Source organism: Quercus robur, chromosome 10 (assembly GCF_932294415.1).
Source record: "Quercus robur chromosome 10, dhQueRobu3.1, whole genome shotgun sequence".
In the NCBI taxonomy this organism is placed as follows: domain Eukaryota; kingdom Viridiplantae; phylum Streptophyta; class Magnoliopsida; order Fagales; family Fagaceae; genus Quercus; species Quercus robur.
The window spans coordinates 32,387,605-32,459,693 of NC_065543.1; the positions used below are offsets into that span (position 1 = coordinate 32,387,605).

The following is a 72,089-nucleotide window of genomic DNA, read 5'->3' on the forward strand; positions in this document are numbered from 1 at the left end:
CTTTGAAATCCTACTCAAAGGTTTTAGATCACCATCAGTAGTTGATCTTGTATGCAGCAACTTCTACAACACCCGATCTTGAGTTTCTTCAAAAAATATTACCGGTAGAAGACTTGAGAAAGCTTTGAGTACAAAAACCCTAGATCTACAATTAGAGGTATAAGATGCACTCTACTCTCTATAAAGACCTCTAAAAAATCCATCTAGGGTTAGCTTATAATGTCTTTTAAATACTACAAAAAAGGATCGCGATTTGGGTTTCAAATGGATAAGTTATGGGCTTTTTACATTTGCTAATTTTGCTGATCTACAACTTTTGATCAATCAAGAGCAATCATACAGCAATCCAGAACAATCGAGAGAACCAGATTGTATCTCACTTTTTTCACCCTAAACTTGAGTTATTTTGTCTTGGACTTGAGAGTACAACATTCTAACTCAATGAGACTTAATTTTTGTCATGGTTTATCAACACTACAAACTCAAATCCTAACAAATACTTTCTAACTTTTTTCTTAAAAGAAAAAAAAAAATGCTTATTATATCCATGTCACAATGTATCTTTGCAAATATGTTGGAAAATTATCAAATTTTCTACATGCGTAAATCATGGAGTTAATTAAAAAGAAAAAAAACTTAAATATTATTTGAGATGAAGACAAAGATGAATATATATAGGTGGGTTGAGTGGGTCTTGAACTCTTGATGGTTGAAAAAATCAACCCACCACCCAACTCGACTTGACTTGCCACTTTCATAGTTGAACCTGCCAAACCTACTTATAAATAAATATCATATCTATGAGGGGTGGTGCGAAGTAGAGAGAGTGGGTAGATTAAGAGAATTGTTACACATAGGGGTGTCCTTGCCTCCCACAGACCCGCCCAACTCGCTTGCATCCGACCCGCTGCCACCAACAGTCGGACGTGGGTTCCGATTTCTCTAACCTAACCCCAGTGGGTCGGTTATCGGGTTTTCATTTCAAAACTTGTGGAACTCGACTCGAACTGAAGCTTTAACATTTCCGGCGACTATATTAAGCATTCCAGACCAAATCCAGCAAGTTCTCGTCGAGTTTTATCGAGATTTGGTCTAGATCCTTCGAGATCTGGTGAGATCTCGCCATTATCCGACGAAATCTAGGCTAGATCTCAATGGATTTGGCCAAATCTTGCGGGATCCGACCAGATTTCAGCCTTGATGATAAAACCAGAGACCAAGCCGATACAACCCGAAACTAACGAGACCCGAACCGAAAAATCCGACCAGATAGTCCAGGTCGATTTCAGACCATATTTTCACCCACCTGAGTCATTCGGGTCGAGTCCAGGTTGGGCACAAACCCGACCCGTGGACAGCCCTAGTTACACAAACTAGTCCACTTTCATTCTCACATAAAATGGAGGCAAATGTTGGCTCCAAACATTGGGAAAAATACTATTTTAGTCCCTAAACTTTACAAAAAAGTTCATTTTTCATCTTTAAACTTTAACAAATCTGTTTTTTTGTCCCTAAACTATAAAACAGTTTGTTTTCATCACTAAACTATTGGAAAATATTTTAGTTTCGTCCTTAAACTTTAAAATTTTTTTTTTTTTTTTCCATCCCTAAACTAGTGAAAAAAAGCTTGTTTTTCATCCTTATTTTTGTCTCTAAACTATTGAAAAAAAAAAACTGTTTACAAAGTTTAAAGATGAAAAAAGAACTTTTCAAAGTTTAAGAATGAAAAACAAATTTTGGTAATGTGTAAGGACCAAAATAGTATTTTATCCTAAAAGTTATCTTTTCCAACCTTCTACACTGTAATTTATTAGACTATTTATGCGTATTATTTAAACAAATCACATAATTATATTAGTAAAAGTTGGGCTTAGAGGCCGTGGTTACACCACGTGACTTCACCAAATTGTCGAAATTTTATTAAATTTTTAGATTTTTAAAAAACTAAAAAGGAATAGTATACTACCATGACTCTCATTCATTTTTATCATTAAGTATAATTTTTCTTCTCCTATAACTTTTAAGTTGATAAAAATTTTAATTTGATTATAATCCAAAATTTTCATCTAATCCTTATTTTTTATGTGAAGTGTATTATAATCCAAATTCTTCGTCTAATTCATTTAATCCACATAATTTAGAATCTCTATTCACGATAAGGCCAGTGCTGCAACTTCGCACAGTATCCTTTTAGCTCACCCCCTAGCATTTCGAGCTACTATGATTAGAGGAGTGAAGGTATTTGCGACAACATGTACACCAACATTGAGCTTGACTACTACAACTCTTTATTTATTTATTAATGACATGTCTTAAAATTGTTAGGATACTAGAAAAGCAATGATGAGGTGCTCAACCGTGGTATGATACTAGGATTGTAGCAATTTTAGGATAGGTCATTAATAATTTTTTTTTTTTTTTTAAAGAAAAGATAATTATACTCTCTATCCTTATCTTTTGATTTGAGAAAATGACACTCCATTCCAAACATGTCCTAACATTCGTTTTTCAAAATTATCTCTACTTTCAAAATGGATTGGATTGATTAAAAAAAAAAACCAAGTTCTAATTCCTTTTATTTTTTATTTTTTTGCTTATAACAACTTCTTCACAACTTAAAATTATTATTTTAAATAGAAACAACTTCTTAACAATTTTTTTTTGGGTTGAAGTTTACCATGGTTGAAATTTTGTTTGTTGGATATATATAGGAACGATTATGGATAATAGTTTTATTATACCATGACTTTTATCTTTAGATTTTCTGGTCACTATAAATAATAAGGCCAAGTTCATGATTTATTTCATTAATATTTTGAACATCCAAGTATCTATCATTTTTTAGAGTTATTTGTTATTTGTTTTTCTCTCAAATTCAGTCCCTCCTCTTCGCTTCAAAAAATAAATTCCCAATTTCGTTTTTTTGTTTTTGTTTTTGTTTTTTTTTTTTTTGTGTTTTTGTTTTGTTTTTTGTTTTTTTTTTTTTTGGGAGTTTTATTGAGGTTCCGAAGCACTCGATCAAAATTTATTCTCAAAAAAAATTCTTGAAATTTATATTTACATATTTTGTTTTGATAGGGTGAAATTCAGTGCCTCCCCCCACACTTTCAAAGACAAAAATTCAATTCTTATGTAAGTTTATCTACTTTTATTTTTTAATGTTTTGTAATTTGGGTTGTTCATAATTCTTAACTATTACATTGAGGTTACCACTTAAATATGGTTTCAATTATTTTTATTTTCAATTATTGAATTCAAGGTTTTTCATTTAAATATGCACTTGAGTTTTAATTATGCAAACTCCCTTTATATTTTTCAGGCATCTCCTTTTATATTAGTTGCATAGTTATCTACCATATACTTCAATTAATTTTGAACTTATATATTATCTATTTAATTTTAATTAATATAAAATTTTTTATTTTTTATTTTCATTAATTTACACATGATTCTTAATTAAGCCGTCTATCACAAAGGCATAATACTAATTCATTAAAGAAATCATGTGACCAAACTACATATGAATAGTATCCTTAGTTGGCACATAGTAAGTCAAAACAGGATAGTTTCCAATATGTTAGGAGCTAATCCTTTCCCTCCCCTAAATAGGAACCATTTTGCGGATTTGTTTGCAAACAAAGAGTATCTTTTAGATTATTTTTTTCAATGTACTGAATCATCCTCCCTTATTATAAGCCAATTATTGGCAATGCCAAGTGTGTTGTTTACCACACTATTTTGTACTTGATCTTTTAGTCATTTAATCCACCAATTGGGGAAAAAAAAATTTTGGTTTACTGTTAAAAGCTTCGAGTTGTCAAGCACAAGTGCATTGTCAATTTCTCTTCTAGTGGCTATCATTGAGTAAAATTGCCTTTTTGTTCCACATTCCAAATTGAATCCGTTGACTTTGAGAATTTCACCTTTCACTCAAATACAAATGAATCTCGTATCTTCTTTCTTCAGGCCAAACAAATGAACAATAGCAAAGAAAATAAATAAATAAATAACTAAACGCCCTAACCAATTGAGCAAGGTTTTGGATCGCTCTATATGTTTCCAATATGAAAATAGAGCACAATTTTATAAAAAAAAAATTAAAATTAAAAATTGTTTCCGGGTGTAAGAAGTCAGACCAATCACCCTTGAAGCAACAAAGGAGTGGTCAAAAGAGCAATAAACTTAATAAAGTATATTAGAATATATTAACGGGTGTCTTTAAGACATACGTTAGAGAAAATAAAAATGATCTAATCTACATTGGAAACAACAAAATAGTAAAAGTCAATAAAATTATACTATGTATTTTTATGGAAAGTGGTTTGACGGCCTATGAAAATTGGTTCTTTTAAAATTTGATCTTAAGGATTGCCCTTAGGGCACTCGATGGAGAGACCCGTATTTTTTTTTTTTTTGGTATCTCAAACCTGCAATTTTAAAATAGGAAAAGTAATTTACATTTAGTGCTCAAATGAGCATATCCAGGATTAGAAAACTATGAACTATGGTTGGTAAATGTGTGAAAGTTTATTATTTATTTGTTTATTTTCATATAAAGCTCCTTAAAATAATATAAAGTGACTTCTCTTTACTCTCCGGGGACACTGCTTTGTGAAAAAAGTTGCTGCATATGCAATTGTGCATGCCTATTGCCTAGATAACTCCACAGACTGAAATCATATAGTACTACAATATTCTTAGTTCTGTTCCAAGCCACGCTTCACAAAACAAGATTGATGCACTTTATTGGATCCAGTTTAATAGAACAGGCAGAACGGCAGAACCTTTATTTTGTCATGTTGCAAAAGTGACTTAGATTCAAATCACAGTAAAAAACATCTAAACTTATCAGAATAGACAGTAGCATAGCATGCAAGATTACTGTTATTGTTACTTTGACTTTATAGTTTTGGTGGACTTCATATATTAAGGAGCTTTTGATGGCCTAACAACTCAACAATGGAGCCAACTTCTAGAGATTTATGGTTTAACTGGTACATTTTGGTGTTTTTTTTAACAGAAATGTTCACTATTCAAATTGTTTTCTTCCTCAAGAAGCGAATAAAAATACACAATAGAGCCAAGGGTTGGGAAGTTAATGACAATGGAGTGCGATTACATACTGTTTTTTAGTGAACTTTTCACTGTGGCACTACTAACCACTGCCAAAAATGACAAAAATTAACTCAAGTTATTAATAATAAGACAAAGGTTTCCATTTAATACTCTATTGCATTGGAGCACTAGACTGACATAATTATTAACATATGATCATTTTTAAACACATATCGTATCTGTGTTTGATTTAGTACTCCAAAGCATTAGACACAGACCAAAACCTTTAATAATAGAAACGCTATCGATCAATTAAGCATGAAGATTAAAAGGTGAAAGTACCATGATTTTAAAGGCCCACATAATGATATCAAGCACTCCAGTTTTGACCTTGAGTGGACCCTTACCACCAGTACAACTAACAAATCAAGCACTCTAATTTTTGACCTTGAGCGGACCGCTAACAACCAGTACTACCAATAATAATGATCGACTTCACGCTGTAATGATGCTATTTCGCCTGATTCGATTTCTCACTCAGAAATGGATAATTAGCCCCCAAACAATAACGTAAAGGTGAAGAAGGTCTTGCCTTAGAAAATTCAATTAGTTTAAAAAATATTTCATAATTGATAAGCTGGCAAGCTGTTTAGTAAATGATAGAGTGATATTAATTGTGGATTCAAATGAAAATCAATAAAACCGGTCAATTTAATTATTATGAGAATTATTGTTTCTTTAACAAGATTCTATAAAAATAGAATGATTTTTTGTTATTGAGAAATACTGAAATGAATGAATTTAGCTTCCTTCTTGTGGTTTTGTGCACACGAGAAGACACAGTATATACTAACACATGTTTTAAAATGAACATATGATTAATCTTGTGTCATGTCCTGTGTTCTTACAGGGAAGTCTTCTCATGCCTCTAACATATGTCTTAACTCTTAACACATATCAATCCATATCCTGTCCGGTACTCCTACCACATAAGGGAAGCCTCTTGCATCTGCCGACGATCCGCATGGTAAACAATAATATCTTGTTAGGTCTAGTGCTCCGAAACAACTAGAATAGTCTAGCTAGTTTACCTTTAAAAATTAGTTGCCTTTTTCGTGTTTACAACGTGTCCGAGGTTTTCCCTTTTCAATGTACACTAGTAACCCTGGGTACTTGCAGTGTACATTATTCAAAAGCTACAATAAAATCACATACGCATAATAAAATCAAACACTTTTGATGTAATTTTAAAGGTAAACTAGCTTCGTTACGAATTAAATATGGTCCACATACATGAACAAACTAGATGAATCCAACAAGTTAGTATGTATTTTGTGCAGAAAAGGAGATTGAGATTTGTCTTTAATGATTAGAAAGAAGTCACTTTGTGTTCCAGCTGCACAATGAAATCCTTTTTGCTTCACGAGAAAGCAGAGATAATAGTTGCAAATCTCTGCTACAATGAAAGCTCAACGAATGGGCGTCTACCAAGGCTAAAGACTAAAGAGCAAATGCTAACAAAGTAAAACTTGTCCATACATTGGATAGCCCTCTTTATGAAAGCTCAACTAATGGGCGCCTACTAAGGCTAAAGACTAAAGAGAAAATGCTAACAAAGTAGAACTTGTCCATACATTGGATAGTCCTCTTTGGACTAAAAATTTAATACTTTCTTACATTTTTTGCCTTAGAATGAAGATTTAAAGTGCCGTGGATCTAATTGATTTCCACTTTTGATAGGCATGCACAAGTTATTTCTGTATATGATCTCCTAAATCCATTGATTTGGCATTAAGGAAGAAAAATCAAACATACACGTATGTATGTACCTATGGTATAGTATGGGTTAAAAAGGCTATCTTAACCTTCATAAAGTTTGGTTCTTTTGGCCCCATTGCTTGACCAGAAAATCAATACAAGGTTGCTTTTATTTAGCTCTCAGCCAAAAGGCTTTTTATAATTTATTAGAACTAGAATTGTAAACATATAGTATTAAGTAAAATATAAAACGTATACACAATAGATATCAAAGGAGTGACTATAATCATGACTAATTCCAAACCTAAACGTGACACACTAATCTGTTGTAGCCATACCTGGACTGATAATAATGCCATACACGTTTCTCCATCAAAACCTAAACTTGCAAATTAATCAGGTAAGCAAAGTTTTTGGCATGCACCTCATTGCGCCTCATAATATCATTATGTTTTCACGTAATCATAATTCCAACAAAAAAGAAATACAAGAGGGTATAATATATCGGTAAATTGAATAATCATTAGCTCTCATTTCTAAGCTCACATTCCTATCTTGTGGGATGAAAATGTAAATCTATGAAAACTTTCTGAAGCAAAGTATCAATATCTTCTTCTTTTTTTCTTTTTCTTTTTTTCTTTTTAATTTAAGCAAAACCCAGATACATGTGCAGTATAACACATGCCGCACAAGTCTTATCCCTTATCTTCTTATTATTCCACAAGTAGGCAGATCTCGCTTTCTCATTTTAACCAGTACAATTGTAATAGCATTACTGATAACAAGGTTCATGATGATTAGTGATTATAATCATCATTAGACAAAGCTACAAGTGCAGGTCAAACTAATGATGAGAGCATGTGGCTCCACAATAAGAACTAGTAGTGCAGCTATAACTCACATCAGCATCACCGAAAGGAACCACTGTGGTGTTAAGGGGGGTGGTGGGGCACTATTAAAACTTTCATGCTTCTGCATAGCAATTACAAATGAGTAAAAATAAATAATAAAAAAAATTGTTCCATAATAAGTGGGGAGAGGTGTAGTCCTCTAATACTCATGATAAGCATGGTAGGGAACAGGTTCCATGCCTATAACGATATTATGGGCAAAAGGGTATTGCTTTTTCATGTCTGAATTTGCTAGATTTACTAAACAATGTGAAGTACATTGTATGGTGGATGCGGCAATGCCATGCTAATCATTGTCGATTATGGCCTGCCTTTAATTATTATTTCATACCAATGACATTCACACTCCACTCCGTACACACATGGCGTGTACATGGTCTTAAAGAATGTCCACATTTTACCCATGGTGTTACGGAGTGTGGAAGTTTGTTATGTGAAACGATCATGGTACTTTAAGAAAATGTTATTCTTCCAAAAAAAAGTAATTGATTGGCCACAGAACAATTTGGTGGCATTTTTCAAAGACGAATAAAAATTTTCATACTAGAGGATGAATCAAGAAAAAATTTTGAGATATGTGAGAGGAGTTTCCGCAAGGCTTCTTGCAGTACCCATGTGAACAATCAAAATTGATAGATGGATTAATGTGTACTTGACCTCCACCGAAAGATGACTTACCATGCTAATTGATAAGTCACATTGACTTTGGATCATCAAACATTTCAAAGGTCTTTCACAAAAGAAATGTTCCAACTTGACTTATGTGTTCTTCGCATCATTCACTTTGAAATGTTGTGATTCTTTTGAACAATTTCTTCTCTCTCTCTCTCTCTTAAGGTATTTAAATTCAGTTCGGTTTGGCATTATAAAAGAAGTTAAATTATACTAAATAATAAATAAATAAAACTAACTTTTTTGAGTTCACTATCATATTCTTAAGATTTTTAATTTTTTATTATAATCGTTACAATAAATTATGAAGATGAATTCATCAGGGAGCATCAAACTTTAATCGAGAGAGCTTGCTTAGTTACAACTAAGAGCTGTATGGTTTCGTAGGGGAGAAAATGTGAAAACTTCTCTTACTGTGTAGGTATTACATTCATCCTAATTTTGTTCAACTGTTCTAAGAATTTTTTTTATGCTTTCTGTGGAAGCCTGTTCACCCTACTCATGTATTTATCAATTTTCCCTAAACTTATTTAAACTGAGGTGGAAAAAGCCAGTGAAGATCGGCCCAATAAAAAAATTGAATAAAATCGACTAAAATCATTGGATCAGACAGTTTTTTACTGCTAGATTTTTGGACTGCATCAATTTCCTTCTTTCAGTATTGGACCTACTTTAAAGTAATTGGCCCCAACACAAAGACTCCATCTTTTAGGAAAAAATATGTAAATATAAAAAATTTCTTTGGTAACTAATCCAAATCAGAGGTTAATCTTGCCTTTTCGTGTTTCTTTTTTACCAATCACTGCTCTATAAATCAAGAGGGAACCCCAGCCAAATTCACCACACACACCCCACCATCTCTCTCTCTCTCTCACACACACACACACGCATAGACACAAATCTTTTGATATCCTCAAGTGAGTGGAAAATGAAGGCATCATACATTGCAGTAGTGTGCACTCTGCTGGTGCTGCTCCTAGCCAAAACACAAGTAATAATGGCAGTAACATGCAATCCAACACAGCTGAGCCCTTGTGTGAGTGCAATCACATCTGCAAGTCCACCATCTACACTGTGCTGCAGTAAGATCAAGGAACAGAAACCCTGCCTCTGCCAGTACCTCAAGAACCCCAACCTCAAAAAATTTGTCAACTCCCCCAATGCCAGGAAAGTTGCAAACACTTGTGGAACTCCCTTTCCCAAGTGCTAGATGACTAAAACATTCATGGTGGGACTATTTCTCTATCCTATATGCATCATGCTGCTTTGATGCATAATTGTCAAGGGTGGAGATTAGAGAGTTTATTTATGTTAAAGTTGGTGTGGTCTATCGTATATCGTAATATGTTGTTAGTAGCACTAGTTGTGATGGAAATAATGTTGGGGTCGTGTGCACATGTTCCCACATTTAGTCTGTTGAGTGGTTTGTCATATACTAGTTGTTGCAAGGCCACTAATGCATTATCAAAATCAATGTTGAACTTGAGCTTTTACTCTCTTTCTCTCTCTCTCTCACACATGGAGCATGCTACACAGTATTTTACTATTTTTATTATGGAAGAAGGGGAGGAATATGGATTAAAGTCACATTTATATGCATATGAAATAAATAAATAAATAAAACTGGAAACACACTTTTGCAATTTGTTCGGGTTAGAAGACCAACTGTATTGTAATATCTTCCTAAATTTAATGGAGCACATAAGCAAAATTTCCAATCATAACTTAGATTATCGAGGACAGATGAGCTTTCATGGAAGTTGAATCTAGTAGGCTACAAGGACCACAACAGGGGATTTTATTTCACAATGTGGCTTTATGTCACCAGCTGATGTTGATTATTTGGAAGTTCTGATGCTATAGAAAAGTACCTCCTTTTTGTGATATATATATATATATATATATTGTAATCCTATGTGCGGAGTCTCAATTCCAGTGCATCTGCATAGCTCGATTGAATTGGCCAACATAATTATTAGCCAGCATAGTACAGTGAATTAACATTGTCATCAATTTCGCAACATAGTGCAAGTAGCTCAGCAGTCAAAAATGTTTCCAAAATGGAATCTCTTACACTAACAACAAATGAGAATGACTGCTAAAATTTAGGCCAATGTGCTAATGGAATTTAAGCTCAGAAGTTGAAGATTGTCTTAAGTCAATTTAGAGGAATGGTTTCCATAGAAGTTTTTCGTGCACTTTTTGGTTTCTATATCACAAAAGAAACCATAAATTTACTGGGTAATAACAGACATTAGAAGATAGGTGTTAAATCTGCTGGTGATATGATCAATCCAATAGCTATCTAAAACATCTCTTTCTTGTTTTCTTTTTTTCCTTCTCAAAATAGGTAGTATATCAAAACTAACCAGTCAAAAATGACTACAACACACCTGTTCGGCAACTCTACCAAAATTTCTAATATTGAATGTATACTCTGAAATCTAGAATGAATGGAACCAAACATGTGGAATATGTTATGAAGCAACAAAGCAAATATAGAAAGGAAATAAGCTTGCAGAACACAAATGAATCCCATATTTTTCCTCCCAAAGAGATGTTTTAACTTCATTACTTATAATTGACATCAGCATTTGCTCAAGCTTCCAAAACAAGAAAGATTACATACATTCAAGGAGCACAAGACAAATTTTTTTATACATAGATATTAATTAGAAAATCTTCTAAGGAAAAGCCCTGTGGACTCGCCTCTAATTGTCAAAACCAATTGTCGGATAATACAGGGGCAATATCTAGACAATCTTATTTTTATTTAGACTAATTTAATTTTACAAGTTAAATTTTACTTTAACTATTGGTCCTTTGGATTTTATTCTAGGTCTTGTTAGCTAATTTGGTTATTAGTTGTTATATAATTTCCTAGAGTCAAGTTATTTTTGTAATTCAACAATTAAGCTTTACTCAATTCCATTAGGATTAGGGTTTAATCCCAGTAATCTATATAAGAATGATATTAATAAATTTTCAGTTAGAATTTTCCAATGGCCTGGTGCTAAATCCAGCCCATCATCCTAGATATTGATTCCTAGGTTTTCTACTCTGCTTGAAACTGATTCCCAGGAACCCTATTCTAAGGTTTATTATTTTATTTTTCTGTTCTAGTTGATTTTGTTATGTTAGTTTTGATATCAAAGCTAGTATATCCTCAACAAAAGATAGTAGAAAACTTTTTTGGGGACCCCATAAGTCAATACTGCATGTATAAAGGTAATGGGGGAGTCAAACATATTTATGTACATGTTGGAAACAGTGATTCTTGGAGTTGACATTCAATGAAAAATGGTTAAACACTTAAACTGCATAACATCAGCAAAAAGAGAAATTAAAAAAGAATAATGTTGAGATACAAATTATTTTACAAAAAATTTTACAAACTGCTAATGTGGTGAGTAATTATTCGTAAATGAAAAAGTGATATTAATGGTAGGCTTAAATAAAAACTAATAAGAAGTTGGTTACATCAACATTTTGTAAAAATGTTGTAAAATAGTTTTCGTTTGTAGCATTACTCATTAAAAAATGCTTCTTATGTTTCTCATGCACAATTTGAGATCAAGATAATAGATTTTGCAGGTGCTTTTAATGCTTTTTAGGTCAAATTAGGTTCCTATTATGGTAAGGTATTATTAAATAGGTTCTTGAAAGTAGACATGCTTCTTGCGGCTTCCACCCCACATTACTAGTACAAGAGGAATTAAGATAATGGCATTTCCTTTCCTAACAGCGGACCTTATTAATATCCAAAAGTTCAAATCAGATGGAAGCCAAATGAATTGATTCTTTTATTCAAATATGAATATTACAAAAATTAATATCTCGAGCCATCATCAAGCAGAGTGCGATCAATCAGTCACACGTTAAGAAATAACTAAGACATTTTGGAGGAAAGCTCCAAAATTCAATTGCATGTACAAAAAGATAAGAATGGAAAGTTACTTACAAACAAAATGTAATTTTTTCACAAATGAATAAGATTTGAAATTTGATTCCAGCCCACAAGCCACTGCCTCTTATCAGATGGAAGCGCAAAATTAAGCTCGAACATCTCCCTTGACATGTTACCACCTTCTCTGAATCCTACAAGCTTTGCCACTATTTTAGCACTCTCCTGTATATGCTTAGCATCATGGGGATCTGTCCACAGCTTGTTTACTAGTTGCATCTTCCTATGCTTCCCTTCAAGTGGGACATCCCATTTAATGTACAATTCATCTCTCTCTTCCACAGTCAAAAGTGAGGTTAACCTCCTTGCAAGAAATTCCCTTTCACGCTTCAATGCTCTGATACTGCACATTAGAACAAGATATGAAAATTCAAATTTTCAGTCATCTTGTAAAACTAAAAATGACAATTAATTTTTATTCCAGTAAGCTGCCTGGAAGAGAGAGAGAAGAAAAAGACCTTGATGACAAAGAGATTGTGGGCTCCTCCCCTATTTGAGGAGCTGGGCTTGCATTCCCAAGTTCTGCTAGATGCTGCTGTAACCAAGTCAAGCGCCTAAGCTCCACCTCCATGTATATTTGATCAGCTGGGTCCCCCTTGAATAACAAATAAAACTGGGTCCTATGGATGATGGAGACGTAGCACATATCCCATAACTCAATGATCTGCTGCCTTTGATCTCTAAAAGTTACTTGCCATGAAACCTGTGGCTCATCTGGCTCACATGTGTATTCCTCATCCTCCAAATTGTACCCAGCTTCTTCATTTGCTTCCAGCTCCAGCACCTAGAGGCAATATAAAAAATGCAAAAATTAAAACGATAGAAAGACACAAGTGTATCAAAGTGAAACTAGTAGTCAAGATGGGGAAGAAATTAATAATAGAAAGACAAGATATTATATACCTGGCAAACAAGTAGTTGTTTTTGGTATTGAAGTTTGGCCACACGTTCTTTCAGTTCTGTAACATATGCTCTTATGCTTCTTACATTCTCTTCTGCTGCATTTTGGAACATCTTCTGCATTTTCTTCATGTTAACTGAACTAGAACGCCGGTAGCCTGAAGTGTTTTCCTTAGATGAGACATCCCCACCTTCTTCATTCTTTGTTGGTGTTTCCTTTTCAGACTCTGGATGAGTCTCACTGGACACAGTATCATCGTTCTCTGGAGCTATATTTTCAATATCAGATTCCAAAACTTGCCGAGAAGCTGATAGAGGTGAGCAAGGAGATCTTATAAAATTTAGCTGGTTGGCTGCATTACTTGAAGCCAAAGGAAGTAACTTCTTTTTTAGTTCCTTCTTAGTCTTGGAGGATGATTCACTGTTATACTGGTGATAATTGCTTGGAAGAGACATTACCAATTTGTCAATAGACTTCTGAACATTTTCAAGCTGCTCCTCAAGGTTGGCGATGGTGCTACCCTGTGAATGAAGTCTTGTAATCTCTTCCTTCAAATTAGCACTGACACTCTTATTAGGAGCAACTACATTTCCAACTTCAACTTCTCTTGGTAATGAACGCACAGAGCGCATGTCTCTTATTTCTGCTTGTAGCTTAGCAATTGTTTCAGCTGCATCCTGGTTACCCAATCTATGACAAGCCACCTCCTTTTGTAGTACTTCAAGAGCTCGATTTGCTTCTTCTCCAAGCTGCTCCTGGAGGTGTTCTAGCTTTCGAATTTCATGCATAAGTGTGAACGGAGCTGTTGATGATTGCCTCATAGACTGCCTTAACATTGTACTTCTCACTTTATCACCACGGCCTAGCTCCTTGCCTTCAAGTTTTGGAGATAGTGCACCGGTATAGGAGAGACATTTCTTCACTGATGGACGGGGAGATTCAATTGGATTTGAACCCTGAACAATAGAAATGAAAGAGTAAATTGAAATGACATTTTTATTTTTAATTTTTGTGAGAAGTTGAAATTAATCACGTGTATGTGTAGGAGAGAGAGAGAGACCTGCTGGTCCTCCTGAAGTTTTTTGCGTAATTCATCCACCTGAGATTGTGCAAGATCTCTTTGGCGTCTCAATTCTTCCATTTCCTTCTCCATCTAGACATGATCAAATACAAGAAATAACCATCATGGATTCAACTCCACTCCACTAACTCCAAAGTCAACCCTGAGATGTATAGCAACCTTACCTGCTGAATTTTGAAATCTTTTTCCTTCTTTGGATCAGGAGTGCGCAGTTCTGCTTCCAACCTGGCTACTTCCTTCTGCAAATGTTTTACTAGCTGCTTGTCTGAAACAACCTGATGAGTGTTTAAAGGGGAAAAAAAATCAGTATTTGTGTTTCTTTTGAAATCAGTAGAAAATGAAATTAACCAAGGGGGACAACGCAACAGTACCATGTTTACTTGGGCATTATTCGTTACTTCTTTTGCCCGGGTAGCAAAGTATAGAGTGTTTCGAGATTGTTCAACATGGCTCATTGCGGGGCTCAAAGTACATATGATGGCGGTGCGTGCATTCCCACCAAGTGAATGCTGCAATATGCGAGTAAGCTTAGAGTCTCTGTAGGGTATATGACCACTTCTTTTGCCGACACTGCATATAAATGATTCAGAGGATCAACAATTGGCTATTTAGATGGATGTGTGCATATAAATGATTCAGAGGATCAACAATAGGCTATTTAGATGGATGTGTACATTATGCCCCAATCATCATGGAAAATATTGTACTAAGCTTTAAAATGCTCCTCACAGTATTCGCAAACTGCTAATAAGTTCCACTACCTATAATAAGTATTACCGATTTTGTACCATAACTATGTAAAACACCACAAATCAACCATGATGGACTATTCTGTCCACCCTATTCATTCAACTACAAAGGGGTCAACAATTTCAGTGGAAGTCCAGGAAACCATACAGAAACACTTGATCATATGCAGGTTGCTGCAAAGAAAGAAACTTTTCTGGTGATCCTATCTTCTGGAGATGAGGCTTTCAATTCATTAGTACAACGTATAAATTTTATACAAGTCACCTAAACACAGGACACATGCACTGGTGGGAGGATGTGTGTTTCTTTACAATAATAAGCATGTTCACCTGATCCTATCTTTACAAAGTATGAATTTTACATAAATTCATCTAAACTTAGGCCACATTTAGTTCCAGTCAAGATTTTCCTATTTCATTTTTGACAGTTTACATGTTAGGAAGATGTGTGCTTCTTTTATAAAGCCCAATGCAACTTTTAAAATTGCACAATGCTCATAAAATAAATAAGCAAATACTACAAGGTTCAAGATGAAAGCAGGCTTTAAGATGCCTATACTGTATCCATACAGAAAAACATGTTATAGTAGATTCTGACCTCAGTTTTCTGATTACTGTTGTGAGTGTCATCAAGCTAAGGTTAATATGGCACCCTTCCCTGAGCCTAGCACCATCTGCATGTGTCTGTGAAGCTCTTTCGCTTCCAGCTAGATCTACAAAATTCTGCAGATCATAGATATTAATAATTACTCTATGAAAGTAAGCATTGATGCAGTTTAAATTAGCAGGTAAAGGAAAGAATGCTTTATATTTACCAAGCTTGCAACGAAAGACCTCACACAATCTGAATTTTCACGGAGAGTACTTTCAATTGTCTGTGTGGAGAAACAAAAGTATTTATAATATGTTACTTGTCAGAAGAAAAATCTTCATCTAAATAATAATAATACCAAGAGAAATGATCCATGAAAGTTACCAGCCGTATTATCTGATGTGACCGTGAGCTGTTATCATTAAGGGCAGTTTCACCAACTTGCCTTTGAGCTACAAAACCAAAGAAAATGGTAAATTGCCACCAAGACATAAAAAAATAATAAGGAAGCTAAGCTAACTCAAGCATAAGAAGACACAATTTTATACCTTCACAAATACTGATCAATTGTCTCAAATGTTGATCATCATTTGCTGTTTCCTCTACCAACTTCTCAACCACGGTACCTTTCTGCATGGAGAGATTGACAAAAATTCCAGATGATGGTGGAAAATATCAGTAAAAAGTCAAAGCAAGTTCCTAAAAACAGAAAAAAATTTACAGATATAATACCTCTGGATCATCCAACAACTTCAGATTGCGACCAGATTCTGAATTTAACAGGTCTCTTACATTCTCATTATATATTTCAAGTCCAGAAATTTTTATTGTAAAATCTCTCTCCGGTGTCTGCAATCATTCCAAATGAGCATAAAATTAGTTGGGATATGTGCTGCTGACTTCATCAACCCGAGTAAGTACTCATACAAATAAAGAATTTTGTGACATAGAAAGTTCAAGTGGGAAGCTAGTTATACAAATCAATATTGAAGATTTTAATAAAGTGAAAAACTCCAAGCTCAACTTTTTCAGGGGATACTTGATTTTGTTATTCTTTCTTTTTGCCCCAGCCAATACTAGGCATGACTTGAAATACTTTGTAAGTATCTTATCTTTTTGTCTCTCAATAAACACTATCTTCTCTATTTTGTAGATATCTTATCTTTTTGTGTCATGAATTTCGTTAAGATATTCTTCAATTATACTGTAATTTTTATCAGATGTAATTATGCCTTAATCATAATATCATCATAAAGTTTCGAGTATATTTTGGCCCCATGTCAAATTATAAAATTATCTAGTTCAGGGCCTCAGCCCCACTAAAATAAGTTCCTGCTCTGCCACAGAATAGAATTCAAGAAAAATCCAAGGAACAATAATATTAGGTTACCCTAAAGCTTACATTCATTATATGCCTATAGATATCATTAACAGCTTTCTCTGTGATTCCTCTCATTGTGTACGTCTTCCCACTGCTAGTTTGTCCATATGCAAATATAGTTGCTGCAATACAAGATATGGAATGATTGTTTAATTCAAGCAAAAAACAAAATTAAAAAGGTAGTCAAGATATATGAATTAAAGGATATGTACTACCATTGATGCCCATCAAAGAAGACAGGGCAACAGTTTTTACTCCTTCCTCATATACTGCTTCGGTTATACTAGCAGGACCAAAAACTTTATCTGTAATAAGAAGAACCTAGTTAACTGATGATTTTTGAAAGCATAAACAAAAAGAAAACAAACTTTTATATATATACATTATAATTAATTATTGAGAGGATATAAAAAAAATCAAATACCAAAAGAGAACGATGCCGGTTGAGCAGAACGTTCCTGAGGTGGGGGCTTATACACAATTGTATGATCATCAATGCAATCCCATGCTACTTGGTCTTTGGCCAGCTGCTCCCTTTTGTTTAGAGGCCTTAACCGTACTGTTACGACAATCTTCTCTTCCCTAGATCTTGGCCCTCCCGGGGTTGATACTGGTGTCCTGTCTATCTTTGAAGCAGGTGTTCCTGGAGTTCTTACAGTCATCTTTACACTTAAAATCTAGAAGTGAGCTTACGAGAACACAAAGAAGAAATGGGAACTAGTCCTCTCCCACAAGAATCAAACTCTCTCTGAATGTGAAAGTAACTAGGATAGAATAGCAATAGCTGCCAGATCCTAATGTATCTGTGAAAATCATTCAGGGGTCAGTCTATGACAAAAGAATTAAAATTGGATTATTATATTAACAACTTTGGGTGAAATTTACAAATCTGAACTTATGAAGATGCCATCAAAAGAAATTCAATATAAACCTCATAAGAGTGTATTAAAATGAAACAGACAAAACAAGGAATTGGGTTTTTAATTTTAATATTTCTTCCTTACAATTTTAGCCCAAATCCTCAATTGTATTTAAAATACAGCACAATAATTAACAAAATGAAAATTAAACAAAAATAATGAAAATTTTCATTTTATTAGTTCTAAAACATCAAAAGCATAACAAATCAGATGTTTTATCAAAGCATATATAAAAATCAAAGGATTTTTTTTATTTAAAAAAAAAAAAAAAAAATTCCTCTCATCACATTGAGGACACATAAGCAAGGAGTGATCATGAACATGCTGAGGATTTTGAAGTGTCATTCTTATTACTCACTTTATTCTCAAAAAATTGAACTGAACTAAACTAATATGCATACAATGCAATATTATCAAATTCATGTTTACATTTTCTTGGATCAAACAGATCAAACAATTTAACCTATCAAATTGAAAATTACAAAATGCAATTATTTTTTAACAAAAATTCCTCAAAATTTTCTACTCATTTTCAAGTTCAGGTTAGATTTAATCGCAACAAGTCTTTCCTAATAAGATTTTTAAAAAAAAAAAAAAAAAAAAAAAGCTTCCATTTTTAAACACAGATAACAATAAAAAGATCGATTTGAATCATAAAAGGAAACTTAGTTATAGATACAGAAATAGAGAACTACAAAACACAAAAAAAAATAGATATAGAGAAAAATCACTCACGGAAGCTTCGAGAAAATATTCGAGGCAGACGAAACCAAACCGAAATCGATCTACAAGTTTACCAAAACAAGAAGAACGGAGTTAGGTTTTTCTGAGACAGAGAGAAGAGCGTCAGAGAGAGAGAGAGAGAGAGCTTTATTGTGGAAAGATGATTTTATTGATTGAGAGAGTTTTCTAGGGTTTGAAGACAGAGATACAAAAAACGAAATGAAAAAAAGCTTTTAGAGGTCTCTTCTCTCAGTGTGTGATTGCGACACTGCTTTCTCTCTCTCTCTCTGTCTGTTCCATCCTTTTGAATTTGGGTCTCCAACGGCTAGTGCTTCTTTTTCTCGTTTTTCTTTTTTTAAATAATAATAATTTTGTCTCTCTCTCTCTCTCTCCGATTTAATTTTTTTACTTTTTTTTTTGGGAGTTAAATCGCCGAGTAAAGCGGTCCCAGCTTTCAAGTTCCAACGGTTTTTCTTTTATTGTTTATTACTTTTAATTTAATTCTCCGACAAAAGGACAAAAAAGTAAAAGGGTATGTTGCTCAGGTATCCCTACGAGTTTCTGTTATTATTTTTTCGTCCTGCAAAGCCTGCCATATTTATTCTAAGTCCATAATTTTTGGAGATACCTGCTTTAGGACATAGCATGTATGAGTTTCACACATTTTGTCTCTTACTTTAGGTGATGTATTTTAAGGTCACTAATTAAATTAGTTACATTGACTAATACAGTACAAAAATTGTTTTCTCTCTTACGAACATAAATTTAACTATGCCGTTCATTGCTCATTACTTTAGTCAATACAACTTGAGGAAATGCACCAAAAAATTGCACATAATTTTTGGGTAGCAAATTAGGAAATATTTGTTCAATAAATTTCTCTTAAAGTTGTGTCCCAATGAATTTAAACTAATGTGAATTTCAATTACATCAATTTATATTTCTTTTTCCATTGTTTTCGTTTAGTATATTTAAAAATTACAAAACTAAGTTGTTTGATATTAATGATAATGACGGTAATGTTTTTGATGATGATATGGTGGTGGAAGGGTAATTATTGGGTACTTTCGGAGTATCATAAATGCGTATTTCCTTCTTACATAACTATAAGTCCCACTAATTAAGTTTATAATGAAACCCACAATTCATGTGAGAGAAGAGAGTACGCATTTATAATACTCCCGGAGTGTTCAATAATTTTCCATGGTGGAACGGCATTAGCCATGATGGTGTTAATGGAGATGATAAAATGATAATTGTAGAGGTGCTGGTAATGACACCTTTGTGCCGTGTGACCAACATCAATAGTCAATAAATAGTGAATGTATATGGTGGCAGCAATGACAAGTAGTGGCCTAGTGGGAGTACCCTCCAAAAAAAAATTATTATTATTATGCTAGAGATACAATTTTTGGCACAACTCTTGTCACAATTTTGTGCTTTAACTCGCCACATGGCAAGTTATGATTGGTGAGTTGTGGTATAAAGTTGTGTTAAAAGTTGTGTCTCTAGCATAAATAATAATAATAATAATAATAATAAATAAAAAAAGTAGAGAGAGTAGTGATGATGTTATAATATTGGTTAATTTTTTACTCTTTTTTTATAATTATATATTTCTTCATAAAAATTTATCTTGAAATTATATCCTAGAAATAGCTCTATTGTTTAGAAAAACAAGGAAAATTATTAGTGTTTAGAAAATTTTTAACTACAACTTTGAAATAAACTTTTACCTGAAAAACTCTTTTCCAAACATTATGCTACTCAAATCTTGAACCTTTTTTATGTCTAAGTTTGATCCAAAAACTTAAAAATCTAACCAAGAAAAGGTTATGCCCTAAAAGAAAATCAAATTTATAACATATTAAGTCAACCATTATTTGGGTTTTGAAGACCATAACCAATCCAAAAAAAAAAAAAATTAAAATGTAATGCTAGGACCACAACTTTCACCACAATTTTGTTTAAAAAAAATAGAAAATCATCCTTATATCATTTTTTCAAGTAAACATAAACTAAGACTGTTTATTTTGGTGTAAAATGATATTTTCAGCAGAAAATTAGAACATATTTTCAACAATGGCAATTGCCAATTATAGGTTGGGAAATGGTGGTGGTAGTAGTGGTTGTAGTAGAAGTGGAGGGTTGCAAGTGACAATGAAGATAGTGATAGCAAGTTGATGGTGGTTAAAGTTGACGACGATGGCCAGCGGTGGTTGTTAGGAACACTTGGAACTTGGGTTACTTGAGGGAATTTAAGTGGATTCTTGAGATTTGAAGGCTAAGGTTTAGGATGGGAAGATATAGAGTGCTCCTTTATGGTTTGGACTTGAGATGGGATTTATGTTTGATGTGAGATCTTGTTAGATTGAAGATTTTTTTTTTTTTTTTTTTTGAGAAACCAAACCCGAAAGCTTGCTAGAATAAAAAGAACGGAAATTACAATACATCACGAGCTATAAGAGGAGCTATATTGTCAGGAATGGATTCAATCCAAACCTAAAGCTCATTACCAGATTTGGACGTTCTGGCAAGGAAATGGGCAACTGAATTACCTAGCCATTTTACATGAGCAAAGTTACAAAAGCGTAAGCCACTAGCTAGCACAAGGGTGTCATTAATGACATGGCTAAATTTGGGATGGTTTAACCCTCCATTGCGTAGAGCATTAGTTACAATCTCCGCATCACCCTCAAATGTAGCATAAAAAATACTTAATTCCTTTGCAAACAGGACTGCTCTTCTACAGGCAAGAGCTTCCACCATAGCCACAGAAAGGGGAAGGGGAATTCTTTTAGCCAAAGCACCAACCACACTGCCCTTTGAATCTCGAATGACCACTCCCAAACCAGCAGCCCCTATTTCTTTAAAGATCTCCCCATCAAAGCTCACCTTGTAAAGCGGGGAAATTGGAGGGATCCACCTGATCCTACGGCTTGGAACAAGAAGATGATGGATTTGTTGAGGTAACTGGACTGCTGAGAAATAGTGGAGGAACCACAAGGCCCTGGGGCGAATGTCCTGATGGCTATAAGAACTACCCCTCATGCGGTCAGAATTTCTTTTCTCTAATATCATCCAGAAGATCACAGCCAGGAGGTCCGTATCCGTGCTACCTTTAAACCTAAAAACCATTTCCAACAGGTCTTCAAATTTGGTAAACTTATACTTAAGCAGTTTTTTACTCATCTCATCAAGTTCCCAAATGATCCTTAGAACAGGGCAGCCCCACAATGTGTGGATAGTATCTTCACAAGTGGATTTACACCCAGGCAGGAAACCGATTAGACCACTATGTCTCCATAGATTGTATAAAGTTAGGATTGCCTCATTTGCTGCCTTCCACATCAGATGCTTGATCTTGCAAGGTACCTGTAAGGACCAAATTCCATTCCATAATTGCCTACACCTTCTAGGGTCTGAACAATTTAGGAGGGACAGTCTCTTAGACGAAGATAATAATTTATATGCACTGCGAGTGGTAAACACACCTTGGTTAGAGGGAAACCAAACCTGCTTATCTAGGAGGTTGTGAATGCTCAAGGGGATACCAGAAATGATTCTAGCTTTATGTGCTAGGAATTCTCTCTGAATCAGGTCCGTATTCCATGTGTGGGACTCTTCATCAATCAAGGCACCAACATTTGAGTTTGGACTAAGGGAAGAGGGTGGAGAAACAAAACAACTGCAGTGGAGGCTTGGTAACCATTTATCACGTCTTACCTTTATGGACTTACCATCCCCAACACGCTAAACCGGGCCCAATTCAATAACCCATTTGGCTTGGGCTATGCTATTCCATGCGTAAGACCCTTTGCTTAAGCTATTCGCCTCCATAATTGAGCAATTTGGAAAAAAATTTGCCTTGAAGACCCTATGAAACAAAGACTCTTCACTATTCATTGGATGCCACACTTGCTTAGCGAGGAGGGAGTCATTAAATCTGCTCAACTCTTTAAAGCCCATCAACATAATTTCTCCCAACTGACCCAATGGATTCATTTCTGCTCCCCATGATAACCCCACCAAAATTTCCTAATCAAGCCTTTAATTTTGTTGATAAGCCCTTTCGGAAGTTTGAAGCATGACATGGTATGGGTGGGGATCACCTGGACCACCACCTTGATCAAGATCTCTTTGCCAGCCTGAGACAATAACTTTTCTTTCCAACCCTTTAGCTTCTTCCAAATCCTCTCCTTTAACATACTAAAGGATTTCTTTTTACCCCGACCAAACAAGGAAGGGAGGCCTAGGTACTGCTCATACCTTTGGATAGCTAGGACTGCCAAGAGAGCTTTAATTTCTTCTTGAGTCTGAGCTGATGTATTGTAGTTGAAGAACAGATTAGTCTTAACCCGATTGATATTTTGGCCCGAAGCATTTTCATAAATCTGAAGGATTGATTGGATTTTCTGGCATTATGAGATGGTGGCTCTACAGAAGATGAGGCTATCATCGACAAATAGTAAATGAGAAATCCGGGGGCCAGCCAAGCAAAGGGAGACACCTCTTAATTGCCCTCATTTTCAGCTTTCCTTAGGAGCCCATGCAGCCCTTCAATGACCAACATGAACAAATATGGTGATAGGGGGTCACCTTGGCGGAGGCCCCTTTGTGGTGAAATAAGACCATGTGGTTGCCCATTTAGAAGGATAGAGTAAGTGACGGATCTTATGCACATGGACATTAGTGAAATCCATCTACTACTGAAACCCATTTTTGCCATGATTTTTTTCCAGGAAAACCCATTCAACGCGGTCGTAGACTTTGCTCATATTGAGCTTCAAAACCATCAGCCCCATCTTACCAGTTCGCTTGGCCTTCAAGTAGTGTAGGATCTCATGAGCTATCAAAATATTATCAGTTATAAGATGACCTATTAAGAAAGCACTCTAGGTTTCCAAAATCAACTGGGGAAGAAACTTTTTCAAACGATTAGCAAGCACCTTCGTAATAAGCTTATATAACACATTACTCAAACTAATTGGCCTAAAATTCGTTACCCACCTTAGACTTTTATTCTTAGGAATAAGAGTAAGGAAAGTGTGATTGAGATCTTGAGGGATTATACTTGAATTTAGTATATCCAGGATTGCATCAGAGACATCAGAGCTAATTTTTTACTAGTACTGTTTATAGAACAGGGGAGGAAGCCCATCTGGGCCAGAGGCTGTATTGGCTTTCATTTGCATGAGAGCCACTTGAACTTTAGAGGCCTCAAAGGATCAGAGCAACTCCTCATTCATTTCCTGAGTAACCCGAGTCTCCATGCCTTCAAGAACTTCATCAAACTTAGTGGGGCTTGAAGAGGAAAAATAATAAAGAGTCGAAACTATTAAGCAAATCACCAATTCTATCCTCATCCTCCACCTAAAGACCGTGGTTGTCTTCAAGGCCTGAAATGAAATTTCCCTTATTCCTTTCAGTTGCACAACAATGGAAGTATTTTGAAGTCTAGTCACCATATCAAAGCCAGTATGTTTTTGCTCTCTGATTCCACTTACACTCTTCTAAGTCCATCAATTTATTAATTTCCTCCCTGAGATCTTTGACCTGACTAATGCCCTGCCCTGTAATAGCTTCAGACTCCGCCTTAGCCAACAATTTTCTTTTGCGAGCTATAGATAATCTAATATTACCAAACACATTCTTATTCCAAGATTTCAGTTGGGTTTGACAATTACTCACCTTTTGCAAGACTTTCCTCCTAGGTTCACCCTCCAGCCTCAAGTCCTAAGCGGCATGGACCACCCCTTCACACGTCTCATCCTTTATCCATATCTATTTGAAGCAGAAGGGCCTTGGGGGGCAATAAAACCGACAGTGCACATCATCAGAGCAGAGCCAAATAGGCTTATGGTCTGAAGAGAATCCAAACAGATGATGCAGGAAAACAGATGGGAACTTGATCATCCACTCAGCCGAGGCAATGGCTTTATCCAACTTGACCCACACTAGAGGACCATCAAATCTATTATTACACTAGGTGAACAGCAGTCCAGTAAACCCAATGTCCTTAAAACCACAAAAATCAAGACAATCTCTAAAGTCTTGCATCTGCTTATTAAGCCTTAAAGCACCCCCAGACTTCTCCTCCAATCTTGTGATTTCGTTGAAATCACCAATACAAACCCATGACAAGTCATATTGGGTGCTAAGATGGCAAAGTAGGGACTAAGAATCTTCCCAATTGACTATCTTCAAAGCTCCGTACAACCTCATAAACCGCCGGGCATCATCAACCCTTGGATTTACCACTACATCAATATGGTGAGGGGAGAAGGTACGAATGTGAAGGTCTAAATCATTCATCCAAAACAAGGCAAGGCCACCACTAAGATTTCTTCTAGGAACTAGGAACATGTTATCGAACTTCAAATAGCATCGAATCTTCTCCATGTATGAGTTTTTCTTTTTGGTTTCCATCAGGAATACCAAATTGGGACCTTTTGCTCTCACTAACTCGGAAAGCTCTCTAACTCGCCGTTAGTTCCCAAGCCCGCGACAATTCCAGCTTAGGCAATTTATGGTGACTGGCTTGGCTGAACAACAGCCAACACCGATGGAGAAGTAGATGGGTTAGGGCCATGTGTGGATGACAGTCTATGTTTTTTTGTTTGGGGCTCTAGTTCTTCAAAGGCAGTCTCTCCCTACTTAAGTCACACATATTAGCATCAGAGGGGTTAGTAGTGGGCTTTCTTTCAACTCTAGACCACTTACCTTGGCTATTGGCTTGAGACTTACCCTTAGGCCCACTAACATTTGAGATGCCCATGAGTGGAGGCCTCATGTTCACAGCTAAGAAGGCAAAGATGTGGCTCGGCCCATTTTCCATCTGAGGCCCAATATCACCATTCCAAGGAAGGGTTTCAGATATTTTTGTTTCGATGATTTCGTCCACGGGAAGCTTCACTGGGGGATTTGACTTTGCATTAATTACCACCTCCGAAAAGTCCTCTTTTGGTGGGGCCACAAAGTCTGCAATTAAGCCTAGCTCACTATCAATCATCTGCAACGTCTTATCAAATCTTTTGGAATCACCCAGCAAAGACTTCGCATGCAAGTTACTTTTGAGCTCTACAACCAGAGTTTTGTTATCGGGTTAGGTTATCTCTACACGGGAGTCACCGATTGCCACGCCAGACAAGCAATCAATAGTACTTCTCTTCACCTGTGATGACGTGGTTTGACAAAAGTTCGAGCCATCCTTACACTCAGACCCCACCGCAGGGCTCCATGGTTTTCAAATAGAAAAGTCCACTTCGACCCTAAACCCAGGCCAAACTGCCTCTTATCCAAGGAAGCCTTACCTCTATTACTAAGCCACAGATCATAGTCCTTGTCTTTATGCATTAAACTACCACACCAGTAGTAGAAATTCGAAAGTCTTTCGTAGTGAAAAGAAGCTCAACCAACAGCAGCTCCATTTTCCCAGAGCTTCCACCCCCTACTCAAAGGTTTGGACACATCCATGGAAACACGAACACGGAGAGAGCGACCTATTGTTCCTTTCTCATCAACATCAGCCACTCGTACTACCTTTCCAATATAATTACCTATAGACATGCCAAGCTCAGGAGTCATACTTTTGATGAGGAGGTTATGAATCTGAACCCAAAAGGTACCCTCAATAAAAGAGAGGGATGAAATAGTTGTAGTATCATCAATCCTTTGGAGCAACACCAAATGTTTATCATAGGTCCAGGGTTCATATTCCATGACCCTTTCCAAGTCCACCTCGTTATCAAACTTAAACACCATTTTATTATCCCCTATATCATGGACTATGAAGGCTTTTCAAGTTCTCCATAGCATCTTGAACGTCCTATTCACTGCCTCCTTATTAACCATGCGATAAGTTAAGAATTTTCCAGCCAGAAGCGATTTTGTAACCCCAGGTAATTTCCAAACTTCAAGACCAACCTCTTCTTCCTCAGAAAGAGAGAGTTTTTTCCACATACTTTCGACTTCCTCCATTTTAAGAAACCCCAAGACTAAAGGTAAGAAGATAGAGATAATAAAGCTGAAACGAGGCAAAGGAAAAGAAAAGAAGCCCGAGACACCCTACCGCTCCACCGATGGGAAGGGAAGCAAAGGATACACAAACACCTACACTGAGAAAGGGACACACTATTCTGCGAGTTCTAGAGAGAGGGCCGCTCAAACCCTAACACAAGAGATTAGTGTTTTGAGGGCTTGGGAATTTTTTGGGTATAGCATTAGAATAGAGGAATTTGAGTGATTGATGAGGGTTCTTGGATGTAACTGCAAATAGGGTTTGATGATTATGAAATTAGGGTTTTGGATTGCAAGTGGGAGTTTGGTTGATGATGGATCTAGAAAATTGATTGCATGAGTATGGTGGGTGTTCGAATGGATTGTCTTCTACAAGAGAGAATCACCTTCTCTAATGAGAGACTACTTTAAGAGGGCATCTACCTACCAGCAACAATAGATCACAAATCTAAGCATAAGAGAGTATTTCTCATTTAATCATCCAAATGAGAGTTACAAACATATATATGTATAAACACACACACACACAGATATATATATATATATATTTATATTCATCACTTTTCCTATTCTAATTGGCCACATATAGCTAAATCTTATTGCCTTATTAATTCAACATGTGCTCACAAGAATTAACACATGTGATTAATGTTGTTCTTGAACTGAACTCCATCTAAATCAACTAGTCTATCTACAAGTAACTAACTAATCATAACATATGTGGACACGACAAGGCTAATTCCCCTACATAAAAGTGAGAGGAGGCTACGACAAAATTTTGGGGTGGAAGTGATGATTAGGAGTGTCAATTGGCACTTCCACTGATGCTAGGGTTTCTTCGTGTTTTGCAACTTCTCATGCTAATAGTGGTTGACGAGGTGATGACATACAGGCTATGTAGGGACAACAATCAGTGGCTGCAACAGTTAGTAACTAGTGCTTGTGATCAATGACAAACAAGCAAGCCAAGCCAAGTGGTGATGAAGAGGGGGTTTAAGGGGTATGGGTGGTGGGAATGGAGTAAATGATTTTTCCCAAAAACAAATTTTGCTTTTTCTAAAAAAACATAAATTATTTTCAAAACCGCTTTAAGTTAGGTTCTCAGTAGAGTAATAAACAAAAACTTGCAGAACTAATGAAATTGTGAGAGTCCAAATGGAATGATGCTATATTGCTATGATCACAATATTTTTTATAACTAACATAATTTGTTTTTATTGGAGTAACATCATTTTCACCTGAGTCCACCATTAACACTACTTTTATTATACACCAATTATTATAGATCATGTCAACAATTTTTGTGTATGACTTATTGGCCCAAAAAATACAAAACCAAAAAAACAACAAAAAAAAGTAATAAGTTATGCCCCAGACACAATCACTACCGGGGAATCTGATATTTGCAGGTGCTTGGATGTAGGTTGCTATACTTAAATGGAACATGTTGAATGATAATGAACTCCATATTTCCTTCTCATTCATTCGTTCATATTAGATGTGTTTGTATTATCAACATATGATATACTTACTGCAGAATAAAAATTTGGGTCCTAGAAGTTATAATTGTGTCAATGGCTATCTTCCTTTTGTAACAAATTACACTCTCAATAATATTAAGATAATTTAAAGATTAAAACTCTTAACACCAAAATATCTTGGGATAATTGTTAAGATAATTTATTTTAAATAAAACTCTAAAGCCTAAGTTTCAAGAAATTTAATTACCAAATCTTTCAAGTAATTTAAAATAAAAATAAATATTTATTTTGAACATATATCATAATTTGTGTTTTTTTTTTTTCTTTTGATCAGCTCATAATTTGACATTACATACTTGTGACTTAGTATATGTATGTATTACACATTGTAAAATTAAAGTGATTTTAACATGATTTGTTAATTTTTAAGCTAGGTTCGGATGATATTAGTAAAATGTTTCATTGACAAAAAATATATAAGTAAAATAGTTTCACTTATTCATGCATCACGCATGCATCACACCAGCACATTACTAACTCATTCGAAATCTTATAATGAATAATCTCTCATATTTATTAGTTCACAATTTTTTTTTTTAATAGAAATTTTGTATACAATGTCAATTAACACAGTTGTATATACCTAACACAAACAAGTCTCCATGGCTAGTATCCCAAACCCTATGAGGACCACCAATATCCCGGTCCCAAAGCAAACAAATTTGTCACTTCTTACAGTACCTTTACTGACTTTCTCTATGTTAACTTGCGCAACTCACCTCAGGCATCCACAAAACGCTTCATTCAAGTTAATCAGCATCATCACAAAATATAACTCTATTGAACTACATTGGAATAGCCAAGTAATTCAAATATCAGCTGTTAATTCCTTTCACACTACTAATTATCAAAATGTTATATATGTCAAATTTGTCAAACGGAGCTGGATAGCCAAATTTAACCATTTTATACATCAACCAACTCCCTCTAAAAAAAGGGCAAAAAAAGAAGAAAAAAAAACCCTTGTAACAACCTCTTTTGTTGTCACATAGTAACATAAAAAACTAAAAGTCAGAACAAACAAAAGGAGTATATATATGCGCCATCAACTTGTAGCAGTATAATATTTTTTGCTCATCTGCAATGTATCATCTCCGTGCTCATCTTTACTTGCCTGTTTTCTCCACTTATCTTGGGGCTTATTGTGTTCACTTATGCCATTGAATTTTTCTCTTTTTCAAAGTATTCATGCTTTTTTTTTTTGTCTTTATTCTATTTTCTTCATTATAATGTTTAGCATCTTGTGATAGTCCACTGTTTTCTCTGTTTCTTTTGCATGTAACAGGAGATTTATATCATATAAACTCCATCAAGTGGCATTTGACCCAGTTTCAGCATGTCACTTACAAGATTTATGATTTGTGGCAAGTACAGAGAATCCAGCTGCGTGTCATTTTCTGATTTTCATCTGTAGTACGTACCATGTGAAGTGAAGAATTGGTAATCTGGGTGGTTGACCTGATGCAGTCTTAGCCAGTTATCTGCAGCCTGCATAAGCGAATCTGCCCGTTGTGACTCACCAATACCGCGTTGTGCCCACATGGATCCTTTTAACTTATAGGAAGCCATTCCAAAAGCAGACAAGGAAATCTTGGAGACATCGTCAATCTCACTTGGACAAATGACAATTGGGGTGTGGGTGCTTCCACTATCTGCAAAAAGAATTCAATTCTAAGGGTTGAATATAAGCCTTAACAACTGAAATCATCTTGTACAACATCAGGCAGCTGGACTATATACATATATCACAGCAGAGACAATATTCAGTCCTATTTAGATGTTAGAATGATATTGAACTATAATTGTCAAACTTGGAAGTGAATGCCAGGGCTTTATTCAATTGTCAAACTTGGGAGTGAATGCTGGCGCTTTATTTAATTGTCAAACTTGGGATTGAATGCCCAGAAGAAGAAGAATGAGCATATTAAGGGCTGAGCTGCCAACTCCTAGAAATGGATACAGACGGACAAGAGGAAATTTTCCTTTAATAAAAATAATAATAATTTGAAATAAAGAAAAAAAAATAAAGCATCAAAAATAAAATAATTTAAGAGCCCCCAGATGTTGGGTGGACAAAAATGAAGTGTTTCTCGTGTTGCACCAGAGCCACTAAGAATCACAGGTCCCCAAGAAATGGAGTGAAAGTCACCATTTGTTAAGATTAATTTGTACCATTTGGTTTTCAATCACCAACTCCCTACAAGTAATAGTAAGAATTTTTCAAGAGGAAGAAGAAATATGTACAAAGTAAATTTGATAGTAAAGTTATAGGATATTCTCATTTCATTTATCAGTCCAAGGCTAACCCAAACAAAGGTGCTGATTCTTGGAGTTGCTTGGTAGGCCTTATAATTGAGCCACGATGCCATCAGTATTTTGGAAACATCCTTGGCCTATCTCATATGGGCCTAAAGTCATAAGCATGTGGATAACTTATCTCCAATTTCTAGTATACAGTATACTAAAAGTGTAGGCTTGGTGTACTTGGGCACAGCATGGTGTCTAATGGAAACCATCCCTAACATAGGCATGGAGGAACACTCCCTGTGGACTTGCCAAGGTAATTCTATGTTTAAAGATGCATCTGTTATATGGGTTCAATCAGTCCTCACAGAGTTTTCAGAAACATGAGGACTTACAAGGCAATCAATGGTTCTTCCTAGGTGGAGCAATTGCTCCTATAATTGTCTGGTTGGCAGCTAAGGCCTTCCCTCTACAATAGTGGATTAGACCCATCAAAATGCTCATCTTGATAGCCGCTACAGGAAATATGCCACCAGTTACTACTGTCAACTACAGTAGAGTTGGATTATTGTAGGTTATCCCCTTGGATTTGTTGTATATAGGTGTAAGCTGGATTGGTGTCACCATCACAATTATGTTCTTTCAGGAGTGGGTGCTTCTATATTTTTGCTTTGGTTTCAAGGATGTTAGCTTCAGTTGGTGGGGAAATGACCTTGATGGGTGTCCCTTGCAATGTTTTGATTCCTATTCCATTCCGGCCACTATCTACAGTACCAGTGCATAAACCAGTACACAGCAAGCCCCTATTCAGTATCGGCTCAAATACCATAACATAACATAACATAGCAGGGTGTTTCAGGCATCTTGGCCATTTCCAGCCATTTCAAGTGAAAACTCTGTTTCAACCCAGAATAGAATCTGGGTTGAGTTGTAGCTGTTTTAGAAAACTTGGGCATTTTGGCCATTTTTCTTTCCTGCAAATCAGACCTAATCAAGTACATTTCAATTTTTAATTGGGTTATTTCTAAAATTTTTATTTTTAGAATAATTATGAGATGGGCATGTGAAATGATTTGATTAATGTTCATGATTTTTTTTCTTTTTTGAGTATTGTTCATGATTTTTTTTTTTTTCATGTCATAACCCTTCCTATTGAGTAATAAGATGACATGAATTGTGTTGCTTTTTATTTATTTATGAGTATTTATATTTTCAAATATATATATGGCCTCTGAAACGGTGTTTGAAACTTGCATAAACCAAAGCGAAAGGTCATATAAATCCCAGTTCACATGATTAATCTTATGGGAAAAACTGTTTGTTTATATGTTGTGCCTCAAAGAAATAACATAATTTGGAGAAGCTAAGCTTTTTTCCAAAGGTCCATATAAGGAGGAAAAATGTTCTGACACAGCAAAGAAGCCAGTAAAAATATCACAAAGTTAATTATTGAAAGAAGATTAAGATTACCTGTCATGGGTGTGGAAAGGGTATGATATGTTAAGAAGCAAGAATCCAAATCTTTTAATGTTGGACCTGTAGGTATTCGGTATATAGGATACCTAAAAGTAATATCATCAGACTACATGAACCCTGGTATGATACAAAGCAACATAACAAACATAGATTGCATTCAATTTTACCATGCCACAGACATCCAACTGGCTGGTAGTAAATCACAACTTCTTAATGTCTTGAGTCCAGGATACTGGCATGCAAGATCTAATATCTGTACCACAACAATAAATCTAAGATACAGGGTTCGGACCACAAACTACAAAAGAAAACAGTATGAAGAAAATATCTAACCTTGTCGGCTAGTGGTTCACGACAATAAGGGAGATCCTGCTCAAGAAACTCAAAGAGCAGCAGACCCTGAGAATTTCCTGCTTCACTATCATCGCTAGAAAATCCTTCTTGTCTTGCACTGTGTTCATCATTTATAGACAATCTGTCCAATCTGATTGGGATCTCACTTCTTAGATGGTGCCAACTCTGCTGTTCCCTAGTAGTTTTTATGCCTTTATCAATTTCATAGTCGCTGCTTCCATCACTACTTGAATCCCTGTAGTAGTCACTGTCACTGTCTTCACGGGCTTGCCTAACCAAATGACAAAGTCCAATCTGGTTAGAAGCCAACAAAATGTGTCCAATTAAATCTGACATGTAAAAATCACAACAGAACAAGCTATTGTTATAGGAAACTTGTGGAAAGGGAAAGAAGTCCCTACAGCTTGACAAAAACAGAGCAAACAAAAGGAAAAGTGCCATAACCATTAAGCAAACAAGAGATATAAATCAGTTTTGCATGGGGAAAAAATTAACTTCCCCATTATTGAAGAATCAAGAATATGAAGTCAAATTACTATACCTAAACCTAAAGTTTGAATTAACTTCTATATGTTGTATTAATATTCAAGTTCTGAATAGTTTCTCCATTTGTCTTAACAAAATTTACAAGGCCAAGCATACCAAGCCAATTACAACAGAAAATAATGAATGTCTACTAAGCAAAGTAAGAAACCCAAACACAACATTATTGAATTTTCTGGGCTTCTAAATTTTTATTTGCAGTTTTACACAATGTCACAACAAAAGGACTATTGATGTTGTTCACTTATCCTTGTATGCTAAATTTACGTATTCTCTTAAGATGGTGTTCATAAGAGACAAGACATTTAAACACAGAAAAATTCATCTTATGGTAGTGATTTCTTCAATCAGCCTTTCTTTGACTACTTTTATTTCAAATCTCATCATACCTCAACAGATAGCGAACCAACTTGCTTGCTTTTGCTTCGCCTTCTAGACTTTGTGGTTATGATTACAAAAAAGAAAAAAGGAAAAGGATAGCAAAAGATAATTACAGTTTGGGGGCATGAAGGACATCAATAAATTATACCCTTGGATTAATTAATTAATTATAGCTGGGTGAGATGTCAGATAATATGGACCACAAAACTTTTTAGCAGCATATATAACCACTCAAATCTCTCAGATTGTCTCTATTTTGGATACAGATCAACAAAAACCTCAAAAGAAGAAAACTAACCTGAATCATAATGGTCACATAACCTTGGAAAGTCTGGTACTGTAATAAGGAATAGCTTATTCTCTATGAATACATGATTCTTTTAGTTAGTAGAACACTCAATAGTCTTGATACCAGAGTACCAGACCCATCTAATTAGCAAGGAAACTTTGTTTGCCAAACTTACATAACCTCTTATGGTGACTAACTATGTCCAAAGTTGTATCATATATCAATTTACTTGCTGCACTGGAAATTTTATCACAAAAACATATTAAAGAAAAGAAAATTAAAATCTTGACATTTCCTGCAGAGAATTATAATGTTCAAAGAGAAATTCATCAAACAAAGACTTTTAACTCTGAAAGACAATAAGTTTATTTCACACTTATTGTGGAGAAGTACCTATAATCAACTTCCTTGAACCAGATAGAGCTACTAGCAACCATAGATAGAGTGTGCTTTTCAATAAAAAAGAAAAAGAAAAAGAAAAAATGACTGACAAAGATATTGCAATTCTCATATATGCCAGAAGATTAGACTTTGTAAATGGAGATTCATTAAAGTGATACTCAATATGAAAATTCTAAAGATAGAAAGTTAGAGAGAGAAGCAGTGGTCTTTAGTGTGAGGAGAATGACATTTGTAGAAACCTTTTGTTTTGATTCCCAAAAAAATGAGACAAGGAAGGACAAGAAATTGCATTCAAGAAAGAAGGGGGGGGGGGTTCCACTTTAAAACATCTTTCAGCAAGTTATTCTATAGCTTGTACATTCTCCTAGTATCAGGTATCAGGAGTGTAAGAGAAGCAATGGGAGCAGTAAAGCGTGGCACCAAATAAGATGCATATTACTTCACAATGAAAGCAGAGGTATCACAAATAAACAATTAGTTGACAAAAAACGAGAACAGAATGAACCCAACAATGTGCTAGAGAATCAACATCGTCAGGGTTTTGTAATAGACATTATAATTGTACAAAATTAACCAAATGATTGTAAAACAAAACAGTGATTTCATTTTATATAGGTAAGTTTTGGCCCCAAGGGGATGGAGAATGGAAAATTTGAACTAGTGACTTATGCTTTGTAGGTCATGGTCCCCTTGGGTTAAGACAAAACAGTGAAATGATGACAATGAACAAATTCAAATATATAAAAACACTTGAAATATGCATATCCAAACAGGCCATACTACTACCTTGGCTTAGCATTTGACCTTGCCGCAGGTTCACCATACAATTGGATACCAGATAAGTATGGAACATAATATTGAATCACAGAATCACACTCATCAAGTACCAAAGGCACTCCTGCCCCATAAGCACTCCATTCCTTAAATGTTTCCCAAAGATCATTCAACATGAAGTATGGTTGAAACTCAACAGCACAAGTACTCCACCCCCTCATTGTTTTCTAAAAGAAAATAAAAATCAGAAAGAAAATTTTTATCAAAACCCACAAAATGAAAAACAAGATGCAAAACTAAGAGAACATATTAAAGAGGGAAAACTGTTAATAAATCACCTATGATTCCATCTGTTTTTATTGACAAACTCATTCCAAAACTCAACTACGCATTTAATAAAACTAGGGAAAATTACAACTTACCCCCATCGTGGTTCAGCCCTATCACAATTTAGTTCACAAACTTTCAATTGTTCCATTTAAGGTTTGAACTAAAGCAAAATCATTTGGGATCCATCCAAAGTACCCCTAACCATTTTATTTAAAATTTTTTATCCAAACTTTAGGAGTCAAAATGTAACAATTGAAAGGCTTGTGGGATTAAACTGTTATTGGGTCAAACCATAATTGGGTAATTTATTTGTCTAAAATATTCAAAATCTGTTAATTCGGACAAAATCCTAACAATTTTAATTTAATCCAAACTTTAGCAAATGAATATTTGTGGACTAAATTGTAACTGGACCATACCAAAAGAGGGTAAATTGAAATTTATCCCCAAAAAAAAATAAAAAAATAAAAAATTCAAATACTAAGGTCTTATTCTTTCAGCTGGTTTTGTCACCAGAACACAAAAAACCCTTCTCAAATCTGACCATACCAAATAGATACCCCACAATTGGTTGGGTGTAGCTTATCATTTAATCAGGTCCTAAATACCATGAAAGCCCAATATGCAAAATTATGATGCAAAAACTTTGTACTAATATCACAGGAGCTAAACAAAAACTACAAGTATTGAAAAGCACAAGGATAAGAACAGATAAGAAAAGATAAGAGATGGACCTTGGAGAAAAACTGGGCTGGGACCAAAGGCTTGGTTGAGTCCAAGAACCTATCAAGGTTAGTAACAGGCTCCAATGGAGGATTTTGCAATGGAGAATTACTAGAAGGGTCTTTGGTGTTAGTGTCATCAGCCTTATTAGTATTACTATTAGCCTTTCTTCCTTGTTTTTGCTGATGATTCTGATTCTTTCTTGCTTTCACTGGAATGTAAAACCGGTTCTCTCCACGTGCACCCCCAAACCTCTGTCCATTCCCTAACATGTCCCCTGTTCGTTTCCTCGGAAAACAAAGAACAAAAGAAAAAGAAAAAAATCTAAATCTTTTCCTTTTACAGAAAAGAAAATGAAAAACCCAGTTAAACCCAGATATAATAGTTGTCTGGAGGTTTTAGTTTCAGCCAAAAAATTGATTAATTTTCTTGGGTTTTTCCTGCAGTTTCTCAGTAAACAACCACAGCAGAGAAAAACCCAATTGCGGTTTGAGGAAACCAACACAGAATCAGTGATGGGTTCAAGTTATCAGATCAGAGAAACCCAGAAATCTGAGACAGCTGTATTGCCAAAAATAACAAAATTTGGATGAGAAAGATTCAAAAAAAGAAAAAGAAAAGGCAGCACTGTGAATTGAATGACACACAAAAATGGGTTTTGTGTGAGGGAAGAAATAAGGCTTAAGGCTTAAGGCGTGAAGGAATGCACACGCACAGATGGAGAGAAAATGGGGAGAGACTAGAGACAGAGAGAGACAGAGAGACAGATAGAAAAGGCTTCAACCAGAGTGTATATTATTAAGGAAGGCAAAGATGAAAGATATGAATGAAGAATTATTATTATTATTATTTTTTTTTTTTTTTTTTGTTTTTGGGTTAATTTTACATTTCTTGAATTAGTAAAAGAGAGTGTTATTTTCATGGTCTTTTTGGCTTTATTCTTTTATCAAAAAATAAAGAAGATGGAACTTTTTTTTAGTTTTGGTAGAAAATAACTTTTTTATATTATCAAGAAAGTGATGTTAAGATTTTTTATTTAAAAGAAAAAAAAATGATGTTTCAATTTATTTATTTAGATATATGATGTTACAATTTTTTTATTATTTCACTTTTTATCCTAAAACATCTCAAAAAATTTATGAATGTATAATGGATAGAATTTAAGACTTTTGAATTTATAACTTGTTTTATGTCTTGAAAGGGACTTTTTGGCATTGTTTATAGCTTTATTGTTGCGAAAAGTAGAAAACAAGTATAAAATAATTACTTTTATTTATCCTATTTAAATTAATGCTAATTGTAAAAGTAATTAAAAAAAAACTAGGAGAACTATCGACTTTATTGGATTGAAACTATCATTAATTGCGAGCAAACATAAAAATCTAAATAGTGTTTCTAGATCATTAAACTAAGTGGGAAAAAAATTAATATGTTTTTATTCAATTAATATATGTATATATATGTATTGTAAAATATAGAAGTAAATCTTCATATATCTTTTTGTATTCTAAAAATAGAATAAATTTTTTTCTTAATATGTTTTCATATATATATATATATATATATATTGTAAAATATAGAGTAAATCTTGAGAATATGCATCAAAACCCGTTTAGACTCTTTGGTTTTTTTAGGATTTGATTAATAATCAGTTTTTTTTTTTTTTTTTTATTTTTTTTTTTCGGATAGGAGATTAAAAATCAACTTAATATTTGAGTTTTCAAAAAGGACTAGCTATCTAGCGAAATTCTTAATGTTTGTCTTTTGAGTCTTCATAGGACACAACAAAAAATTATAATATTTTCAAATTTGTCTAACATAGTAATACCACACATATGGATTATAAAATAATAAAAAAATTGCAAATTATGATGAATCCATGTGTATAATAATAAGATTACTTAGGAATGTTGTAAAATTGTTATGATTTTTTTTTTTTTTTTTTTTTTGTGTATCTATAGCTTTACTGTTGTCTTTTATTAATTAAAATTAGAAAGGGCTTAATATTGTTAAATATTTTCATCAACTAAAATTTTTTTCCAATGATTACTTATTAGGGAAAAAAATAACACTTCCCACCTCTATTTATTATTTATGCCTACGAGATAGTTCACAATCCTCTCTACTTTAATACAAGAATGAAATCTTTTGATTCCTAAAATATTCCATAACAAAATTACTAAAATACCTTTGAGGGGGTGGGGGAATTGCAGATGACACAATAACTAAGGGGGGAAGTGGTAATGACCAAGAGATAAAGAGCAAAGTGTAATTACCATTTTTAAATATGCCTTAATACTATAAGAATTTTTTCCAGAACTTTCTATTTACACCCTCTATTAAAATCCTATCACATCATATTTTCTTTAGATGATATAATAAATTACTTACTTCGTAAACAAACATAATCATAATAAATACCTATTAATAAGTATCATATTTATTTATTAACTTTCATCTTTAGAAGAAAAAGTATTTCTCAAAAAAATCTTTAGATGAAAAAAAAAAAACCAAAGTATCAAGATTTTTTTTTTTTAAACTACCAACCCAATATTTAAAACAATAAAAGAATGTAAAGTAAAAGAGGGGAAAAGCTCCAATAAAAGTTCAGCAGATATCAATCATCAAAGCTTTTTTTTTTTTTTTTTTTTCTTTTTTTTTTGAGAATCCTAAAAATACGATGCCAAAGAGACTAGCTTTTGATGATTGATATTTGCTGAGAATAAGAGCTACCACCATCACATTCACGGTTGAGATCTAACCCCCCTATTCTCAAGTCTCAACCATCCAAAGTGATTCCCAACCCCAATGCCCATAACTCAATGGTATTATTGGAATTTTGTTTTTTCATTCTTAAATTTGATCATTTTCTTTCTTTCTTTCTTTTTGTGAAAATGTTGACCATTAAAACTATTCAAATTAGTGTTTTGGATAAGACGATCCCTTATTCCATGTCTGAAGTCTCATAAATACCTAGCAAATTATTGGACAAAATTAACCTTCTAAAACTATTTTCTTTTATATATATATATATATATATATATATTAAATGGGGTCATTCAAAACACTTCATGACAAATCTAAGCACTCTACTTATATCAGTTATAAACCAATAATAAAAAAAAAAAAATTTTGAACTTTTTTTTTTTGGAAAAATTCTATAGTTATAATGAAATGGGAGATTTAAATCATGAACGTCTCCATTAATATTAACAAAAAGTATCAAATGAGCTACAAAGCTTTTAGCTTTTTGATACTCATTACTTTAATTCTCTTCCTAAATATTATTTCACTCTCTCTCTCTCTCTCTCTGAGAGAGAATTTTGTGTGTCTAGGCACTAGTATAGCAAGTAGATTAAAGAAGGAGAAAAATAAGGGGAAAAAAAAGAGAGAGAAAAGAAGAAGAAGAAGGAAAAGAAAAAGAAGCAATGACAACAAACTTACTTGGACCAATGTGATATGTGAATCAACTACGTAGATCTACAAACTGGTGGTGTATGGGTCACTAGAAGCTTCTTCAATGGTAGGTTAAGTGAACCCAACCAATTAGAGGATGAGGATGAGATGAGCTGATGAAGGGTTAGTTTCGCAAGACATAGGTAAGATTATCTTTTGAGAGCTAAAAATGTTATACTTTACATCCTATTGTCTTTATAAAACATTTTCCACCTCAACAAGCTTGGTTTTTCTGTTTATCTAAAAACATTTTTAGTTTTACCAAGTGTCCTGAACACCCAAAAATAGAACACTCTTGGGGGGGCAAAATGAGGTAGTGAAATATAAATTTCAATTTTATAGTTAAATTTTGTCCTTTTGAAAAATACTAAACATTTAACCAATTTTATAGCTAAACTTTGTTATTTTTGAAAAATGCATCATCAAAGCCCACACATAAAACAAACCCATGTGTACCTTTTCATAGAGAGGATATGATAGAGTTGAATAGCCTTGCAAATAGGCTTGGAATACTTACAGACTCATGAGAGCTCATGAGAGGTATATAGTGCATAAGACGAGTTATACAAAGAATCTTGCTGGCCAATTGAATTGAAATGATTTTTTTCCCACTTATCTATCTTAGGTTCAATAGAATGGTTAAATATTAACAATAATACATCATGTTAAATATGCTAGAGTAGATGTGGAAGATGAAGCATAAAATAGGAATGCAAGACCATGAAAGCTACATGATTTAGCTTTGACAGCTTATGTCCATAAAGGAAACCTTTAAAGGGTATATTTTTATTATATATAAGAGTGTAGTACAAAGCGTGTGCTACAATGAACATGATATGAGTATATATAAAAGACTAAACTCTACACTTCTAATACAAGAGACTTGTCATGCACACAAAGTACGATGGGATTGGACCTATACTAATGCATTAACATGTCTAATATATTTCTAACAAAAATGTTGCAAATGAGTTTAGAAAATTTGTAAAACCTATGATCCCATGAATACTACAAGTCTACAATGTGCATTAACCAGAGACACGCAGTCTTTTATTCTTTATCTATTGAGTACTCACGCCCATAAAATCTCAAATTCTCAACAAATATAAGACCAATCACCATTACTGCTAGTTGACTTCTCATAAATTTAATAGAACCAAAAACCATCGTTCCTCTTATAATTATAAAAACAAACCAAATTGAACCAAATCAATGAGATTTCCTTGTTTGGGGCAATATTGGGCTAGTCCAATCTTCGATAGAGGGTCTATTTGAATATTGCTTATTGCTGAAAATTGAAAATTGAAAATATTGTAACAAAATAATTTTTAAATGTGTGAATAGTACCGTGAGACCCAATTTTAAAGAAAAAGTTGCTAAAATTTGTACTTGCGGATCCCATAAATAGCATACAGGACCTACAAACGTTGGAGGCCAGGCCTAAAACGCTATCCAAACTAAGTCAAAATGTCGAAAAAATTCACTACACAAAACATGGGTAATGGTGAAACCCATCGTTACAAGCAACCTGTGATTAATTTTTTGCTAAATATCACAAATGGGGCAAGGCATATAAAAAAAAAAAAATAAATAAAAACAAGAGGAATGAGAAGGAGAGGAGGAAAGGTGACAAATATTAACGTTGCTGCACATTATAGTCCCGTGTTCATCAACTTTAGAAATTCAAACATTCCCGTTTCTCTAATTTTGTAGGTTTCTTTTTTTCTTTTTCTTTTTTGTAGGTTTCTTTCATTAAACAACACTCTTCAGGTGCCCTTTCTCTCCCCCCTTTAATAAATTCTATGTCTTCTTCTTTCACTTAACAATCCGTAAGAAACAGTTTTATTTGAGTAATATTAAGATTACAATTTTTACCACAACTTATTCATATAACAGGTTATGAGAGGTGGAGTTATAGACCCACAATTCATGACTTGTCCCATGAACAAGTTATAGTAAAAATTGTGACAGAAGTTGTGGTCTTAGTATTACTCATTTTTTTTTTTTCTATTTTTTTCCTCTCGTACGTCATTAACATGGTAGGGAACAATGATCCCTTTATAGTTGCTATTTTTTTTTTTTTTTTGAGAAAATTTATAGTTGCTATTTATTTATTTATTTTTGTTATAGTTGCTATTGATAGCACTTGTTTGAGTGAATTCTCAACTTAATTTCTTGCCCATTCCTCACATTTATTTCGGCGAAGAGAGAAATATGGTTGTTCAATATCTTCATTGACGCGTGCAACTAAAATAAGTATCTCACCCTTTTTATTTCACTTTCCTCGTTGCTACATATCATTCGGAATTTCTAAAATATATTTATTGTCTCCGATTTACTGCTGAAAATACTTACTCGTGCGATGACGATTTTTTTTTTTTTTTTAGGGACGACGAATAAAATTATTTAATTATTGACTTATTAAAAATTCAAAATACGGTGCACGTCCTAGCAACGAAAACACTCCCCAACAAATATTAATAATAGTATCGTAGGAAATTAAATATTTCCAATTTTTCACACGAACGGTTGTGATGTCTTTGGGAGCATAGTTGTCAAAAGTTGAATCATATCGTGAATCAATTTTTGATTTTTCCATATCGTGTATTTTAAGATATACAAACACTTAATAAAATTTACAAAAAAATTATAGATATATACATATATAAATGATATATTCATTATAAATTTTGAATATATACTAATTTATTCATCACCTATATAATAATATTTAACAAACTAAATAAATAAATCAAACTAACATGTGCTTATAACATACACATTCAAATTGCTTAAATTTAAAAGTGATAATATATTACAAATGACCCAAAAATAATAATTTATTTTCATCATATTGCCTAATCAAGCTCATCTTAATACCTGTTTACATACCGCGTTTGCTGCGTTTGCTCCGTTTCTGCGTTTTCTGCTTTTTTTTTTTTTTTTTTTTTTTTCACGCGCTTTCCCCCTCACAATCGGCTACTGTTCATGTACGGTACATGAACAGTAGCCGCAATACTTGACCAGTTTTCCATGAACAGTGTATTATGCACTGTTCATGGACTCACAAATTTCATTTTTTATCAATTTTTTCATTAAAAACGGGTCCCACGGTACTATTCACACATTTAAAAATTATTTTGCTACAGTGTTTTCAGTTTTCAGTTTTCAGTTTCAACAAAATAAGTTCTATCCAAACACACCCTTAATCAATGCTATCATCACGTTTATCACTTTGCAAACTTATTTCTTCATTAAAATTTTCTTCATCGTCTTTAACATTTATTATCTCTTTTTGTTCTTTTTTATTTTAATAGTTTTTTTATATAAATATTTCTTCTTGACATTCTAATTTGTTGGACTTATAACAATTACAAAAATAAAAATAATTATATTGTCATTTAATATCTTATTCATAGTATAGAAAATAAATTTGTAAATATTAAAATGAAGTGTAAGTGTGTACTATGTAGTCCAAATTTTGTAAGAAAAAGAGTGGAAAAAAAAATTATGAATATGTTATTTTATTAGGCTAAATTAAGTAACCTAATAATTTTGTATCAAAAACAAGTCTAACAACTTGTTAGATTCAAATAAAAGTATAAATTTTAACCAAAAAAAATCTCATTTTAAAGCATTTGTCTATGTATCGTACGATACAAACGATTTTATAATACAATAAGATTCATATGATATGCACGCTATATTGTACGATACGATATGAAATGAAATTTTTTACACACGATACAATACATATCGTAGTATCGTACGATATGCGATATGTCCGATAGTGACAAATATGCTTGGGAATATTAGAAAGAAATCATAGAGGGGTTTAACGCTAATCAAGAATTTGATGTTTTGGTTGATCAGAATAGGTTCTTTGGAGCCCACTTCACTCTAAGATTAGTATATTTGGTTGAATTGGGAGATTCCTATTTGCAACAAATTTGGCAGAAAAAATAAAAAATAAAAAAATAAGAAGAAGAAAGAAGCGTAAAGCCAACTTTGAGTCAATTGTTTAAAGCCTAGGCAGGCAATTTAGATTTTTCATATATTCAATGGCTGAATTGGACTGTCATTTGGGACTGAATCATTGCTAGGTGGATTGTTTAAACATCTTGCTAAACATTTTCAATAACATTTACCTAAAATTTTAAACTGAAATGGAGGCTGGAGCTGTCAGAATTAGACCTAGAATTTCTGTCTCTCTTAAATCTTAATTTTGTGTACATATCATATGAGATATTTTCAGCTTGCTTGGTATAGTATCAGCCAACCTAGGTGGGATTCAAAACCTACCCTCTCGAATTTATAATTTTATATAGCACACATTATACAAGATATATATCTTTCAGCTTGGTGTGATATAAATATCATCCGATCAAGGTGGCATCCAAACCTATCTTTATTGGTAATATATCATCTTCTAACTTATGATTCAAATGATTATTTTTATGGCTATATTAATCATATAATTTAACAAGTCACATGGGCACGTGACTATTAAATACGTTATGCACCTTTTTTTTTTCATCATTTATCAAAAAAAGATAGGACAGTTAGTTAATGTAAATGACAGAGTTTGGTTTGAAATATATTTGGAGCCTTGGGCTCAGACCATCAATTAGAATATGACATTTGTACTTATCATGTGCAATGCACAAAACTTACTGGATCCAACTAACTAAACGAGTTATGTGCAATATTATTTAAACATTGTTGAGGGCCATTTGTGAAAGTCCAGACAGACAGAAAGAAAGCCCAATAATAAGGACAACAAAGAATTGATAAAATAGATAGCAAAAAACCATTAGGCCCAAGTGGCAGGAATAATGGATCACAGGCCCAACAAATAAACAAATGGGTCTTGAAGAGGCAAGCGGGCTCAAAGAAGTCAGGAAAGAAAGAAATAGCATCCCATGGGCAGTGTATGAGGTAGAAAAGCGAGAAAGAGCCGCCGCAGACCCAAGACAATGCAAACTAAGAGAGTAAGGGGTTTATGGCAGGCCCATGAACCCCAAGGATGAGAATAAGGTTATTGGGCCAGGGAAGCCGAATGAAATTAGTAAAAAGCTTATGGGAGTGTGGAATTAGCAAACGGGCTGAGGAAGCCCAAAGAAAGCGATTGGACCGTGGATGCCCAAAGGAAAGCCCAAAGAGACATAAGAGCCCATAAGTAAAAGCAAAACAGTGCCCATGACAAGCCACTTAGAAAATAAATAAACGGCTGGCCCAAAAGAGGTCCAGCAGGATTAAGTTATTACGGCAGGAACAACAGTTCAACATTGCAAGAAATAAAGAAAATCAAGAGTGGACCAAAGAAATGTAAGGCCCATCATCAGACAAAGCCCATCTCTTGAATGGAGCTGGAAACCAAAGAAAAGCCCACATAAAAGGTTAGAAAACACAGATGGAGAGTCTCCAAATCACGGCAAACGCATGAGCCACAGGCAAACTTTTGGACATATCTGAAAGGAAAGCACGCGCAAGGCCCAAGCACCACCAGCTTGTATCCAGCCAATAGAGGACGTGGTGGGTTATGGGCCAGAGGTAAGAGGTAAAGGGGGTATGGTTTGGTGGTGGGAAGAGGAAAAAAAGATCTATTTTGCAGCTCCTGCCCAAGCCCTTTTGGGAGGTACGTCCTACTGGGATGACAGACCACCTAAAAGAGGCAAGGTTGAGGGGGGAATCGTTAAGTGCATGCCTTGAGGGAAAGAAAGAGAAAGCATTTATGTCGTGGTAGGTAAGAGTGTTACGGTGGACTGAGGAATGAAACAAACCTGCTTTGTCTGGCAAGGGTGAGTGTCACACAGACTTGGTGGTCGGCAAGTATGCCCAGACCAGACAAAGGCGGTTAAGGGGCAAAGTGGTAAAACATTGGCCACGGCAGGCACTATAAAAGGGCCCTTGCTGTGCCCTAAAAAAGGGACCGAAAAACAGAGTATTCACGGAGTAAAAGAAAAACAGAGTAAAAAGAAAAAAAAGAAAATAGAGAAGAAAAGAGAGGAAATTGAGGAAAAAAAGAGAGATAGTTCAATGGGCATATACCAATAGGTCGGTTTCCCTCTCTTCCCCTTCAAATCCTGCTCTCTTCCAAATCGTAACAAGAATTCCTTTTGAGTAATAATCATTCAAGTCCGACTTCCTCAAAGCCATTAATCCCCACGACAGGATCTTTTCCTGGGAGATTATTTGCATTGAGAGGAGGCGTTCTCCCCTCTTTGGTTTTGCTTCGGCGGACCAAACGTAAAACTTGATTTATGCCCATTGTTGATTAGTTCATATTATTTTCTTTCTTCTTTATTTTCTTTGTGAATGATATTATCACGATTGTAATCATGCTTTATAAGTAGGGATTACTTAGCCATTTATTTAAATAGTCAGAGTACTCTATTTTAGTTATTATTATTATATCTGTCTGCCGTAATTCATCTGAAACAGTTCTGCTTGCCGTAAGCCCACTCCTGGCAGACAAGGCATAGTTTGTGCACAAACCGGCCCAAGTTGAGTTACAATTGGATTGGTCCCAACTCCCTTACTCAGAAACATTCGGGTCTATTACCGCAGGAGGCAGCCTAGCCCACGCACAATACACAAAAAAGGCCCCTACAAACATAATTATAATAACAACTACTCTTTCATGACTTTAAAATTATGTGAAAAAAATTAAAGGTATGAAATAATGGACATTTAAATTGCTAAATAATAATTTAGAGGAACAATTTGGAGGAAAATCCTATCCAAGTTTGTTCATAAGATTTAATTGTGATGGTTGTTCGGTGTACTTGGAACATGCTCTTATCAAAAATATTTTTTATTTTTTATTTATTTATTTGTGTTGCTACAACACTCTTATCATTTCATGCTCATCAACATTGATTGGATTAGTTGATTAGATTAATTCAGATCAAGGATGATGTCAAAAGGGCCTCTGATCATGTTGCCGTCTAGCCATTAGAACATATAATATACTGTCTTTTGACTATAAAATAAGTGTCATATTTTTGTTGTTAACTTAGAAGTGGAACTTTATTGAGCCTTCAATAGCCAAATGAACTGGATCCAATTGATCACTGGATGCACTATCTAGGCCTGGATTTGCTTTAAGAGGACTAAAGTGCGGGACGGAAAGGCAATGTAACTAGGTGAGAGCATTATATCATGCTCACTCTGGCCACTATGTTGGATTATTATCTGAGACAGAATTAGGATTTTGTCTTTCAAGTATGAAAAAAAAAAAGAAAAAACCTAGTATCTATTTAGTGCAAACAGCAAAATTATATACTATATAATAAAAGTTGAGTCTTAAAAACCGTGATTACACCAAATGATTATTTTCTCTATCAGACAAGTGTCTACACTTTTATTAATTATTAAGATAGTTTATATTAGATTAAACTATATATATTAGCAATAGTTTACTCTATGTCAAACTCTGTTATCTAAGTTTCAAGAAGTTTAGACTTGTACTTTAAATAAAATTCTATTACAAAAAGTTTCAAGTAATATAAAATAAAAATTAATATTTATTTTAATTATTTTGATTTTTACTTATCATAATTTGGATAAATCTTTATTTAAGCTCCAAGCGGCTCATTAATTATTAATATAATTTAGAATTATTAATATACTAGTGATAGACCCGTGCTTTGCACGGTGTTTTTTCTTTACATAAATTTCATAAGAAATATGGTATTATCAAAGGGTTGAATTTCTTTTGCTTAATAGAAGTTTATATTTGAATCAATTTAGATAATGACTAAGTTAACATTCTCATTCTTTAGCGATTTCACTTTCAATTAAATGTTATTTTTCCATTGTTGTTTACCCAACTAGGTAGTGAACACTTTTAAATACATAAACAAATGTAAGTTTATGAAGTTTATATATGAATCATCAAAAAATATAATATGCATATTGTTTAAATCTAATACATATGATGAGAAAATGATTGAACCATTTTAGTTATAAATTTCCTTGACTTCATCAATATCCTCCACAGTATTTTTTTTTTCTTGAATCCAAAACCTTAGTTTTCTCCAATTTTAAAATTAATTTGCCAATTAATTGATATGAACAAAAGAGATAAAGATAAAGTATGTATTTTAATAAGATATTCCGCTATACTGTTAGAGAGAGATAATAATAATAATAATAATAATAATAATGCCATTTTGGATACGTAGAAAAAGTTTTGAGAGTGATTATATAGGTAAATTACCCAAAAATCCTAAGTGGATCCTAAACGAACCATTAGTATGCGTTTGGCATGGATTATTTTTGCCAACTTATTTTACTATTCAGTTTATTTTTACGATTGTTAATGGGTGTTACTATACTTTTTGATATTATTCATGGATCCCATTGTACTATTTTTTACTGTACTATTTCAGCTTATTTTTACTTTTATCTACAGTACTTTCAGCAAAAAAGTTTTAATTTCAACAAAATAAGCGGATCTCAAATGGACACTTTATACTTTTTGGTACTATTTATAGGTCCCACTGTATTATTTCAGCTTACTTTTACTTTTATCTATAGCACTTTCAGCAAAAAATTTTCAATTTCAACAAAATAAGCAGATCTCAAACGGATACTTAACACCCATAGTACTATTAAAATAATATTTATAATTACTCATACATTTTTGTATATATATGCTTATAAACTTCGTTTGATATATTGTTGCATATATATTTTCTTTACATACAATAATACTTAAAAAGGATTTTTGGTTGAATTTGAATTATAAAAAAAAAAAAAAAAAAAAAAAAAAAAAAAAAAAAAAACTGAATGATTTGTTTTTAATTTATCAAACAGATTCCATCTAAAAGAGGAAAAGGAAAAAAAATTTAACAACCCAATTACAACTTTGAAGCGAATTCTAAAATGTGTATATGATAGTAAAAATAGTATAGTATAATAGACCGAGTAACTTTTTATAAAGTTTTGCTTTGTGATACTTTTTCTACAAACCTATTTGGTCCTTACTACCAAACTCAACTGATCAACATCATGAAATTCCTAAAAGTGTGACCCGATTTGAAGCAGAATGGAAAAAAAAAAAAAAATACTGCAACAATATTAGGGAATAAAAGAAGAAGAAGAAGAAAAAAACTCTGCTTTGATGACCCTACGGTCATTTAGATTTGCACCTTCAAAGAAATCCAGAACAATGAAATTCAACCAATCAATTTGTTAATAGTGCAGAAGGGAACAACAGGGATGCATTAATTTGTTCCTCCAAATGCATCTAATTGGCAATTTCTTTGAAGCAGTTAGAGGTAGGACAGCATCATTAGACATGAGATCTTGTTTAGCAAGATTAAACACTATACGTCTGAAAGATATATAATTTGGGGAAAGTGTCTTGTTTCTTTATTAGTCATTTGGTGTATGGCTCAAAAAAAAAAAAAAAAATTTGCTTGACAGCTCCAGCTACTCAAGGAAATGGCCTATAGCACCCTGAAAGTTATTGTAATCACATAAAAACCACCCAAAAAAAAAAAAAAAATAGTCAGTAAGAACACCAAGTAATAACAAACTTATGTGCATTTGTATACATGTAACTGTAAAAACACAAAAAATTTCTCAAATAAACAACAGGTGAGGCTGCGAGAGCCCACAAATTTGTTGAACTTTCAACAAAAAAAAAAAAAAAAAATATATATATATATATATAGGCAAAAATTCTATGAGAAAAATCATCACAAGCTTACAAAGTCTTAAAAAGTGAGGTAAAATGTATTAAAAAAATCATTTCTAAGTGGACACAAAGACTACTCGTATAAGACTGAAGGATTCCCACTTCTTCTACAATCATCTCCAAAGAATGGGCTTAATTGCATTTGCCTAGCTTGGTCATTACGTATTGCTAGAGCATCAAGCATTGTGTTAAGGAGGAGAGTATTGCGCTTACTATTTAGTATTTACTGGTAATCTGGTTTGTGTGAGACGATGTGTGAAATGGAAGGCTTTAAATAATGGTGTACCTGAGGAGCTATATACAGAAATTGAACACTGATTGGTTGAAACACCAGCACAACTGCACAAGGATCACTGGGGAAATCTGAATTTCAGCCATTGGATAGGTTGGTGTGCTCTTTAAGCTGGATTGAAGTGTGCATAACTTTGGCTATACTTGATGGATTTCAGTGAGGTTTATTGCATATTGTAGGAAATTATATAAGCTTTCTGATGAGTATTTGTGTGTGTCATGGGGATTTTTCGTTTGGGAGAAATTTGGTTATGAAGTTCCAATGACAAGGAAGATGAAAATCACTGCTACATGCAACACTGCAATCTCTTCCCCTACTCTTAAAAGTTGCATGATATGGAAAAAATGAAAGTGCCGTCACTCTGCTCATGCTTTTTTTTTTTTGGACTGAATGCTTTAATATTATTGAGTTTCTTAACACATCTACAAGGAACAAGAAACACTCTCCCACAATGAAGGCCTTTCCCTCCGCTTTACAAATCAACTGGAAGCTATGGTTTAGTGGCGGCACTAGGAATTTTTCTAAAAATGTGTTAGTCAAAGGTTTAATTTTTTGGAGTTTTGTGTTTATCTTTATTGGGTCCGTTTGGATTGAGCTTATTTTTGCTGAAACTGAAAACTGAAATTGAAAAAACTGTAGCGAAATAATTTTTAAATATGTGAATAGTACCATGGGACCCATTTAAAATTTTTTTTTTTTCTGAATAAAGTGGTTGTGAGTATCATGAACAGTGCGTGAACAGTACCAGAACAGTGCGTGAATAGTGACGTTTGTCTCATGAACAGTAAATTTTGTCTCCTCCCTGAAACGGTGAAAGCAAAAAAAAAAAAAAAAAAAAAAAAGAGAGAGAGAGAAACGCAACGTAGGATTCAACGGAAACGCTAAATCCAAACAGCATCATTATTTGAAAAATTATAAGTGAAATTACATTTTACCACCTTAAATTATATCCTTAATTACACTTTATACCATAAACCTTTCAAATGCATGTTTTGCATCTTAATCTATGATTATTGTTACACTTTGCTCCCAACGTCAAGTTGCCGTTAACTTGAATGGAAAAATATGGTACTACATTAAAAGATAAATTACATTTTACCATCCTAAACTATACTCATGATTACACTTTGCACTCTAAAATTTGAATTTTCATCTAAGTTAATAGCAAACTTAACATCAATGTGCAACGTATAATAAGAGTCATAGTTTAAGGTGCAAAACATGTATTCAAAAAGTCAAAAAGTTTAGGTCCAAAGTGTAATACAAAGTATAGTTTAGTTTAAAAGTGATTAAACCGTTAAAATAGCTTATTACCCGAAACCCCCTTTCAACCCCTAGATAAATTAGACCAACTGGGGGATCGGTATATACATTCAAGTTTGTAGTTGTAAAAGAGGAAAAAACATAGAGAAATTATGCCACAAGGCCCACGACCACAAACATAAACACGGTTTGTTACGCTATAAAAGGTTTTCAGCAAAACATTTTCAACATTTTACTGTATTTGTTTGGTTGAAAAATGCTTGTCAAACCGAATTCAGTTGACTGTAAAACGTAAGGTATAAAATTGTAAAATGCTTTACGCTCAAAATGAGAGTAAAACATTTTACAAACTCTCATGCTCAATTCACGTTGCCCCCCTCTCTTCTCTTACACTACCACCACGATGAATTACTGCTCAGATCTCATCGCCCCAACAATCTCACAAAGCTTTGATCTCTGGTGGATCTTGAACACCTACGATAATTGTTGCTCAGATTTTGACACATCAACTCCAGAACTTTGTACATGCACTTTTTGTTCCTTCTGTTCCTATTTGTTTATTTATACTTGTATATTGAAACAAAATAAGAGGTAAGAGATACTATAAAACAGAAAAAAAAAAAAAAAAAAAAAAAAAAAAAAAAAAAAAAAAAAAAAAAAAAAAGTATTTCCTTTTTTAAAAAGAGGCCTAAGATCTTTTAAGTAATATTCACCTTGACCATTTCGTCCAACCTGTTTTACTAACAGTTAAAGCAAAAACGGTTAAAAGTAGAAATTTTTATTTTACTAAATTAAACTTTTGATTTTAAAGTTTTGGGTTTTTTTTATTTGGTCTTTTACGTTTAAAATTTTCATTTTGACCCTCCATGTTTAATTCAGTATATTGTATGATATTTCATGAAAATGAAAAATTAGAAATGTAAATAGCCAAATAGAAAACTGAATCAATCATGAAGGGCCAAAATAAAAATTTTGAATCATAAAGGATCAAAATAAAAACAACTCCAAACTTTAAGGATGAAGAGCATATTTTAGTATTCTTTTTTTGCTTTTAGTGAAAGTGTAAAAAACTCTTTATGGGCCTAACTATTCTTCTGGGTGTGTGTAGTTCTCTTCTTCCATGCACACCAAATATTTACAAAGAATTTTTTAGGGCTGGCCTCAAGGTGGTAGCTAGAAATTTTGAATGCACAATCTCATTAATCTCATGAGCCCTTGAAAACTATTACAATAATTTCTTGTAATTGAGAATAAAAATATTTTAAGTTTTTTTTTTTCTTTTTCTTTTTTTTATTGGTAAAAGTTGGGGAGTGGGAGATTGAGAGGTGAGACTTGAATCTTAGACACAAGATTTCACATTGAAAAAAAAAAAACTATTATTACTAAGTTATCACTTGAAACCAAAAAGATTTCAACTTATATCTCTATTTTTATTTTTATTTTTATTTTTAAATCCAAACAAACGAAATAGCAATTTTTATATCCCATGAGTCAAAGTCAGTACACATTATTATTCATTAACTTAATTTTACATAACAAATAACAACACAAGCAAGGGGGCCAATTATTATTCGAGTGGTAGTGAGAAAAGGGCAATGGGTTTTGATGCCTCTGCCTCTGGTGGAACTCACTCTCAAATCATGCAGTCAATTTTGGGCACAAAAAGGACATAACATTTTGTAAAATAAAGGGGGAAAAATAGGGTATAGGACATCTGATGTTGTATGTTCAGATAATGAAGTTAGAATATTAGGCCCACAGCCTGAGGTGATTGGACTTTGGTATTTCTCTATCTTATCTAAAGGCTAATAGCAACATCCATAAACATAATCCAACTAGCATATTCCAATGGCATTTTAAGGAATAATTCCACATCACTCATACTTCAGTCACAGCCATATCTGCCAGGTTGTTAGCATAATCGATCTAACAATGCTAGAGACAAAATAGTTTGTATTGATTAATTGTGATTGAAGAAGTATTATTTTTAGGGGAGAGGCTTGCATCTAGTGGCTAGTTTCACTGGGCATACTATGTTATGGATGCATGTTTAAAACTAGACATGTGTTTGCATCTCAACGTGTCCAGTGGAACTGGCCACTGGCCACAAGCCCAACCCTATTTTCAAATATATCTATAATTAATATTATTTTTATTAGTTATTAAGAGCTTGTTCATTTCTTTGAATAAAATTCTATCGTTTATCCTTTAAAAAAAAAAAAAAAAAAATCTTATAGCTCAATTGAATTTTTTTGGTGTTTCTAATAGAGACATTTAAACTTTTATTATAATTGTTGAATTATAATTAAATATATAATTAAATTTTGGCTAAAGTTTAGCTACAAAATTTGTTGTAACCTTATACTACAACCTTACTCAATATCTTTTTATTGGAGGTAAATTTTGACAAATCCATCATTAGATTACATCTTCTTCTTATATCCTTTATGTTTGTAAAATTTCAAGAAAATTAAAGATCAATAGCTGTGTCATCAGTAAATTTTTTAAATTACAAGTATTTGTAATTTAAAATTATGTATAAAATATAAGCTTATAGATCATATAGTAAATATTATTTGATTGACACAAAATTTAACATATGTATTAAGAGTGTAAAAAATATGTAATTCAACGGTTAGATTTTCAAACTATATAGTAATATTTATTTTATTGAGTAAATTTGTTACTTTAAACTACAATCAATTTTGTAATTAAACTCTTTCTCAAAAAAAAAAAAAAATGTAACTAAACTTTATCCTTAAATTTTTTGGTGTTTCTAACCGTGACATTTAAACTCTCACTATAATTGTTGAATTACTATATATATATATATATATATAGATATATATGTATATATATAACTTTAATCACTAATTACAATATATCACTTCAATAGTTACAGAAAAATTATAATAAAATTATTAACACAGACTAATCTCTAATTAATAATTACAACATAGTGACATAACACCTAGACAATAATGAAAAAGATTGTTAAAAATTTTGTATCTCTAATATTAGAGGAAAGTAAGTATTTATTCCTCTCTCTCTCTCTCTCAAATAAGTATTTTATGGTTAATAGTTTGGAATTGGAAGGGTTTAAACTTCTTTTATAAGCTCCAGCCTTGCCTTTCTGAAAAGTTGTCAGACCTCTCATAGCGGCATAAGCTCTTAAGCTCCAATGCTCCACATAATCCATAAAAAGTTGAATAACCTTTGGGCATAAGCTCTGATGCTTCACATAATCGATAAAAGTCGAATAACCTTTTGGGTTTGCAAATAGGTTGCAAATAAATTTTACTTTTTGAAAGCTTAAATAAACATTTTTATAAAAGTTCCATCGAGGTAAGGAAAACAATCCTTTCTATTTACTTTTGAAATAAATTAAGGTGAATTTATTAGAATTTTAGGAATCTAAAAATAAATGTGGTACTACCTTGTCTAAAGTCAATTATCATTTTTTATTTGTGGAATTGAATCTTACTTCAAACATAACAAAGAGGTTTTAAACTACTTTATCATGCGAAAGCAGCGAAACACTGTCTCTGATTAAAGCCTTTATCGTTTTTATGGATGATGACTCTTTGCAGCTGCACACAACAGCTGTTTGCTTTGTTTTGTTTTTCTATTCATGGTTAGAGCATCCATGGTAGTGGAGCTAAAAATTTAGCAATTTAGCTCCACCAAAAGTTATTTTATCTATTTTACCTATACACATACTGCAGCAGTGGATTTATTTTAGCTTTCAATACAATAAAATAATATAAACATCACAATAAAATAATATAACCACTACAATAAAATAATATATCTCACTACCCAAAAAACATCCATAGCACCAACCACAGCCACCTCTACCATCAGCCACAGCCACAACCACCACCACCACTAGTCCACAGTAGGAAAAAAAAAAAAAAAAAAAAAAAAAAACCCAAACCTCCAATTTTTTTCCTCAACCTAGACCAAACAAAATCACCAATCACAAAAAAATATAAAAAATAACCAATCACAAACAAACACAACGTCGGCGAGCTAGGTCGGTAGAAGGGGTGGGTCGACAACGTGGGTCTGAGGTGATCGGCGACTTGGGACGGTTGGGTCGGGCCGGCGGCGGTGAATGAGGGAGCTTGAGAGAGTGATGGTGAGAGAGGAGAGTGACGGTGAGGCGATCGGCGGCTTGAGACGGCTGGGTCGAGCCGGCAACAGTGAATGAGGGAGATTGAGAGAGTGACGGTGAGAGAGGAGAGTGACTGAGAGAGGATGAGAGCTTGAGAGATTGAGAGAGTCTTGGGAGAGGATGAGAGCTGAGTGACTGAGAGAGAGAGAGAGAGGCACGGAGTGAGAGAGAGAATGAAATAATATATTTAATCTCTGGGGCAGAATAAAATAATATATTTCTTTTTAGCTCTCATGAACAATGCACATCTATCTATAGATGTGCACTGTAGCAGTGGAGCTAAAAAAAATAAATTTAGCTCCACTGTTGGAGCAAGATTTTGATGTTTGAGGAGCTATAATTTAGCAATATAGCAATATAGATGTACTGCTGTGAGTGCTCTTAATAAATTTATTTAGTTTATGTACATGTTTTAAAGCCTTAATAATAATAAGCCTCAAGTAATTTACACTAAAATTCACTTTTGATTTTTAAAGTTTGGGATTATTTTATTTTGGTCCTTACATTTCAAATGTTTATTATGGCTCTTTCATGTTTAATTCTATTTTCATATTGACTTTGTCATCACCACTGTTTTAAAAACCGGACCGGACCGGCCGGTCCGACCGGTTCAACCGGGAACCGGAGGCCAATCCGGTCCGGTTAAAAGGTCAAAAACCGGAAAACCGGCCAAAAACCGGTCAAAAACCGGGGTTGAACCGGAAATTAAAAAAAAAAAACGGTTCTTTGACCGGTTCGGTTTTTAAAACCATGGTCATCACTACAAAAAACACGGGTTATATATATATATAGAGGCATTTTTTTTCCGGTAGTTTTTAATTCTATTTTCTTATTGACTTTGCTGTCATTGCAAAAAACACAAGTTATATATACAAGCATTTTTTCCAGTGGTTTTTAATTCCATTTTCATATTGACTTTTCCGTATAAGATCAACCACATCAATTAGTGTATTTTACACATCCATTTTTACACTAAAAACCTACTTTTTCTATTTTACATCCATTTTTACAAAACACCCACATTAGTTCATCTATTCTATCACCTTTTTTATTTAAATAATCAATTTTCTCAATTTTTTTTATTATTTCCCTTAACTAACCTCTTTACATACGCACGCTCTCTCTCTTTCTATCCATTTTTTCTGATTTGTTGCTATCTCTCTATACCCATCTCTCTACCCATCTCTATACCCATTTCTAAATCAAATCTCCCTCTCGGTCTAATCCACACCATCTCGGTCACAAGCATTGATCCATAGCTCCGATCAGGCAAGCATTGATCTCCCTAGCTCCGATCCACAAGCATCGATCAGTTAGTGTATCTCCCTAGCTCCGATCAGGCAAGACCCATGCCCACGAGCTCCGATCAAGCGAGACCCACGAGCTTCGATCGTTCCAGTCAAGCACCGATCAAGTACCGATCGTTCCGATAAGCACCGATCTGTCTCTTTGTTGTTTATCCATTTGGGTTTGTTTGTGTGTGGGTGTGTTTGTGTATCTCTGTGTTTTTTTTTTAGCAAGTGTATCTCTGTGTTGATTTGTCTATGTGGATGTGTTTGTGCGTGGGTGTGTTTGTGTGCATTTGAGGAAAAAGAAGAAGATGAGGAGAGGAGAAGTTATTGAGTTTGTTGAGTACGGAGAAGAGAGAGAAAAAAAGGAGCGAATGGGAAATTAATAAAATAATAAATGGATGAGCTACAGTAACCATGTATATTTACACGGTTACTGTAGCTCGTGTAGAGATATACACATTTTTACACAATTTTAGAAGTATTGATGTGGAGTATTTTTTAGGCAAAATGTGTAAAAGTGGTGTCTTTTTCTATTTTACATGATTTTGCATCCACTAATGTGGATGCTTTAACAATGTTAATTTTTTTAGTGGAAGTTGTTAATATTTTTAGTGGAAGTTGTAACCAATGACTACAACTAAGTTTGTGGCTAAATTTTGTCATATTTAAAAATGTCACATGGTTCATCAAAAAATTCATGTGATTAAAATTATATGTGAATAGTCTCTTTAATTGACACAAAGTAGGTGGGGGGAAGATAACTCCAAATAGGTTTAAAGCTAAAAAATTATATATATATATATATATATATATGTAAATAGCATTAATAAATAAATAAATAAAAATCTTAGCCCCCCTTAGTCTTCATGTAACTCCGTCTGTTGGTTTTGAACAGGTGTGATAGTTGTTGTGAGTTTTGGATGGAGGTAGCTAGGAGTGACAGTGGGGAGAAAGGTGTCTTGTGATAATATATCTACTAGAACATAATTTCTATATTTTACTTTTTTCACTTGCAAGTTGCAACTTTTCAAAAACTTTTTATATTTTTTTTAAGTTTAATTCTCATTGTTAAAACTAGGTTTCCAAACCGATAATAATTTAGAATTTAATTAAAAAAAATAACTAGTCCAAATTTTCTTTTTGTGGCCTTGTTTGAACTGCAACATTTTAGAGCATGTTTGGGAAAAGGTAAAAAGTTTTTTTTGTCTTAGATTAGATTAGATTAGATTAGACTTTCTACTCTTAGAAAGCTTCACACACACATATATTTAGATTAAGACAGAGTGAAATTTCTATTTTGTATTAAAAAAAAAAAGCTTTTTATCTTTTGTTTTTGTTTCAGTTTTTTTATTTTTGGCAAATAATCTAACTTTTTGTTTTATTGTTGAAATAAACCAGCTCTTAACTTTTTGTTATATATTTAACATAAAATTGACTAAAAATTATATTTTCTTGATAAATATTATGCAAATATACTATTGGAAACTGTGATGGCATATTTCCATAAACGTGTTCTATATCTTTTGACATTTTAATACATTAAAGCCCTCCAAGTAAGCCTGCAATATATCGCAGACTACTTATAATGACTTGGGTTCGAATTTCGACCCTTCTTTATAATGTGGGGACTAATATCATTTAATCAAAGTGGGATTCATTCAGCCAAGAGAATATGACAAAGTGCAAATATATGGCACCAGCACTTGGTTTTAGAATTTTCCATCAACCCATGCATGAAAACAGATAAAGTGGCCCCAAAGGAGATAGTGCATGTTTACCAAACCCTTTGCTGCTGAACAATCAGGATAATGATTCAGACAATATATAATTCAATTTATACTAGAGAAGGGAGAACCAGTCACAACAATTTATCTTGGCAAAAAAGTCTGACCTTAGTTAGTATACCCACCACAAATTCCATCAGCATTAATTAGTTCTATATTCCCAGCAGCCATGAAAAAAGAAATAAAGACAGTTTTGGTTATATAACCTTAAATCATGAGCAAGAAAAGATAAAGACCCGGCCCAAGTGTTGATTAATATATATTGATTTAGAAAAAAAGTAGAGAGGTGCATAAGGTGACAAGTCCTTTATCGCAAGTAGGTATGGGATTAATTCAGCAATAAGAAAAGGTCAGGTTTAGATTATCTTGACTAATTTAATTACTATTGTTGATTTAGTCATTTTATTAAAATAAATGTTTGGTTAGGGAAAATGAAGTTAAATGTTTTGAATCCACTTTAAACCAAATATAAATTTATCATAGTTTCCTCAAAAAAAAAAAAAAAAAAAACCTTTATCATGGTTGATCATATTTTAAATGACACTTTAAAAAAATTTAGATTAAAAAAAAAAAACTTCAAATAAACAAAACCATTCATCAATTTATTTGATTTATTGAAATATTCTATAATCAATTTATAATAATTATAGACAACAAGAATATTTGCCCTCCCAAAATCCATCTCAAACAAACACACATAGACTCGTCAACCAAATAGCCCAATTATTGAAATGGGCAATAGGTAATTTTGTATAAACCGTATGCATGGCCACTTGAAACCCATTTGACCCAAAAAGTAGCCCTAACCCAAACCAAACCAAACTTTGACAAGGTTTTATTTTATATATATATATATATATATATATATAGATTTTGACAAGGTATTTAATGCTTAGAAAAGCGGTCAGATGAAGGTTAATTTCCACGCATATTATACCAATATATTAGAAAGAGACGTAAAAAAATTTAAAAAAAAAAAAAAAGTTAGGAAGAAAAGTTTAAAAAGGAAAAATGAAGGCCTCCATTGCAAAAATGGGAAAGGGTGACCAAGCATCATGATAAGCATAGACAAGAAGATATTGGGTGCACAACCTAGAGATAAAGCACCCCACTAGCTTTGCCTTTTTATTGAATTCTACCTCTCTTTAATCAAATAAATATACACCCATAGGTCATGATTCATGAAACTTTAAACCTACGAACTCGATTCATCCTAAGTTTCCGCAAATCCAAACAAAACACATTATAGGAAAATGATATTTTAAGGAACAAGCAACTAAAATTATCTCTGATTTCTTTTTACCATGCTTTCTTTTTATTAGGAAAATGGAATACCTAGAGTTTGTTAAAATTAAGGGATAATTAAAACATGGTACCGTTATTAAATGGATGTTATGAGGTACCTATTAGGGTTAATTATTGGGTACTTCTGGAGTACCATAAATGCGTACTCTCCCTTCTCACATAACTGTGAGTCCTACTAATTAAATTTATGGTAGGATTCACAATTTAGGTGAGGAAGGGGAGTATGCATTTATGGTACTCCCGGGATATTCAATAATTTTCCACCTATTAGTATTACCTTTCTTATGCCTAAGTGAAGCTTTGAACTTAACAGATGTCTTAACAACATTTATTAGTGGACTATTTTAAGAAAATTTTTATGGGAAAAAAATTGATTTTTTGATAGTTTTTTCTATTTTTTTTTAAAAAAATAAAAGTGCTATCAGAACTTTTTAAAAATGGTTAATTAACAAATGTGTAAAGTCTATATTTTTAGGTTGGCAATCATGAATGAAAGTAATCTTTAGAACTTAGTTTGTCTAGTTGTTTAGTATTGAAATAATATTTGAAACAAGACAAATGGAGTTCAAAACAGCTGAAAACTCAAGAAATCAGAAAATTGGATTGTTGAAGGTTGCATTTCGATTTGATGGATCTTAAGCACATATAAATACAAACCGTAGAGCACGTTTTTGCACACTCAAGAGGGCAGTATTCTATACATAGATTTGGAGATTTCATACATTTTTGGAGCTACAACTAGAGACCTTGTGTAAACAACAGATCTAATCATAAAGCAAAGTTGCTGCATCCAATCAACCATAGTTGCTGTTCTAAATCTTTGAGTGGAGATCTCAAAGTCACAAATAGGAGAGTTTATGTGTAACAATTTCACAGAAGAAGAGTTCGTGGATTCAAAGTTGCATGTGGTTATGCCAGTAAATACTACATGAGGTAGCAAAAGATTTATGGTTAAGTCTATTATACAAATTTCGATTATATTTAGTGAAATGTTGCCTAGAAGATAGTTTAGGTTAAATTCTCATCAAGTTTTTTTTTTTATTTTTTTTATGAAACCACAGTTTCATAAGTTTTTTTTTTGAGTTATCATTCTTGGTGCTCATGTGATTTGTGCTTGTTTGATGTTTTAATCATTTTAATCAAGATCAAAATTAATTAACTAATTAATTGATTGATTGATTAAAAATTGGTTAATTTGGTGATAAGTGAGGTCAAAAACCCTAACAAAATGCTCTAAGAATATATTATTGTTTGATTTAGGACAAAGAGGCTTCTAACTATTTAACCCTAGGCCATTTATTAAAGCAATTAGGCATTAAGTGACTAGAAAATCATATTATTGGTTGCCACTCCTCATTCCCCTTAAGGCTTAAACCATGTATTTTCGTCAAGAAGTTGGTTCAGAATTAAGTATAGATAGTAAGGATGTAGTAACTACTAACTAGTAAGGCAGCATATGGGAGTTGATGGGGATAAGGGCACTGAGGATTGGCGGAAAATGTTTTTCGCTTTAGAAGATGAAAACATTTATTGCTTCTTTTATGTTATTTTGAATTGACTTTAGGAAGGAAAATGTTAGATTTACAAAAAAAATTTAAAAGTTGATATGGTGAGTGGTATCAATTAGTGAAAAAGTGATATTAATAGTGAGCTCATACGAGAACAAGTAAGAATTGCCTATAACAATAATTTGTAAAAATATTATAAAATAGTTTGTTACTGTAACATTACTCCTTTAAAAAGTTAGTTTTTCTTTTTTATCAAGACTTTCTGCCACACCAAACACCAAAAGATATGAAGAAAAATATTATCAAAAAAATATTTCTTACCAACACAAATAGAGCGTTATTCATAAATACATTCGTCTGTCTGCTAATACTTTTGTTGAAAGATGAAGTGTCGAAACATGTACAATGCCACGATTCAGTTCGCAATAAGTTTGGGACTGAGCCTTGTGCCTCATTTTGGTAACATAATAACATTCCCTTCTTGTGAACATCCTTATGTATACCCTTTTTTTTTTTTTTGAGAAAGATCCTTATGTATACCTTGATTTCTTTTAATAGCCATCGTATTAAGAAAAAAAGATTTGATTCTATATTTATCCATTTGCTTCACAGGGTCGAGTTCCTTCTTCTCTTTAAGTATGTCTAAAACTTGACAACATTTTGATTTTTTTTTTTTTTTTCCACATTAAAAAGGCAAGAAGAATTGGGCACTGTATTGGAACGAGGTTTAAAGAAATGGACCATATATACCCATTGGGTTCGGGACTACAAGCAGGGGAATTGATAACCATAGCATTTATCCCAACGGACCCAACTCTGGAGGAATGGGGGGTTTTTCCCAAATGCTTTTTGTTGTGAGATTCAAACTTGAGACATCCACCCTCCAAACCACTTGGAAGTAAGCTCAATAGTGAAATGAACCATATATATTTTGATGAATTAGTTATTAGATTTAGATAGTTGACAACATTTTTTTTTTTATGACAATACAACCATGTGTTTGGATTTAATTGAGGGAATCTAATCTACTCTATCTAAGTTTTACCTAATGTGAGTACTTATTCTTAAATGTAACTTGACTTGGTTGTTATTTAAGTAGGGGGAAGTCAAATTTATTTTGCTTTGGGCATTATCTAGGAAGGAGCGTTTAGACTGTTAGATAAGCCTCTTTAAAAAAGTTTTTGGGTCTTCTCTCTTTTATTAGGTATCAAGTTACCTGACTCTCAAAAAAAAAAAGGTATCAAGTTACCCCACAATTTGGGCTTGATCCAAGTGACAAAAGCTAGCTCATTTCTACTTTATAAAGAACATGGGCTTAGTAACTCAAACTAGTTACATACAACTTTACGTCCTATTTAAAAATGGGCTTAAAACAAATGGTGAAACCATTATCAGAAATCAGAATTTAGGAAAGAAAAACGTGTAGGTAGAAACTAGAAACCCTAATTTATTTCAAAACTCACTAATATAACTAAAGCCCAACTACACAACATGGCATGCGTGTGTGTGTGTTTTTTTGGATAAATTAATTTGGAGGTTTTATGAAATGAAAATTCTCTTGAGGGTTGTATAAATAATTAAGAATTTTTTTTTTATATAAAATATATATTTTAAAATTCAAAATAAAAAAAAAAAAAAAAAAAATAGCAAGACAAGACAAAAAAAAAAAAAAAAAGAAATGAAAATGAGAATATGTAGAAGTATAGAACTAAGTTTTTCAAGAAGTCATTGGTACAATTCTATGAATTCTTGGATATGTCTAAAATCATTTATAGTAGGGCCACACACACATACATATGATAACGGCAAGCTGGTATTTTTTTGTTTTGTTTTGTTTTTCTGAGAATCAAGCAAGCTAGTATTCTTTTCTCCTATATTCTTTATCCAATTTATTTTTAGACTATAAAGTATGGTCATGCGTGGCTCCAAACTCTTTTTATGTTAGACAAAACTTAGGTACAGTACCTTAGATGTTGTTTTTTAGATTCCCTTCTTAAGATTCAGTTATGTAGTTACTTAACTAAAAAATACACTTCCTTTCCATGAGAAAAAATCCACATGGCAAAATCTTAAAAAATGGGAACCTAAAGAACAGAACCTAAGTATTGTACCTAAGTCTTGTTATTTTATGTTTTGGGGAGTTGGTTGAATAAACAAGATATATATCTAGTTCACTAAGTTATATAAGAGAATTTTTATATAAAAAACAGAGGTATATAAGAAAATGCTACAAATGACTCATTTTCATTGCATAATGTGACACCATAATAAGTTTTGGAGACTAAATTATGTGATTTGAGAAAGGTCATGTACTACACCTAAAAACCTCATAAATTGATGTTGTAGTGGGTTGAGTTTGAAATCTCCGAATTTATGTTATGTCCAAAGTAATGAGTCTACCATCTAAATACATCATGGAAATTCAATATATATCAAAATATTAAGTAAGAATAGGAAAATGATAAATTTATTGTATCCATTTGATTTGACAAAGGTTGCTATTTTTCTTGTTGAAATTTGAATCGATTTGCAATACTTTCTCCTTATTTCTCTATTGTCAATCATCTGCATCTTTATTTAGTCTTTCTACAAATTATTAAATCCAATGGAAAGTTTAGTAGGAAAAGCAAACGCAACAGAGAAGGATATGCGTATGAAGCCAAAAATCGTCTCGGAGATGTGATCTTTGATTTTGGTTCTCATTGATTGCAAAAGAATAGAAAATGTTTGCAATGGGAAAAGTCGACCAACCTGGCAGGAACAACCATGATGACTGACCTTCAATATCTAACTCAGCAGGGACTAACCATCTAGAATTAGCCTATCTAGCCACTAGGAATCCAATGCTGGATATCTACAGCAATTCTGTAATGGTACTCTTGTTTTAAATTTTAATGTTTGTTTATCAATGGTATAAAAAAATCCAATGGAAAGAGAGAGAGAGAGTACCAATTTAATAACTTTTTTTATTTTTTTTAAATGAGTCAATTCCATTCCACTACCTTTTACTACCCTCCGGTCATATGTTTTTATTTATTTATTTATTATTATTATTTTATTTTTCTTAAAGATCAAGAGAAAACTCATTTATACAGCAAGAATGGAGTGATCAAATAATTAGTGTACGTATTGGACAAGCTGAAAATTTCAGCTTATTTGCAATTTCAGTTTATTTTTGCTACTATTTATAGGTTATACTGCATTTTTTGGTACTATTTATGGGTCCTACTATACTATTCAGCTAACTTTTACCTTTATCTATAGTACTTTCAGCAAAAACTTTTTAGTTTCAGCTAAATAGGCTGTTTCCAAACGGACACTTAGTATGCGTTTGGGAAACACATGTTTACGTTTCAATTACTTTTTTTTTTTTTTGGGAGCCGAAATGTTTGACTTTTTCGTGAACAGTGCACAGGGCACTGTTCACGGATCCACAAATTTCACTTTTCAGCAATTTTTTCATTAAAAATGGATCCCACGGTATTATTCATACATTTAAAAATTATTTTGCTACAGTGTTTTTCAGTTTTTAGTTTTCAGTTTTCAGCTGTATCCAAACGGACCCTTAGGTGCGGTTTGGATAGAGATTAATATGGCGTTTTGCGTTTTGCATTGCGTTTTGGTCCCTTATTTTTTTTCTTTTGACAAAATTTAGCTGAAACGGCTACTATTCATGCACTGTGCATGAATAGTAGCCAAAATTTTTGACTTTTTAGCACATCAGTGGGTCCCATGCACTGTTCACAGGACCCACAAACTTCACTTTTCAGCAACTTTTTCATTAAAAATGGGTCCCACGGCACTATTCACACATTTAAAAATTATTTTGCTACAGTGTTTTCAATTTTTAATTTTCAGTTTCAGTAAAATAAGTTTTATCCAAACATACGCTTAATCAATGAAATGTGACAAGTACACGTCTTTTTATATTTTATGTGGGAAATGTTGAACAAATAGATGAATCACACCGCAGATTATTAATTTGAAATTGCAGCATGCATCTAGTGTTTTCAGTTTTTAATTTTCAGTTTCAGTAAAATAAATTCTATCCAAATATACGCTTAATCAATGAAATGTGACAAGTACACGTCTTTTTATATTTTATGTGGGAAATGTTGAACAAATAGATGAATCACACCGCAAATTATTAATTTGAAATTGCAGCATGCACCTAGTGCATAAGATTTCAATTTTTTACAAGATTTAAGAATACTGATTAATTGGAAGTCTTGGATAAACTAATTCGGAACCTGTAACACATATGCGATGAGGTTTTTTATTTATTTTTTTTTTATTTCGTATCATAATTTTCTATTTATTTATTTATTTATTATTATTATTATTTTTTTTTTGAATTGAAAATTTATGGTGAATTTGAGTTTGCTGAATGCCAAGAGATTTTTCTCTTCAAAATAAGATGTAAGAAAAAAAATTAATCTTTCACTGAAGCAATAACTTTTATTAAATTTGTCAATGGTCATATACGCATCAAGTAAAAGAAAATATGATAGATTATAATATAGACTCCGTATCACAAAGTTTTGTTCAGAAGCTATCTAAACTTTTTTCAAATAACAATAAAGATACAATCAATGAATAACTAATAAGAGAATATAAGTCACAGATATAAGATGAGAATTCTACAGCAACCCAAAGTCTTCCTTGAGCAATCCTCAAACTCAAGCCACATGCATGTGATTCTTAAACCAGCTATTCTTCACACAATATTGTAATGGAATCAAAATATTATAGGCTTAAAATTTGTGTTTGATAAAGTTGATATTAGGATAATATCCATTAAAATTTGCAAAGGGGTGGGTAAGTGATGCTTGAGAACAGTATAGTCCCACATTTATATTTATTCATGTAATAAAATAAAAGATGTCAAACACAAAAAAAAAAAGTTAATAGGCTTAAAGAAGCGTTAATAATAATAATAATAACCCAACAAAATTAAAAACCTACCGAAATGCGTTAGGAACAAAAACGGAGGCCTCATCTTCCTTATGGGGAGGGCACCCAAATTTTTTTGTTGGCATGCCTTCTTGTTGCATTTATAGTAAATTAATTATTGTGACCGTTTATTAGTGAATAAGTTAGAGTTGGTTAACTGCTTAATAGTAATGGGTTTCAAAGATGTAGATACAATTTGTAAGGTATGAATAGTTTGCCAAAATAGAGGCATAGATACCATTGCAAGAGCATGAAACATAGTGATAGACCAAAAATGTATTGACCCATTTGGCAAATTAATAATTAATTATCCAAGTTAATTAATTAAATCAATTTAACATGCAATAGCGTGGTAGCATAAACAAATTACCAACTAAGTTAAATGCAGCAGAAAATAAGTTTGACATAGGTGATTTGTTTACAAATAGGGAAAACCACCAAGACAAAACTCCACCGGGTGAATTTAAGGTTACTACTCCCGAGAATCCACTATTATCAATCACAAGCAGTTGCAAGTAAAAGGAATCTCAGTACCTAATATCAACCTACAGTTGAACCCTTACCCCAATACCCAATTGGACTTGTATTGTAGCGACAATCTCTTCGTTCAATGCACGAATCCCAGTACATGACTAACCAATGATGTACGAATCTCAGTACGTGACTAACACTCCAACTTGAGGAAGATTATTGGCTGCAAAGTTCTTCAGTTCATCAATAGTGAAAATCAGGAAGCTCATTGGTCACAAAACCCTTGGCGTAAAGACAGTAGTTTCTACAGAGAATATGATGAATTAGAGTAATTTCTGTCTCCGGTCACAATATGCATAGATTATTCTTTTTCAACACCTTGCATCCATTGTGATGGCTTTTAAAATAATCCTTATATATGTTTAGGGTTGTGAGAAAAGAAACCCTACACAAATACTCAAGAATATGCATGTAATCAGATTTGGAAAACCTAATTTCGTAATTCTTGACAGATATAGCTAGTGTCAAGCTTTTGTCGAGCTTCAGCAGTAATTTTCGATAGAAAGGATTCTGTCGAGACTTCTATCGAGTTTTAATGAACAGCACATTCTTCACTTGTTTTTTGGTCAAATTTGCATGGCTTAAGTACTAAACTTGAACACTTGTTTCTTGAAGTATTAAACCTATCCTAGATCTACCCAATTACAAGTAAAATGCGTTTTGTCAGAGGATTAGTCAATTATATAAATATGTCCCTAACACACAGATTACAGGTACAAATGGTAAGTCCAGGACACAGATTCAGGTGAAAGTTAAGAATAGTTTGCAAAAATGAATTACAAAGCAAATGCAAGTTAAGAACGGTTTGTAAGAATGAATTCAAGATATAGAGTAGTTGCAAGAACAGAGACACTTTTAGATGCAAGATGTAGAACAATTGCAAAGATATGACATAAAGTTTGCAAGATAGTTTGCAAGAATAGAGGCATAGATACAGTTGTAAAAGCATGAAACACAAATTACAGGCACAAATGGTAAGTCCAGGACACAGATTTAGGTGAAAGTTAAGAACAATTTGCAAGAATTAATTTCAGAGCACATGCAAGTTAAGAACAGTTTGTAAGAATGAATCCAAAATATAGGGCAATTGCAAGAACAGATAAGATAGTTTGCAAGAGCAGAGACAATTTTAGATGCAAGATGCAGAAAAATTGGTATAAAATTACAATTTGCATGACAAATGAGCACAGTTATCAGATAAGAAGCTAAAAAAAAGAAGTGATCTTACCTCCCATAGTCTCCAAGGTCCCACATGCTGGTGGAACACTCTTGGACTCACTGTGTCCATGACCAAGCACATGTAAGCCAAACAAGCATTCCCTCAGTTTGCTCCCCAAGCATCCTCGAAGTTCCAAAAGACCGCTAGGCACGACAAAGAGATGGTCTAGCCAGAGTTGGCGAAGAGAAACTCCCCCACCACATAAAGCAAGAATGCTCTGGCCATCTTGGACCTATCCTCATGAGTCTCTTGAGAGCGGGAGAGGAAGTCACCAGAAATCTGGTAGAATCAAATGGTCTCACCGGAATACCCAATAGCTCTTTACCAAGTGTCGTCCCCGACACGCTCTCGAGGTTGATAGGAGGACCCTTGGCTCTCAACTTGGTTAGCCTATGGAAATCATAGGGAGTCATGGTCATCTTCCTACCAGTAATGTGGAAGGTGTGGGTAGTGTCCCAACACCTCTTAGCCAACGCCTGCACTAGCACCCCGCTAGTAGAACTCTCAGGAAGACGAGCCTTGAGCGCCTCGAAGCCGGCTGCCCTCACCAAGGCCTTAGTCTTGGGCCAGAATGTCCCGAACCACTCCATGATGGTAGTCATATTGCCCCAGCCAATAAAAGAAGGACGACCTTAAAATTGACAAAAACAAGTGCGTGATGGAAAAGCATTAGAATGCATGATGGTATAAAATTGTTTGCAGAACCAAACATGCACGCAGATACTCGTGAGTATGAGTACGCATATTGGAACATATCGCCAGAAAGGATGTAGGAGGTTTTTGGAGCCATTGGTTTTCTTGAGAGGATTTTTGAGAGAAAACGAGCAAGGATTTCAGATTTGTGACTGAAATGGGAAGAAGAGAGGGGAGGAAAAGTTTTGGGAGTTAGAGAGAATATGAAGAGGTAGGATGAAGAAGAGAATAAAAATAAGAAAAGAAACAGTTGTAACTGTTGGAAAATTTGAAAAGGCAAGAATGGCACTAGATGGCTAAACTATGTGTAGTTTAGTCCAAAAAAAAAAAAAAAAAAAATTCTACAAGCCTTGAAATTTGCTGAAATATCCCTAGTGAATCAATGTATCAAAGTTTGCATGGAAGCCCCTTGAAGAGTCAAAATTTACAAAATATCCCTAGTAAGTCTCGAAGAGCTAGAAATTACAAATGGGTCCCTGATGGGTTAAAAAAAATGTCAGAATTTGCATAGAAGTCCCTTGAAGAGTAAAAATTACGAGTACATCCTCAATGGAACAGATTTTCCCCAATGTAGTAAGTCTTAGTTTTGTAATTTGGTCCTTGAAGTGGACACATCACAATTCAAAAATCCCCCAATGATGCAAATCCCCAATTTGAAATGTGGTCCTTCTTAAAGGACACATCTTGGTTTTAATCTTCAGTGGAACATATTGTCTTAGATTCAACTTCCCTAATGGATCAAAGATGTTAGGATTTGCACAAAGACCCCTCAAGGAATCAAGATTTGTAGGTAGGTCCCTAAAAGAGTGGATTTATTCTACCTTCACCTTCCTAAGGTTGGAATTCTCATATAAAACCTAAAAATCCCAAGGCAGCCCCTCAGGAGTGAGCTTTGCACCATGATTATAAAGAGACATTGGATTTTGTGCCTCTCAAAATCACAAAGACCTTCAAAGGCCTTTACAGTACCTCAAAAGAGAAAATCCCAGAACACAAAAAAGATTGAGATAGAGGCAAGACCTACCCAGAACATAGAAGAGATTAAGACAGAGTTGAAATACACCTAGAAAAGTTTGAGGCAAGAGCCATAGATTGACATCCTAGATGAGTTCTCCTTCTAGCTTGTAAGAGCACCCTTGTTTGATTTGTGTGATGTTTGTAGGTGGTGAAGTGATCTCCCCATCTTGAGGCCATTGGCCATGTTTTTTGTTTGTTTGTTTTATCTTTTTAGTGACTTTAGGGTAGTGAGTCACTCATCTTTTGCTTGAAAATTGGCATACTAGGCTTAGGGATAGTGTGCCTATCACTACTCGTTTCTCGAGTAGCACTAGTGGGAATTCGAACATATGAATCTTGCTCGACTCTCCGGAGTCGCACTTGCCCTATGTATGTGTGTTGTTTTTCGCATGTGTGGGTGGGCTTGAGCTGTATGTTGAAAAAAATGGTTTGTCTCCTTTTAATCTTGATCCCATTAACGAATTTAATGAATCAAAAGATAGGCAACAATAAACACCTCATTTTGTTCCCCTGGCAACTCAAGCTCTCATTCCCTAATGACGATATCACTAAAAGGTCTATGATTGGTCTGGGGCCCAACTATGGAAAGTCTTTAACTTAGAGGATGTTTTGGTGAAAGAAAAACCTACTAGAACCATAAGTACTCATGTGCATGTTTAAAGCATGTGTATGCATACTTCGACCGTGTATGTGCGCGCACCTTCGGGTACGCATGTGCATGTAGGGTTACAGATGACCTGTAAGGAAAGTTTGTAACGTAAAAATCATGTAGGGTTAATCCCACATCGACTTAGAAGAGCCTTTTCTAATCACTATAAAAGGCCCTAAAGGCACTTTTTCCAAAACACACTATTCACTTAAAATAGTGAATCAAAGAGGAAGTTTTGATTCTAAAAAATCCTCTAGTTAATATTTTCTTGGTTAGTACCTCTTTTGTTCTAGACCTTCTTTTTTTTTTTTTTTTTTTTTTTGGAGAAACTCCAGACCTTCTAGTTAAAGCTTACTAACCCAAGTTTTTTTTTTTTTTTTTTTTTTCTTCTTTAGATTGACTGAGGGGAGTGGTTAAAACCAAGTCAAAGAGCTCTTCATTTGAGGTACATTTCTTTTCATTCTTTTTTTTTTTTTAATTTTTTTTACTGCTTTGATATCTTTTTTTTTTTTTTCCCTTTCATAGTTAGGAGCATGATAGGTTAGATTAAGTTGGTTATAATGCATGATTAGGTTCTGTTCAATTTAGTTTACACTTATTTAGGTTAGTACGCAATAACATAACATGTGTGATATCTTTGATTTCTAGATTGATAGTTAGGATTTATGTGCTTTGAATGAAAAATATGAACATGCAATTGAATGTGGCCAGGAATTGATACATAAGTGATGTGGCCATGATACAGTGAGGTAAGTGAAGGTAAGTCACACATATGAGTAAGAACATTCATGTTTGATATGATGATTTGTTTGCTTGATGATGAATATGTGAATGCAATGCTTTGGAAGATGAATATTCTTGGTTTATGCCGTGTGTATGATGTTATGCCTGCCTCCCTTAGTTAGAATGATGATGTGTGCTGCCTTAATAATGATATGATGAAGTGTATGATAGCATGTTTTGATATATGTGTGTGAGAGACCGGCAAATTAGGTGCTCTCAAAAAAGAGATTCGGGTGCTTTTAAGGGAACCTCTCTTTTTGGGTAAGCAGTGTGGAGGTGCCACTTTTTTTTTTTTTTTTTTTTTTTATACAAAAAAAAAGAAAAAAGAAAAAAAAAACAACTTTACATGATTGAATGCTTCATTGTCATTGATTAAATAAAAATAAATACAAGCTTGATAAATTGAATCTTACAAGGCTTTGAGTCCTATTTACAATCTACCAAAATAATACATGGCCTTTTGTCCTAGTTACAATCTATTCAAAAATAAAAACAAAGATAAAGCCTAGATCTATCTATCCAAAGAAACAAAATTCAGAGGCTAGGTTATGGAATGGGAAGGTGTTAGGCACCCATTCCGCCCAAACAAGGAGTCTTCTAGACTCTAATGACCAGTGTACCCCTTTATGCTGCATGATATGAATGATATGTTGCATACATGAGACATTCAACCAAACTAAGTCACATAAATCTATTTATGAATGCATCCTCTTCTTTGTTTTAAAAAAATTCTAGATCCGTTTTTGTGAATAAAAAAATTGGTTTTTGATTTGAATGTAATAAAAAATCAGATTCGTTTTGGTATAAGTAAAAAAAATAAAAAGTTTTTGCGAAGAAAAATCAGATCTGTTTGGTTAAGAAAGTAAAATAAGGTTTTTTTTTTTTGGCTAAAAAATATCATATTTGTTTTGGAATAAAGTAAAAAAACAAAATTGGTTTTTGGTCTATATGTAAAAAAATCAGATATGTTTTGTAAGTTAGAAATCAAGATTTGTAAAAAAAATCAAATCTGTTTTTTTATATTAAATAAAATAAAGATTTTTTTTTTTTTAAGAAGAGAACTACATTCATGAAATAAACCTATGCTACATGCATCAAACAAAACAAACAAAACATTGCTACTCATGACTTTCTTTTTTTATTTCAAAATATGCTATGTTTAAAAAATTCAGATTTGCATCTAAGGAAGATACAAATCAGTTTTTGATTTTGAAAAATTCAAATTTGCATCTAAGGAAAATACAGATCCATTTTTTATTTTGAAAATTTTTGATTTGCATCTAAGGAAGATACAAATCCGTTTTTATGTTAGAAAAAAAAAATCAGATCTGCATCTAAGGAAGATACATATCTATTTTTGTATTAGAAAAAAAAAAGAATCAGATCTGCATTTTAGGAAGATACAGATCAGTTTTTATATTAGAAAAAAATTCATATTTGCATTTAAGGAAGATACAAATCTGTTTTTATGTTAAAAAAAAATCTAGATCTACATCTAAAGAAGATACAAATCTGTTTTTATGTAAAAATTCAAATTTGCGTCTAAGGAAGATACAAATCAATTTATGTAAAAATTCAGATTTGAATCTAAGGAAGATACAAATCCGTTTTTGGTTTTGAAAAAGATGTGATAATAAGTAGATTTTTGAAACTCAAAAAATAGATCATGACAATA

The 72,089-nt window shown here is 33.4% G+C and overlaps 3 protein-coding genes across 4 annotated transcripts; 1 reads left to right on the top strand and 2 right to left on the bottom strand.

Annotated features, from left to right (window-relative positions):
- The first annotated feature begins 9,220 nt into the window (after positions 1-9,220).
- Positions 9,221-9,889, top strand: LOC126702722 (non-specific lipid-transfer protein 2-like). Its single transcript, XM_050401544.1, has one exon. The coding sequence runs from the start codon at positions 9,325-9,327 to the stop codon at positions 9,604-9,606; it is 282 nt and encodes a 93-aa protein (XP_050257501.1). The 5' UTR covers positions 9,221-9,324; the 3' UTR covers positions 9,607-9,889.
- Positions 9,890-12,177: 2,288 nt separating this feature from the next.
- On the bottom strand, positions 12,178-18,981 carry LOC126702319 (kinesin-like protein NACK1). Its single transcript, XM_050400986.1, has 15 exons — positions 18,720-18,981; positions 17,489-17,867; positions 17,280-17,369; positions 17,086-17,186; positions 16,416-16,532; positions 16,232-16,313; positions 16,068-16,135; positions 15,907-15,966; positions 15,690-15,814; positions 14,714-14,912; positions 14,507-14,617; positions 14,322-14,414; positions 13,264-14,217; positions 12,819-13,144; positions 12,178-12,703 (listed from the first exon to the last, which is right to left on the bottom strand). Exons 2-15 carry the CDS (start codon positions 17,724-17,726, stop codon positions 12,376-12,378), a joined length of 2,892 nt encoding a protein of 963 aa, XP_050256943.1. The 5' UTR covers positions 17,727-17,867; positions 18,720-18,981; the 3' UTR covers positions 12,178-12,375.
- A 10,090-nt stretch (positions 18,982-29,071) lies between these two features.
- Positions 29,072-36,579, bottom strand: LOC126703664 (uncharacterized). Of its 2 annotated transcripts, none has more exons than XM_050402706.1 (6): positions 35,795-36,578; positions 34,743-34,957; positions 32,321-32,612; positions 32,155-32,240; positions 31,982-32,073; positions 29,072-29,919 (listed from the first exon to the last, which is right to left on the bottom strand). In XM_050402706.1, exons 1-6 carry the CDS (start codon positions 36,053-36,055, stop codon positions 29,672-29,674), a joined length of 1,194 nt encoding a protein of 397 aa, XP_050258663.1. In that variant the 5' UTR covers positions 36,056-36,578; the 3' UTR covers positions 29,072-29,671. The 2 variants fall into 2 exon arrangements, with proteins under 2 accessions (XP_050258663.1, XP_050258664.1); XM_050402707.1 differs by lacking the exon at positions 29,072-29,919 and adding an exon at positions 30,286-30,464 and having other exon boundaries at positions 35,795-36,579.
- Positions 36,580-72,089: the final 35,510 nt, after the last annotated feature.

Coding starts and splice junctions, on each gene's coding strand:
- LOC126702722 (XM_050401544.1), top strand. CDS start 9,325: ATGAAGGCATCATACATTGCAGTAGTGTGCACTCTGCTGGTGCTGCTC.
- LOC126702319 (XM_050400986.1), bottom strand. CDS start 17,726: ATGACTGTAAGAACTCCAGGAACACCTGCTTCAAAGATAGACAGGACA. Junction 16,314..16,415: donor AGTTGTTGGATGATCCAGAG/GTATTATATCTG, acceptor CTCTCCATGCAG/AAAGGTACCGTGGTTGAGAA. Junction 14,415..14,506: donor AAGATTTCAAAATTCAGCAG/GTAAGGTTGCTA, acceptor GATCATGTCTAG/ATGGAGAAGGAAATGGAAGA.
- LOC126703664 (XM_050402706.1), bottom strand. CDS start 36,055: ATGTTAGGGAATGGACAGAGGTTTGGGGGTGCACGTGGAGAGAACCGG. Junction 32,241..32,320: donor GTGAACCACTAGCCGACAAG/GTTAGATATTTT, acceptor GTTGTGGTACAG/ATATTAGATCTTGCATGCCA. Junction 29,920..31,981: donor CCTTTCCACACCCATGACAG/GTAATCTTAATC, acceptor TTCTTTTTGCAG/ATAGTGGAAGCACCCACACC.